The sequence below is a fragment of the Cajanus cajan genome, chromosome 7, assembly GCF_000230855.2.
Source record: "Cajanus cajan strain Asha chromosome 7, NIPB_CcT2T_4, whole genome shotgun sequence".
NCBI lineage: Eukaryota > Viridiplantae > Streptophyta > Magnoliopsida > Fabales > Fabaceae > Cajanus > Cajanus cajan.
The window spans coordinates 8,961,272-9,033,360 of NC_138523.1; the positions used below are offsets into that span (position 1 = coordinate 8,961,272).

The 72,089-nt window shown below is 36.0% G+C and overlaps 3 protein-coding genes across 3 annotated transcripts; all 3 read left to right on the top strand.

Moving 5' to 3' along the window:
• Positions 1–12,337: 12,337 nt before the first annotated feature.
• LOC109816751 (transcription initiation factor IIB) lies at positions 12,338–16,831 on the top strand. Its single transcript, XM_020381848.3, has 7 exons — positions 12,338–12,815; positions 13,121–13,145; positions 14,828–14,957; positions 15,050–15,180; positions 15,303–15,391; positions 16,301–16,377; positions 16,574–16,831. Exons 1-7 carry the CDS (start codon positions 12,463–12,465, stop codon positions 16,705–16,707), a joined length of 939 nt encoding a protein of 312 aa, XP_020237437.1. The 5' UTR covers positions 12,338–12,462; the 3' UTR covers positions 16,708–16,831.
• A 17,097-nt stretch (positions 16,832–33,928) lies between these two features.
• On the top strand, positions 33,929–47,304 carry LOC109810963 (villin-3). The gene is made up of 24 exons (XM_083060569.1): positions 33,929–34,240; positions 36,355–36,476; positions 36,954–37,053; positions 37,328–37,396; positions 37,710–37,946; positions 38,016–38,193; positions 38,290–38,422; positions 39,642–39,801; positions 39,879–40,029; positions 40,119–40,219; positions 40,309–40,467; positions 41,246–41,314; positions 41,386–41,454; positions 41,540–41,677; positions 41,781–41,909; positions 43,253–43,400; positions 43,516–43,526; positions 43,649–43,789; positions 43,887–44,012; positions 44,459–44,521; positions 45,089–45,193; positions 45,559–45,817; positions 46,291–46,499; positions 46,742–47,304. Exons 2-24 carry the CDS (start codon positions 36,421–36,423, stop codon positions 46,853–46,855), a joined length of 2,925 nt encoding a protein of 974 aa, XP_082916695.1. The 5' UTR covers positions 33,929–34,240; positions 36,355–36,420; the 3' UTR covers positions 46,856–47,304.
• A 2,171-nt stretch (positions 47,305–49,475) lies between these two features.
• On the top strand, positions 49,476–50,225 carry LOC145949798 (putative mitochondrial protein AtMg00820). Its single transcript, XM_083060684.1, has 2 exons — positions 49,476–49,625; positions 49,878–50,225. Exons 1-2 carry the CDS (start codon positions 49,476–49,478, stop codon positions 50,223–50,225), a joined length of 498 nt encoding a protein of 165 aa, XP_082916810.1.
• The last annotated feature ends 21,864 nt before the right edge of the window (positions 50,226–72,089 follow it).

Below are 72,089 nucleotides of genomic sequence, written 5' to 3' on the forward strand. Positions count from 1 at the left end.
AGCATCCACCTAATCAATCTGGGTTTAGCATCAGGCTTCTTCAACAGGAATCTCAAAGCTGCATGGTCAAAAAACACAGTAATCTTGGAGCCAAGCAAATATGAACGAAATTTATCTAAAGCAAATACAATAGCTAGAAGCTCCTTCTCAGTGGTGGTGTAATTGACTTGAGCTGCATCCAATGTGCGAGAGGCATAAGCAATGACATGGGAAAGCCTTCCAACTCGCTGAGCTAAAACAGCTCCAAGGGCAAAGTTGGATGCATCGCACATGAGCTCAAATGGAAGCTCCCAATCAGGCGGCTGTACAATAGGTGTGGTGGTAAGCCGCTTCTTCAACTCCTTAAAGGCTAGTTGACAAGGCTGATAAAAAATGAACTCCACCTCTTTTTGTAGAAGCTTGGACAATGGTAGTGAAATCTTACTGAAGTCTTGGATGAACCTCCTGTAAAAACCTGCATGTCCAAGAAAAGAACGTACTTCCCGTACAGAAGCGGGGTAAGGTAAAGAAGCAATGATATATATCTTATCCTTATCAACCTCAATGCCTCTACTAGAGACTAGGTGACCCAAAACTATACCATGTGTGACCATAAAATGACATTTTTCAAAATTTAACACAAGGTTAGTTTGGACACACCTATCTAATACCCTAGATAGACTCTCTAGGCATGCATCAAATGAAGAACCATAAACTGTAAAATCATCCATAAACACCTCCATGCAACTCTCCAATAAATCAGAAAATATACTTACCATACACCTCTGAAAGGTGGCCGGAGCGTTGCATAAACCAAATGGCATCCTAGTGTAAGCAAATGTGCCAAATGGATAGGTGAATGTGGTCTTGTGTTGGTCCTCTGGTGCAATATGAATCTGCATGTACCCTGAAAATCCATCCAAGAAGCAATAGTGTGATTTACCTGTCAACCTCCCCAACACCTGATCGATGAATGGAAGAGGGAAGTGGTCCTTGCGAGTTGCCTGATTAAGTCTTTTATAGTCTACACAAACTCGCCAACTATTTTGAACTCTGGTTAGAACCAACTCAGCATCATGGTTCCTCACCACAGTCATCCCAGTCTTCTTGGGAACCACCTGCACATGACTAACCCACTTGCTATCAGAAATAGGATAAATTATACCTGTTGCCAATAACTTTGTGACCTCTTTCTTCACCACATCTAAAATAGTAGGGTTGAGTCTTCTTTGTGGCTGCCTCACAGGTTAGAACTCATCCTCCAGTAGAATCTAGTGCATGCATATGGAAGGACTAATCCCGGGAAGGTCAGCAAGAGTCCAACCAATGGCTTTCCTGTGGTCTCTCAAAACCTGCAACAGTCTCTCCTCCTGATCAGATTCAAGAATGCTAGCTATAATGGCAGGAAGCCCTTGATTGTCCTCTAAATAAGCATACTTCAAATGTGCAGGTAAAGGCTTTAACTCTACTGATGGTGTCTGCACAATGGATGGTACTGATAATGAAGAAGGTAGAGATGATGTCTCAGATGCTAGTGGTGGAACATCTACTAATGTGGCTAAATCTGCCATACCTGAAATAGCAACACTAATTTCTGCACAAATAGCACACATAGATGACTCATCATCACAAGTACATGATGGGTCAATAAAATCAGAAAAATCAGCAAGTAGATCATCATCAAAATCTGTGCAATCATCAACTAATAAATCAACAACATCCAAACTAAAAACAGAATGGTCTTCTATTGGATGTCTCATAGCCTCAAAAATATTAAATTGCACCAGATTATCTCCAAACTCCATAGAAAGAGTCCCTGCATGCACATCTATCTTTGTCCTTGCTGTCCTTAGGAATAGTCTCCCAAGGATCAATGTAGCATGACTGGATGACTCATCCTCCATCTCAAAGATGTAGAAATCTACAGGGAAGAGAAGATCTTCTACTTTGACTAGCACATCCTCCACTACTCCAAGTGGCTGCACAATGCTCTTATTTGCCAACTGAATGCTCACACATGTAGGAGTCAAATCTCCAATATGCAATGATCTAAAAATAGATGCAGGCATAACATTTATTGAAGCACCTAGATCCAACATAGCATTAGTAAAAATTTCTTCTCCTATAGTACAAGGGATAGTAAAAGTTCCTGGATCTTTGCACTTTTGTGGCAAATCAGGAAGTAGATCATGTGGAATAATGGCAGACACATTTTTCTTCTGGAGTAATGCAGAACCATTTCTTCCCATGTTCACTCTCTCATCACCCTTCAACTTCCTCTTATTAGTACATAATTCCTTAAGGAACTTTGCATATTTTGGAATTTGTCAGATGGCATCAAGGAGAGGAATGTTGACTTCCACCTTGCTAAACATATCCAGCAGTTCGCTATCAATTTCTAATCTCTTCTTTGCTGGTCTATTTGGAAAGGGGAGTGGAATCTATGATCTCCTCTTTGCTGCATCATTATTTTCAGCTGCACCTGCACCTGCAAAGGAAGAATCACATTCCACTGGTGCTACAACTGATTGTTGTTGCACTGGTGGTAACTCTTTTCCACTTCTCAAGGTAATGGCACTCACATTCCCCTTTGGATTTAAAACTGTTTGGGAGGGAAGTTTGCCAGAACCTTGAGATTAAAACTGATTTACCTAAGATGCTAACTGGCCAATTTGAGTCTTTAAATCTTGGACAATGGCATCCATATTTCTCTGAAACTGCAACTATTGTTGTTGAAACTGTAAATTTTGTGCAGCCATCTGTTGCATCATCTCCTCGAATGAAGGTCCACTCTTTTGTGCAAGAGGAGGTGTAGGTGCTGGTGTTTGTTGTTGCTACTGCTGCTTGAATGGAGGCTGATATTTCCTAGAAGGTTGGAATGAAGGTTGTTGCTGTTGTTGCTGCCCCCATTTCAGATTTGGATGATCCTTCCAACCTGGGTTGTATGTTTGGGAGTATGGATTGTAATTTTGCTGTTGTTGTGGAAGCTTGTATTGTGGTTGCTGGTTGGTGTAAATTACAGAAACATTTGCATCTATTTCTTGTAGAGTAGGACATGAATGTGTATAGTGCTCCACTGAAGAACAAATGCCACAAACTGTTGCTGGACATTCACTTGCTGCACTCGCCTGTTGTTGTTGTTCAATTGCTAAATGTCTCACCATGGTGGTCAGCTCATTAATTTTGTTTTCCAGCCTTTGATTATCACACCACAAACAGAACTAGAACCAGCACCAATTGCCATCTCATTTACTCCTTTGACAGCTCCTCTAAATCCAAATTGTTGAGTGTTGGCTGCCATGTTCGAAATGAGTTGTCTTGCAGCATTTGGTGTCTTATCCATCAATGCTCCTCCACTTGCTGCATCTATCATGTTCCTATCCATCAAGGTTAGTCCTTCATAAAAATATTGAATCAATAATTGCTCACTAATCTGATGTTGAGGACATGTAGCACACAACTTGTTGAATCTCTCTCAGTACTCATACAAAGTCTCTCCATTCAGTTGTCTTATACCACAAATCTCTTTCCTAATTGCTGCTGTTATGGATGCAGGAAAGAATTTCTCTAGGAACAAACTCTTCATTTGATTCCATGTAGTGATTATTGCTGGTAGAAAGTAGAGCCAATCTTTTGCAACACCATCCAGAGAGAAAGGAAATGCCTTCATTTTGACATGATCTTCAGGAACTCCTTGAGGTCTCATGGTGGAACACACTACATGGAACTCCTTTAAATGCTTATGAGGATCTTCACCTGCAAGTCCATGAAACTTGGGCAACAAATGGATAAGTCCAGATTTAAGCTCATAATTTGTTTGATTATCAGGATATTGGACACACCATGGTTGATACACAACATTAGGTGTAGCCAATTCCTTCAAAGTGTGCTCACAATTATTAGCCATGATATCAAATTCAGAATCAGTTTCAAAAGAAGAGCAAGATTGAAAATCAAAAGTAGAATTAATAACTACTTCAGAATTAACTATACTACTATTATTATTCTGACTAGACCTTAACCTATGCTGAAATGTTCTTTCTATCTCAAGATCAAAATCATGTAATGTTCCAGGGTTGGACCTAGTCATGCAATAAGAACACATACAAGGTTATGAAGTCAAAAGTCAACAGAAAAGTCAATATTTACTATATAAGCAACTGTAACATGCAAAACTATACCAAATGAATTTTAAAAAATATTTCACCACCAGAACATCATTTCATACATGATTTCCTAATTTTGAGCATTTTTTGGTAATTTTTAAAAATATCAAAAATAGTAAAAAATTGAAAAAGTGGACTAAATGAAGGAATTTGGCAAAAAGGACCCTAAACACCCATAGTTATTTCATAACAAGGGTGCCTTGATGTGTGAATTTTAGCTACCTTTCCACCAATTTTTAGCCCAATTTGACAACTTTCGCAAAAAAGACCAAAATACCCCTACAAAAAATTTTACAGAACTCATACAAGATGAAGGAATTTCATGATTTTAAGCTCAGATTACCCCCTGTTGGGGGTATGTTTGCTCAGAATCACGTTTTACCTTTGGAGACCATGTTTAAGCTCAAACAGAGAACCTTAGAAAATTTTCGGAATGGTTTCATGGAGAGCCAAAGCCAACTTCTTCAGGAAATGATTTCTACTAGTCCTCTGTTTTTTTCTCTATTTCCCTGTTTTTCCAGCTAAAATACAGCACAAAGAAACCACACAACATTGCTACAAAAACACTACAAATTACCTACACAATACAATTCAAGACAAACACAATAGTACTGAAAACTAAACTGCAAAAACAACAATGAATTAGAGACAGATTACAATTAGAATTAGTGACAGAATTGGAGATAGAATTGAATTACAAAATACTACACTCTAAATTCAAAAACATTCCTACAAACAGTTAGTATACATGATAAAAATCAACACAAAATGACTTATGTCCCCAGCAACGGCGCCATTTTGATAGCTCAGTCGTATCATTATCAAACAATTCTAGGTTCCTCAACAAATTTTTGTAATATAGAGAACTTAACCTAGGTCATCTCTCAAGGACACAAGCACATTGTATTTTGAATTTAATCATATATGTAAATCAGTTTAGAACTCAGGGGAAAATTTTCGAGCAAACAATTAGAACAAAGTATTAGGAAAGTAAAGAAATCAAATCAACACAAAATTTCAGTAGTATAGAAATTCGGTTCAAGGTTTCAATTCCTACGGTATAATCATCATTGTTCACAACAAATACGAATTCTTAATCCATCTAATTCAATCCAAAATTAATCCAAACAGTAATCTAAATCTAGATTGTGAATTTTATTAAAACAGAAACTAGAATCGCACATTCCAAATTTCAACAAAATTCAAGAAAAGTAACCGATTGAATTAGGGATTTAGGTTATTTCTAATAAGAAAATACTTCTTCTCATTTTCATTTAAGATTCAAAATAGAGATTCAATATCATGAAAAACCGAATTTAAACTAAACAGAAAAGAGGAGAAGAAGAAGAAGAAAGAATTTATTCGGTAAAAATTAGAAACTCAAATTTACCGTAGTTCTTGAAACCTTAAACTGATTAAGGAATTAGCCTTGCCTCATTATCATGTTGCAGCAAATTCCAATTGAGAGAAGAAATTCCGTGAGACAGAAAAAGATTCGTGTAAGAGAAAGTGAGAGAGAAGAAGATGAAAAGTTTCTAAAGAGAGAAGAGAGAATTTGAGAGAAACTTCTTGAGAAAGTTATCCCAAATCTAAAAATCTAAAAAAATGAATTTCCAAGCTACAACTCCTGAGTCATTACATGCTTTTAAAGACAAAATAATGGGCCTAAAACCAAAGGTCCAGTTCACTAATTACAATTCAAAAGCCTAATTAACTAGACTAAACAGTTTCATGACAAGCTGAACAATCAAGTGCAGAGCCGCGACTTTAAAGCACGATTTTGGGTCTGAAAATGTCCAAACTGGGTTTTTCGTCCAATATGAGAATTGTAGATCTCTGTCTTATCTTTACAGGGACACCAAGTTTGCCAAATTCCGAGTTGAATAGCTCCAGATATGGCTTGCACAAGAAATTGTGTCAAAACAGGAAATTCTTACGGAAAATTAATAAAATTTATAACTAATTCCTAAATGATTCACTAATACAAATCTAAACTAAAACATGAATATAGGATACTAAAAAGAATCAAATAAGGTAAAAGCACATAAAAAAATATATACTAAAATATGACTATCAATGTAATTAGTTGATTTAGTAGGTTGGGCCTTTCGTTACTTAGATTAGGCCCATTAGTGTAGTCTATAAATAAGTATAACACATGTATACTTGAGAATATAAACCTTATTTTCAAAATTTTAGAGTTACTTCTCCTATATGTCTCTCAAAATTCTCTCTTTTTATCTCTCTCTCTCTCTCTTGGATTTTCTTTCTTGCTTACACAAATTGGATTGTTGCAACATGATTATGATGCATGGCTAATTCTTTAATCGATTCTAGGTTTCAAGAACTATGATAAAATTTGAGTTCCCAATCTTTTTATTGAAAGAATTCTTTATTTCCCTTCTTCTCTATTTTAGGTTTTTCTTTCATTTTTCATGATTATGAATTTCGTTTTGGATCTAGTATAGAGATTGAAGATTAATTTTAGGTCTAAATTTAGATTTAGATTTAGACCTAAATTAACCTAAATTGTGTAATTTAACCGTTCATTGTTCTTGAATTTTATGAAACTTGTAAGATCGTGATTGCGTTTCATGTTTTGATAGAATTCATAGGTCTAGATTTAAATTTATATTTTTGATTAAGTTCATGTTGAATTAGGTTGATTGAGAATTCACATTTCTTGTTGAACTATGAAAATTTTACCATATAGATTAAAACCTTGAATCGATACTTTTCCAATTGAATTTCTGATTTTTAATTCTGTATTTGTTAATTAAATACTTTGTTGAAATATTAAAATTCCCCTTGCTAATTGCATGATAAAATACAAATTAAATGTACTTGTGTCTTCATGAAGAATGATCTAGGTTATTCATTATATTGCAAATGTTTAAGGAAAATCTAGTTTACTTTTGATAATGATTCGACAATGCTATTAGGAAGCTGCCTCAATTCATAGGCATGCAAGAAACAAAACTGCATAACTCTTTCAACTACAGAGGTAGAATATATCTCAATAGTTGAATGTTGTTCATAGCTCTTATGGGTTAAGTATCAATTAGAAGACTATTCTAGTCTTGAAAACAATATACCTTTATTATGTAATAACACTAGTGTTATTAATCTGTCTAAAAATCTCATACAACATTCTAAAGAAAAACACATTGAAATAAGATATCATTTCATTTATGATTATGTACAAAAAGGAGTTTTTAACATAAAATTTATTGACACTGATCACTAATAAGTTGAAGAACACTTTAAATTCACTAAAGACCATCTACATCTAAAATGTATTTCAGACTAACAATTAAATGCATTGTCTTACTTAATATCATCTTACTATACATTATGTTTCATCAAACTCAAATCATCTGATGCTCTAAATGCTTTTATACACTTTTAATAGAGTGTGAGTTCCAAGACGACTTTCAATCTGTTAAGGTATAAAGCATTCATTTGAAAATTTAAAAGCATTAGTCAAAATAAATAATGGATGTTAGGAACAATTGTATACTTCGTCTAATTTGTTTCGTCTTATAGACGCTACATTGTCTTACCAAGTCTAAAACAATAAATTTTTTAAAATGTTTTCTTACCAAAAGACGTAGTGTTTGTTATCATTAAAACTTATGAAAAATGAGGGATCTAAGATCGTCTTTTAACTTAACAATTTATAATGATTATCTTCATTAAAGCCCTATAAAAGGAAGTTTAAAATTCAGAAGAAAAAAATTGAGAGAACAAATATAATAAAAATCATATTCATTCTTTTTATAAGAAGACTTTGCATTTAATTAATTGCATCACGTCTTGATAGTAAGACAAAATAACATTATTTTACCTAACTTTAACTTTGTGTTATTACTTTAAGTCAAAAGAGATTTGATTATGAAATAATACTTGATTGTTTAAAGCTTGGAGAGGCTTGACTGTAAAATAATACTTGGTTGTTTGAAGTCTTGAGAGACTTTATGTTAAAAAATACTTAAGTAGTTGCTTGAAGAGACAAGTCAAAGAATGCTTAGGTTAAGCCAGAAGTAACTTGTGAAAGAATACTTGTAACTTTGCAAAGATAGTTGAACTTGATCGGGTTTGATCAAGAATTGGATGTAGTCTCAATAGTTGAGACAAACTAGTATAAAATACTTTGTATTGTTTTGATTAACTCTTCGTTTGCACTCCTATCGCGTTTAATACTACTTCACTGATTCAAAAAAAGTGAGTTTTTGATAGACATTATTCAATCCTCCTTCAAGTTTCTTTCTTTTCTCCATAAGATAGAACTCTCAAAGCCCTCAACAATCAACTTCTCTCTATAATTCCAAGCTTTTGGCTCAAATTTCAACTTCTACAACATGAAATCCCTTTTAGAGAAAGCTCTGGATGCTTTTGGTGAAGTTAAAAGAAGAAACAATCATCCTTGATCTAGAACTTAACCTTTCAAGGATTCTTTAACCTTTAGAACTCAAACAACAAAACACAAACTCAACATAGTAAGATATAACATCATAAATTAATATAACACATCACCATGCAATCAAAACATAAAATATACAATCTTACAATATTTATTCTAATATATATATATATATATATAATTGGTTTAATTACTTTGTGAGTTCTTATATTCACATGAATTTTGCCTTTTTAGCTTATAATTAAAAAATTTCATTTTAATTCATATATATATATATATATATATATATAATTTTTTGTTTTATTTTAGTCTTTATAATAAACTTTACCTTTCAATCTTTTTAGTAATATAAACGAGGATTAAAAAGAAACAAAAGATTATATATATAAAAAAATTAAAATGAAATGATTTTAATTATATAAATTAAAATATAAAATTTACAAAACTATAAAGATAGAAAGTAATTAAACATAGAAAATAACTATTAGGAACGATTTAATAGTGAAAAATTAAATAGAACCTTATTGTGATTCCTGTTTCCTATTGATAAAAAAAATTATAAAGTTATAAAGACAAAAAATGATGTAATCATGCCTAGTGCCCAAATACCAAAGGAGCTAAGAGGCCATAATAGACTTGAAGGAAGAGGGCTCAAGCTCATGTTGAGCTTTGAGTCATTTTAGTAGTCTACTTACTCTTCTTTGTAAATATTTTATTTTATTTGTAACTTTGTATTTTTGGATGAAATAGTTAAGAAATTTATTTCCTTGTAATTTTCTCTTTAGGTGTGTATTTAGTATTTTAAGGGGATACAACTAGTATTTGGATATGTGCTTGTTAGGCTTGTTTTGGGGCATGAGAGTGAAGAGTATTTCTCCAAGGAGTGCATGAATTCTCCTAGTATGTGTGCCTTTCTCTTATTAGTTCAAACAAACCCACCAAGTTATATGTTCCATACAATAGTCACACTTTTGACATGCTTGTTTGTACACTCCCTTTTATACTAATACACTCTATCTCACCTTTTGCACCTTTCCATGTGGTAAGCTCTCATTAACTCTTTTAGATATAGGATGTTGACACTTTTAGGGAGTGAAAATTCATATTTAAATATCAAATTTGAACTAAACTCTATATGTAGCTTAACTTCTACCACAAGGCACCAAACTATATATAGGACCTTGTGTAATATGAACATTACTTTGAGTATATGTATGAGAACTGAGTTTCTAAAATTCTCTTTTCAAAGTTTTGTTCTCTCGAAGAAATTTTACCTTAATAACCTTTATTAAGAAATTTCTTCTTGTAACAAGTTCATCATTTCTTGTTTATCTTCCACTTGGAAGTGACACACCATACACTATACTTTCTCTCTATAATTGCTTGATTTTTTCACATATGGAGTCATATATGAAAAAAATTGGAAGGGTTAGGAAAAAGTTATGGAGAATTGGACTACCTTCTTCATGGCTTTTTGATGAAAGCCTCAAGGAGATGCTTGATTGATGAAGCTTCTCCTTCAAGCTTCTTCCTAGATCTTTGACTTCTTGATACTCCTTAAGCTTCTTCAAAGTCTCCAATGAAGGAGGAAACCTATGGACTCGCCTTCAAAGGTGAAGAACTCTCTTCAAGCTTCTTCTTAGATCTTTGACTTCTTGATACTCCTTAAGCTTCTTCAAGGTTTCCAATGAAGGAGGAAACCTATGGACTCATCTTCAAAGATGAAGAACTCTCTTCAAGTGGTGCCACTTTAAGGTAGAAGATAAACCACTTTAACTCTCACCACACTCTTAGAAAGAGGATAAGAGAATTGGAAGTAAATCAAAGAGAGAATTTAGACTTTTGAGAGAGAGAAATCAAAGAAAAAGTTTTGGCCAAAATCTCATTATGCATCAAAAGTAAGTTTTACATGTAATAGAACCTATATATAGTGGTGGAGAAGCTTGTAGTGCAAGCTAGACAAGGTAGAGATAAGATAAGAACACTTAGATTTAAATGAGCTAATCATTGAGTGCCAAGTGTCATCTTGTCTCCTAGGAGACAAGGAGGACACACTTAGATCTAGAAGAGCCAATCATAGTGCCAAGTGTCACCTTTTCCCCTTAGTAAGCCAAGTGACAACGTGTGTTGGAAAAGCTAGATCAATTCAACCAAGGAGAGGGAGGGGTGGCCTTGGTTGTTTTCCTTCACTTAATCCAATCCAAAAACTTTGGAATTGGTTTAGTTAGGTTCCCCAAATGATTGTGAGATCTAACTAAATCAATTCCTTAGATTAAATGGAGGAAAATAAGCCTAGTATGTAAAATTTGGCCTAAGCCCACTAAAGACCCAATTATTAGCTTCACCTACAAAATTGTTACTTGTTACTCCACTACTAAAACTAAAAAAATGAAAATCTATAATCTTTAATACAAGATCAAATGAAGTAAAAGTCCCCAAACAACATACCCTAAAATCCTAAGGGTATAACCTATAAAGAAAGATAAAAATATCTTACAAATATAAAGACAAAAATAAACTTGTACAATATTTACTATATACAAAGGAAAAGAACTCAATGTTCATATAAAACATAATTCTAAAAACGACCTTTTATATAGAAGTCTCTTTAAGTCTCTTAACCAGTGACGGATCCAGAAATTTTAGATAGTGGAGGCAATACTTATTCATATATTTGTAATATTAAAAATTTTATATATAACTTTTAAAAATATAAATATATATTATAATTATTTTTTTACAGTTTTTATATCTACAATTACGATTAAAGATAAAAATAAACTATGTCAAACTATGTTATATTATAATTTAATAGATTTAAACCTAACTTTTTTAAAAAAAATATATGTTCTAAATATGACATATTTATTTATCATAAATTTTTTTTAAATGTTTGGTTAGAACTACAATCTTAAAGACCTAGTTAATAATAATTTAACACTAATAAAAATATAAAAATAAATATATTAAATTTTATAAAAATAAAGTTTAATTTATTTATGATATAAGCATGTTTTTAATATACAATACAAATTTTTAGATGATAATTTATTTTAAAACACATTTTATAAAATTATAAATAGAACATAAATCTTCCAAGCTTTCCTATTTTGATATTTTTAAATCAATGTATACAATTTTACAATTTTTACTATTTTGATTTTTTTATCAATATATACAATAAATAAAAAGTACAAAAGATAAGAATACATGCTGTAAATTTTATTTTATCAAAAATCAATAATTACATTATATGTGTGAGCATTAATATATATATATATATATATATATATATATATATATATTAATCTCATTCATTAAGAAATATTTTTTATTACATATAAGAACTAATCTCATTCGCAAGTTTGACAAATATCAAGTAAATGAATAGCTCGTTAAAATTTATATTTTATACATACGATAATTTTAATATATATATATATATTATTAGAATATAATTTTTATTTTTTAAAATATATTATTTTTTAGATAAAAAAATTTGTGTATGTGTAAAATAATAGTGGGGCAAGTGCCCCCACTATAATGTAAGTAGATCCGCTCTTAACCATGAACCTAATTAAAATATCAAATGTTCTTCAACTGTGAATTGTTTGTAGATGGTCCTCCATTACTTTTTCCATCAAAAAGGTAATTAAACTTTAAAATAAGAAAAAAACTTAAAAAAATAAATTATTATTTCCTTAAATAATAGTATTCCAATTTCCAAATCGTGAAGGAATTAAAGCCGTCTATAAATACCGAAAACGCAAAGGAATTTCCTCTCGCTGCGGTTGCTGGGTCTCGCATAAACTCACTCCGCGTACAAAGACCCTTGTTAGCCTTGCATCTCGTTCTCGAGAGAGATAGAGAAGAAAGAACGAAGCAGATAGAAAGATGTCAGACGCGTTCTGCAGCGACTGCAAGAGGCACACGGAGGTTGTGTTCGACCACTCCGCGGGCGACACGGTGTGCTCGGAGTGCGGCCTCGTCCTGGAGTCTCACTCCATTGACGAGACCTCCGAGTGGCGTACCTTCGCCAACGAGTCCGGCGACAACGATCCTGTCCGTGTCGGCGGCCCCACCAATCCCCTCCTCACCGACGGCGGCCTTTCCACTGTCATCGCCAAGCCCAACGGCGGCTCCGGCGAGTTCCTCTCCTCCTCCCTCGGCCGCTGGCAGAACCGCGGCTCCAACCCCGATCGCGCCCTCATCCTCGCATTCAAGACCATCGCCACCATGTCCGACAGGTCCACTCCTCTCTCCTAGGGTTCCATTCCAGATCGCACTGTTATCGTGCCTTTATATTATTGTCCACTCAACCACAAACTAATAATCGACAACCCTAAATGTCGTCAAGACTCGCGATCGTCGCTTCGTTATGACGAGTCGCTACGCTAATGTGCCTTCGTCATTGATTCTTATTCCCATGCTTTGTAAAATTTGAAAGAAAAAAAAGATAATATCTTTTTGTTGTGAAATGTGATGGTTTCTAATTTTTTTTTATTGGATGAGGCGATTGAGGAATTGGCTGATGTTGTCGATGATTTTTCAGGTTGGGACTCGTCGCGACCATCAAGGTATGTCTTCCTCTCGTTTTAGACAAAAATTTTTTTCTCTCTCTTTTTGCTTTTTGGCGTTGTAATGATTGTTACTGGACATGGTTCATGAAACTGCGTATATATTGTTTGTAATGCATACGGTTGTTGTGATTGAGGTGGGAACCTCATGTGCAAGCTGCAAAGCCTACTGAAGTTGTATTAAGAGCGCATCTGGGTATACAACATCTTATTATTATTATTATTATTTGGTATAATTGGGAGGTATAACTCCCTCCTATAGGTCCATCCATTTTAGGGATAAAGTGATACATTTAGTTATGCCTCCGTGTCTGAGTCTGAGATTGAATTACAGTCTTTGGTCAGGGAACATAAGGTAATAGCTTATTATTTAATGGGGGCTTATTTTGTTTGAGGCTGGGAGATTGCATCATATTAGTGAAAAAGTGTTAATCGAACGAAGTTATTTTGATAAGATTCACTGTGAAATTTAGTGAAATAAGTTAAAAAGAGAAACTGGGAGAGTCATGAAACTGCATATATTTGTATCCACTGCATATGATTGTTGTGATTAGGATTGAGGTTGGGATCTCGAATGGAAAACTTACTGAGTTTGTATCGTGTCCAAATGAATGGCAAGCCAAATTTGTGTGGAGGTTAGGGAAGTTGGTGCATAAGGGAGGTACCGTGCCATAAGCTGTGTGGCTGTAAGTTTTGAAGGCTATTCTGATTAAACAATAAGCAGTTGTACTGTTTGTAATAGGACATTAGTTGGCATTCCTTATTTTGTGTCTGGTTTGATTACAGAACTAGTTTTGTTAACCTGCTTATATTTGTCTGCATCAAATTGTTATTGGCTTAGGCTTGCAAGTTCCAACTTAAATGCAAAATTTATTGAAACATTGAAATTGTACTGTCCAACTAATTATATAATTCAGATTTTTGTTAAAATCAGTATTGGATCACATTGTTGTTTGATAAGACGTTGTAATTCTACACTCACTGTGGATTGTTTTACTTTGCCTTCTCTAATTCCCTGGAGAAATTGTGATCAATGTAGTTGAATTCTATTGGGTTTGGTAGCATATAAAAACAGCAGTAACCAAAGTCCAGATGGATGGAAGCTGTAGGGTGTAAGGTTAATGTTATATTTAAACATAAATTATATTTTACTTTTAATGTTAATCTTGAGTAGTTAAAATATATTGCAAATTGCCTTCTTCTCTCTGTAGTGTTAACACTTCTTTCCTTAATGAGGTGTATGCTTTGTGGCACCTCTTGCTTCAACGCATTAAAATCTTCTAAGGCCAGGGTCATTTCATGGGCACCTTGTACATGATGCTTGATCCATGTTACAGAAGTACCAGGAGCCCAAAATAAGTTTTCTTTTGGAAAAATGAGTAGATTGAAACTTAAGTTTATACATTGTATCACTTTGACTTGTGTGGGCATGCTGTTTGAAATAAGGATATTTACAAAGTAATAAGTATGGTTATTTGCCAATTCATGTGGAGAAAGGACTAGATCAGGTTTTGGCAGCCCTCATATCCTGTAAAGCTTCTCAGAACCAAGTTTATATTCCTACCATTGTGTTGATTTTATCTTGAAACCTTTATTTTTAATTTTTCTTTCTTATATTCTACTTTAGTTTTCATGTAAATTGAGTATATTCACTTATGTTGTTGTTTACAATTGGTTTGAAGGATCGAGCAAATGAGATATATAAGAGGGTTGAAGATCAAAAGTCTAGTAGAGGAAGAAATCAAGATGCTTTATTGGCTGCTTGTCTCTACATTGCTTGCCGACAAGAAGACAAACCTCGTACTGTAAAGGGTACTGCTTATGATTCTTTTAACATCTGGATGCTTCCCAATTTATCTTTCTCTATGTAAATGAGCTTCCCTGAACCTATGGATTTCAACTAGAAATTTGCTCTGTTGCCAATGGGGCCACAAAGAAGGAAATTGGCCGAGCAAAAGAATACATTGTAAAACAACTGGGTTTGGAGAATGGGCAGTCTGTGGAGATGGGTACCATACATGCAGGGGACTTTATGGTGAGTTTTCTTTATCCACTTCAAGTATATATTGTTATTTTGATCCGTGTGTGAAGTTAATTTGTCAAAAATTTGACTAGATTTCATTAATGCTACTGACAATATTTCATCTAAAACTTTAGAGGCGATTCTGTTCTAATCTTGGTATGAATAATCAAGCTGTTAAAGCTGCTCAGGAAGCTGTGCAGAAATCAGAAGAATTTGATATAAGGTATATTTAGTTTTTGCTCATATCTTCTTATAGACTAATAGATTATACACTGCTGAAGTCTGGATTGTCATATTGATTACAATTAAATAATAATATAAATGTGCAGTTACTGCCGAAAACTTCTTTTAGTTTTGCTGGAAAAGGAAACTTGGTTCCAAAACTTGACACACTAGTGTGTTAGTGATACTTTTAATTTAGGATATTAGCTTAAACATAGGGTACTATAAATTATCTAGATTTAGATTGCTGATTAGACAAAGTATCAAACTTCCCATGTTTTCCTTGGAGAACAAAGTGAAAGGTTAGATTATGGATTAGAAACCTGCAGGTTTTGCGTGATGTGTGCTGGGTGACAAGTAGACAGAGGAATTGGTGGCATGTGTGTAAGAAGTGGAAGCTCTTCAGGTGCTATACAAAAATAGCATGTGTTTTAGCATAAAGTGGAAACTCTGAGGAGGATGTAACATTCATCTAAGAAGTCAGAACTGGGGGTTGTTTATACCATATAGTGTATATCAACTTGATTTGGATTTTATGGCCAAAGCAGTTACATTGTCCTCTGCATGTGTAATCTACTTTAACTATAGTTTTAGCTTTCATGATCTTCAAAGATATGCAATTATTTTCTGATGATTGAGATATTAATAACGTCATTGATTGGATTTTAATGGCCAAAATAATTACATTTTCCTCTGCATGTATAATCCATTCCCAACTTGTTTTAGCTTTCATCATCAGATATATGCAATTATTTTCTGATGATCAATATTAATAACATACTTGATTTGGATTTTAATTGCCAAAATAATTGCTTTGTTTCTCCAACTTGATTTAGCTTTCATCATCTCCTGAGGTGTGCAATTATTTTCTGATGATCGATATTAATAACATCTTTCTTTAATTTGTCAGGAGGAGTCCCATATCAATTGCTGCAGCAGTTATATATATCATAACTCAACTTTCTGATGATAAGAAACCTCTCAAAGGTTTGTGACACTTCAATTCGTTAGATGAGGGTAACGTGTAATGTGAGGGTTGGAGAAGGCATGGAGGACAAAATATCTTTATGGGTTTTTTGTTTGTCTCTTCAATATCATACGTTGTTATCTACGTCAATTCTGCTTACTGTCATGCTATTTCATTCATGTATCTGATTCTGACATCTTAAGAGTCTCTATGCAGATATATCGATTGCTACAGGTGTTGCTGAAGGAACGATTAGGAACTCCTACAAGGATCTCTATCCCCATGTTTCAAAAATAATACCAAATTGGTATGCCAAGGAGGAGGATTTAAAGAACCTTTGCAGCCCTTGAATTGTAGAGCAAAATATTACCATCCATATTTTTAACAAGTTATATGTCATTACTCATTAGAGCATTCTGTTTCGGATGTAACTGAACTGTTCATGAAAAATGGAAGTTCCTTTTTTAGTTGTCATTTCTTGCCGTCAATAGCATCATTTTTTAAACCCTCCCAAATTTGAATACTCGTTGGGAGCGAGACAACATACAATGTATGAATTTCTTGACTCTGGTGCAACACCATTGAGTAATGCTGTCCAAGCGATGGACCCGCATGCAAAAGTTGAGTTATTTTTTGCTGTCATGTAATCGGCTTTTCTTGATATGGATCATTTCGTATTACGGGGGTACATGGATGAGTCTGACACTGCATCTAAGTCGATCAATTACGCTTGAAACTAATTTGATTGTTTATTTTTGTTCCATGCAAACGAGCATATTGGAAGCCCACAGGAGCTAGAAAAATTCACTGACCCATAAAATTAGGTTGGGTTTGAATCCAGGTAAACTGCTTGAAAATTTTTTTAGACAGGGTGTAGTACTTACTCTCGATAATGGTTATTAAAACTGACAGACTAGTTTAAGGGGGAATCGGTTGAGAAATGGCCATCATTGCTCTAAATTTCAACTGCATTTGTACTTTTCTTTGTCCTTAAATTATACTTTGAGGAATAAAACCTTTCCCTATTTTGAACTCATTGTACCTTTGTTTTTATCATTTCCAAAGATTTTCCAACCTTCGTTCAACAATTTTCATGGATGAATCTTGAAATAATAAAGGTGTCTTAAAAGTTTGAGTCTTTTGAGCAAGATACAGCTTAGAGAGCTCATCAAATTGAGTATCAATTGTTTGAAGGATTCATATAACATTAAAAGCTTCATGGATCCTTCTAGCCATGACCCTTTGGTCCTTTGGAGGGAGGTATTCCATTTGGTAACCCTCGTGCTTCATCAAGAAACACTTTAAGAAACTCTGATCACATCAACTACACCAATCAATTTCTCAATCTTAAGACTCAAGGAAGAGAAGACAACATAACACTAGACTACCTCCCTCAGGAGATCATTTACTTGCTTAATAGATACCGGTCCATACTTTTCAACTTTAGGAAAGATCAATTTTCTCCTTGCACAATTTTATAAGGACATGATTAACAAATAATCAATCTATTCCCAAGATAATATATAACTTTACCAAAAACAATCAAATTAGATTCACCTTGTAACAACGACCCTACATTTTCATTGAACATCTTAGACACACCTTAGAAATCATTACAAAAGCAAAAATAAGAGTAGGCACTAGCAAATCAACTCAATAGGAACCAATAGATAACTTCAACTTTTTTACACAAGCAACAAATATAAACAAATGCGTAGCACTCGAGTCAAACAAAATAGTAACCTCCTTATCAACAACCTTTCCCTTTCCCTTCACAATGTCAAAAGAAGTGGAAGCCTTAACTCTTGTCAAAGCAAACACCCGACCTACAGCAGTAGATCGCTCCACCGCCCTTGATGCATCTCTGGGTTGATTAGCCTTCATTGTATAATCCTTAGCCATGTGGCCTATCTTACCACATTGAAAACACTTAAACTTTTTTGAAAAAAAAAACTCTAATCAAGTGTGCACCCCCACATCTTAAACATATGATATTGGGAACTCCACCTTGAGGTGTCATTGGAGATCCCCTTACAACAAAACTTCCTTCTTGTTGAGGAGGTCTCCTCTATTGACCACTTTTCATAGACTCAACTAGCCCTTCATGCACCTTCACCACCTTGTTACCATATTCCAACCTCTTAATTGTTTTTTCCCTCCCCACCAAGGCAAGAAACTCAGTGATGACCATAGGAGCCACCACTTTCTTTAACTCATACCTCAAACATTCATTGAACTTTTTTTGCACCTCCAAACTTTAAATATAGCTAGGAATAGAAACAATTCAAGTGTGCAAACTTTATAGCACAAACTTGTACTTTCATGTTTTGATGGAGGACCACCCATGAAGATACACATTTGGCCAATCATAAGGTCCATGGCTAGAAGTACTCAAGATTGCGTTAGCATAGAGATTGGTGGGCCCAAGCTCCTTCTTACTTGGGCTACTTCATGAAGCCCATATTCTTTCATATTATATTAGTATAATATGTAATAGGAATTATATTTGTGGCCTTGTATTTTTGGCCTTAAGCCTTGATGGGTCTATTTCTAGGCTTATTGGGTTGTGGACTTTATATGGCCAATAATGGCCTTGTTTTGTTGGGTTTTTTATTTTATAATTTATTGTATAGGATTTACAGGCCTTGTATACATAGGCTATCTAGTATAGTACTTCAAAGGTTTATGTAATTTGTATTTGAAGTTAAATGTAATTTAGAGCTCATTTGCATTACATTTGAGTCATACGTCCAAAGCATGCTCAAATAAAATGCAAATGAACTCTAAATCACATTTAGGTTCATGCATAAGAGATTAAAAGCATGTGTGATCCCTCCTTGAAAATTTTGGCCTAACCAATTTGAAATTCAAATTGGTTTTGGCTCTAACTTTCAAAATTGGCCTATTATGTCTCCTATTTCTCTATATAAGCCTTATCCCTTGTATTTGCTCTCACTTTTGGTATATGAGAATTAGAATTCAGAAACCTCTCTCTAAATTTTCTCAATTGTCTCATTGGAGAACGATCTCCTTAAGAACTTTCCACAAAGAAACCTTCCTTGTGGATTAGGGTTCTTGCTTCATCTTTTTGAAGCTTTTGGCATGCCAACCTCCACTCTTCCTTCTTGTACTCTTATTTTCATTTATTTTGTTTGGTGGAATTCATTCTTGAAGCTCAAGGAAAAAGATCAAGGTCTTAGGAAGCCATTGGAGAGCGAATCATGCTTCATCCTTCGACTAGCTTCCATCATTTTGGTATCATTAGCCATGTTTGGCTTCCTTGAGGTTTATTCTTTCTTTTCATTGTTTAAATTTTTTTAAAATGTTCTTATATGTCTTGGTTGAGTATTGTTGAGGTAGATCTACATTTTTTCTTGAATTTGGATGGATCTACACGTTCTAGACTGAATTCCTTAATTTCTCAATCTTATGCTTTACTAGGTTTCTTATCTTATGCTTAATTTTCATTTGTTTGAGTCTTGTTCTTATTTGATTCAGTCATTTTGCTTTTAATTGCATGATTTTGATTTTTGAATCTTCAAATTGTCTAGTAAGTCTTGTTTAGTTCTTTAGATGTTATAAATTCAAGTGGTAACTAGTTTAACTTAATTTTAGTGTTATTGTTTGCTTTTCTTTTTGATTTAGGTGAATATATTGTGACCTTGTTTGGTGCTTTTTATTTTACATATTTGAGTTCATATCCATTACTATATCAATAGTGGATTCATACAATTATGTTTCTATAATTTTTTTTAAAAAAATAAAATTTCATTTGCCTCCAAAAATTCAAATCTCCCTCCAATTTCATTTGTTCAAAATTTTTGGTTTCAAAGTTTAGGAGACCTATTCCTTGTGAATTTGAATTTTGAAATTCAAAATTGAAGTGTGACACACACTAAGTGAAAATTAATCTTGAGATTCTTTCAATCTAAGTGCACAAAGATTTTAATTAATTCTTTTCACTTGGAAATTTAAATTTGAATCTAAAATACTAGTAATTGTAATTTCAATTTGATTTCTATTGAATTAAAAGAAAGAGGCTGAAAAGCTCCTTAGTTAAAAAAAAGAAATTCAAATTCAAATTGTATAAAATACACACACGCACACAGACACAAACATTTGGAAGATAAAGTCGAGTAAAAGCTAATAGAAAATTTAAATATCAATTGATTTTTGCAACTACCTTCTTTGAGAGAAAACGTTTTACTCTAATTCTTATTTTTTTTCCTTATTCCTCATTTTAGTTTTCTTAACCCACTCTAGAACCTTTCTAGGACATTTCTCTTTGAGTGCTAGCTTTCTTTGAAAACTTTAATTCTAGTTTTAGTCCATTTTTTAAATATCTTTATGTCAACATCTCTTTCTACTTGAGTTTTGCTTCTAATTTTTCTTTTCTAGTCTTCTCTCATTAACTCTCTTGGTGTGTTGGAGATTTGATTTGCTTTGTGCTTCTTTGTAAGTGGAGAAAGCCTTATTTCACAAGGTAGCATCTTAGGTTGTTGTGGAAAGTCTAGGAGGGACAACTCTATTATGGACAATTAGAGACTTGAAAAGCTACATCAAACATTAAGAGAGTAAACACTTGAGAGAAGTTCAAGAATAATATCTTTTTTTCATGTTTCATTTTGTGTGAAACTTGGCCATTCATTTTGGAAGTGGTCTTATTGAGATTCCAAGTGCCTCCTTAAGATTTCCACTATTTGTATTTTTTTGTATTTATTTCTTTCATGCATTTTATATCTTTCAAGCCTTTAATTTCCTTTTATTGCTTTCGGTATAGTAGTGAATATAAGTTCCAAAGGCTTATATATCACTTAGGAGTCACGGATTAGGTTAAGAAAAGGTTAGAATGCTTGTTTGTTTTTATCTTAATAAGGGTTTGTGCACACACTCACTACTAAAACCATTTGTGATGGAAACCTCAAGGAGGAACTAGATTGATGTAGCTTATCCTTCAAGTTTCTTCCTAAACCCTTGACTTCTTGAAACTTCTTAAGCTTGAAAGAGCTCTCCAATGGAGTTGAAGAACTCTTGATTCACCTTCAATGGTGAAGAACTTTCTTCAAGTGGTACCATTTCAAAGAAGAAGATCAACCACTTTAAATCTCACCACACTCTTAGGAAGAGGATAAGAGAAATTGAAGCAAATCAAAGAGAGATTTTAAGCTTTTAAGAGAAAGAAATCATGAGAGAAATCTTAGCCAAATTTAATAATACTCAAAAACTAAGTGCAAATTATTCCAAACACCTATTTATATAGCTTAGGTAGTTTGGAGAAGAAGCTAGACATCTAGGAGACAATGAGATACTTAGATCTAGATCCACCAATCACAAACATGTTCTAGGAGACATGTTTGAGACATGTAGGAGACATCTAGATCTAGAACAACCAACGAGCAAGTGGCAAGTGTCCTTTTATCTTTAGGTGGTTGGAGAAGTAGTTCCAAGGTGAGAAGGTATCCAAAATGGGCAGCCAAGGTGGCTTTGGGCTTGTTTTGGCCAAACCAAAAACCAAGGAATTGGTTTGCTTTGGTTAACCAAGTGAAGGTTAAACCAAGCCAAATCAATTCCTTAGGAAAAGAAAAGAAAAATAAGCCCAATATCACTTTTGACTATTTCCACACATTTACTACTTCCACACCATTTAGAATAACTATTGCCACACCACTAAAATGATTATTTCCATTCCAACTATTAAAACTCAACAAAACTAAAAATGATGACCATGAATACAAGGTCAAAAGAAATACATTTCAATAAGGAACATGCCTCTAAATCCTAAAGGCATGACCTACAAACAAGAAAAGCATACAACCCTAAATACAAGGGTAAAAACAACCTATACATCTAACTACTACATACAAAGGAATGAAACAAAGTATATACAATAGAAGATTAGGTAACTAGGAAGGAATCACATATTCTATGCTCATGATAAGAAAAAATCTAAGAACACATCATCTCTAGTAACTTCTTCTAGCCTCCTAACCATAGGTCTTGTCAAAGGTCCTATGGTCTTCAAGGATGGTCCTCCATCAATTCGTGGAAAGTTTTATCATTCCATTTTTGTGAACCATTTTCAAAATTTTGTGAAAAACTTTTCTTGATAAAAAATGAGTGATCATCCATCTCATAATAGTAGTGTGCATTGTCAAAACTCACATAGGAGTAGGAGTAACACTAGAGAATAAATTAGGGAACTTAGAAAATATGTTCTAAAAAGAGACGAGAAAAATAAAATAAAGGAAGAGGAAAATAGAAAAAATAATGAAGCCATAAGAGATTTATTGGCTAAACTTATGGTGGGAGGATGAAACTAGTAAGCCTAAAGGCCATGATAGTGAAGGGCTTATAGGATAATTAAAGGTAAATGGGTTGAAAAAACTAAGAGTAAATTTGAGGAAGAAAAACCTAAGAGCCAACCTAATTTCACCCATAACACTCAAAGTGAAGGGTCCTATGGTATTCATCTCTATGATGACTATTATCAAAGACCTCCTAGGCAACATAAGCCTAGATAAGAGAACAAAATTCAAATAATACCTAGCTTTAACATTACTATCAAGTATAGGCACCCTATCCCTAGGCTTGATGACATGTTAGATGAACTTCATGGTGCATGCATATTTTTCAAAATTGATCTTAAAATTGGTTATCATCAAATAAGGATTCGTGAAGGAGATGAATGAAAAACTGCTTTTAAAATCAAATTTGGACTTTATGATTGGTTGGTTATGACTTCTGGCTTAACAAATGCACCTAGCACTATTGTATGTCTAATGAATCATGTCCTTAAGGATTGTATAGGCAAGTTTGTTGTTGTCTACTTTTATGACATTTTAATTTATAGTAAAAACCTAGGTGAGCATCTTGAACACCTAAGGCAAGTCTTATTTATTCTTAGGGGCAACCACCTCTATGCCAACTTGAAAAAATATACTTTTTGCAAAGAGAATGTGAACTTTCTAGGGTTCATAGTTGGCAAAGATGGTTTGCATGTTGACCCTAAGGAAATAAGAGCTATCCAAGAATGACTCACCCCAACAAGTGTAGAATAAATTAAGAGTTTCCATGGTCAAGCTAGCTTCTATAAAATATTTTTTAAGGATTTCTCTACACTTGCATCTTTTCTTAACAAGCTTGTTAAGAAGGACGTGCCTTTAATTTAGGGTGACAAACAACAAAAATCATTTGAAAGCTTAAAGATAAACTTACTCATGCACCCATTCTAGCTCTTCCTAACTTTTCTCAAACCTTTAAGCTAGAATGTGTTGATTTTGGAGTAGCAATAGGTTCCATGTTACTTCAAGATGGCCATCCCATTTCATATTTTAGTAAAAAACTTCATGGAGTTTCCTTAAACTATCCCATCTATGAAAAATAACTTTATGCTCTCATTAGAGACCTTAAAACTTGGGAACACTACTTAGTGACTGAGGAGTTCATTATACATATTCACCATGAGTCACTAAAATACCTTAGAGGGCAAGGAAAGTTGAATAAAAGACATGCTAAGTGGGTGGAATTTTTAGAATAATTCCTCTATGTTATCAAACATAAGAAGGGAAAAAGTAATGTTGTGATTGATACTCTATCTAGGAGACATACTTTACTCTCTACCCTTGGTTCTCAAATACTTGGCTTTGATAACATTAAGGAACTATATGTGCATGATCTAGATTTCCAATCCACTTATGCTCAATGTCTTAAGAAGCCTCTTAATGGGTTCTATTGGAGAAAAGGATACACACTAGAATGGGGGTTGAATAGGCATGGCAATGGGGTGGGGTGGGGCGGGGGCTGGGTTTTATGTTCCTCATAGATTTAAATTGCCCCTGATAGCCGTTGGGGGTAAAATTTGGGTACCCATCCCCGTCCCCGTCCCCGCCCCCACCGCCAATTTTATCAAGCGGGAAAAATTCGAACCCGAACCCGTTAAATACGGGTTTTCCCCATCTAAATTGGGGCGATGTCGGGCGGGTACCCACGGGGCTGGGTTAGATTTCCACGCCTAGAATAGTGTATATCTAAAAATGGTCCTTTTTGTAGTGAAGTAGTAAAAATTGTGACAAACAAAACACTAGAAATAAACAGACAAAGTGACACAAGTGTTTTATACTAGTTCATCTCAAACACAGAGACTACATCTAGTTTTCAATCCAACCAAATTGAGTTCCACTATCTTGTACAAGATACAAGTATTCTTTCACAAGCCACTTTTGGCTCAACACCAAGTATTCTTTCAACAAGCCTCTCCAAGATCAAACCCAAGTATTCTTTCAACAAGCATCTTCAGGCTCAACACTAAGTATTCTTTTCACACAAGCCTCTCTAGGCTTAACCATTACAAATAAATTTGACAAGAGTTACAAAGATAGCTTCATATTTTCTAGATGTGATGCTATGAAGATACAACACCAATAGATTACAAAGAACTATATATGAAATTTACAATGAAAATCTTCTTTGTAGTGCTTCAGCTTTATTCTCAGTATGTTTCTCAATGATAAGCTTTATTCTCTTTTTTCCCTTGTCCTTTTTTTTTTCTAGTATGAAGACTTGATCCTTATATAGTAGCTTTAGAGAAGATGACCGTTGTAGTAACGTTGGATTTAAACGTTCAGATTTATTCACAAGTTGCTTTGTCTTTCTTCTTTGCTAATCCTAGAGATTATTGTTGACGCATTAAATGTGAAAATCAAAGACTTATCGAAGATGTGTGTATCTCTTATCTGATCTAGGTAGCTACATATCATCATATCCTTCTATTTTGAGTGTGGCAGTGTAGTGTCAGCGTAGAATAGTCTTTGTAGTGTCTTTTCCATGTAATCCAAGATTTTATCTTTCTTTCCTGACATAATGATTAGAAATTTCCTTGTTGAAACCCAAAAATTTCTGATCTTATCCATAGATGGTTTTGACTTCCATTTGAAAATCTTATTGGTTTAGGAATGTCCGAAGATAAAACTAATCATTTACTAATGGATTTTTGAAAAAGGTTTTTAGGAGTCACCACCGATATTTTACTTAAAACATCAGAAAAAAGAAAAAAGTTTTTTTTTTCAAAATTAATTATGACCTTCATAGCCAGAATTAGGTTCGGGGTCGATTATACGTAAGGAATGTATTAGGCACCCCTACAATGCCCTATCTTGGTACCCTATGATGATTTTAGCATAACTAGGAACAATAATTTAAATGTTTACCCTTTTTATTAATTACTTACATGTTTAATGTCTATATGATGGAAATAAAATTAGGAACAAAGTAATTATATAAATATAAAGAAAGAAAGAGAAAGAGAGACTTTGATGAAAATACCTTCGGAGCAAGCTTTATAAAGAGAAGAATCTCAAATCTTGTAACAAAGACGTGTTTTGGCAACCTTTCGCTCTACAAGAACCTCACAATCACTCAAGAAAGACAAGAGAGAGAGAGAAGAGAGAGTTTCTGCTTGGATTAGGTCAACTGAGTAGTGTTTCTGGAAGCACGTGCCTCATAAATGCTTAAATAGGCTTCTAAGGGCGTGGAATGCCCGTTCCTAAGCTTGGAACAACAATTCTGGCCCATGAATTTACACATGAAATGGGCCTTTGGAATGACCTGTTCCCAACTAGGGTTATAGGCCATTTTTTTCAATTGGAACGACTGTTCTAGGTTTGGGAATGACCATTTAAAGCTTGAAATTAGGGTTTTGAGGTTCTTGGGCCTTCTAGTGTTGTTCTAGTCCATTTAGGTGTTCTATTGGGCCCTCAAGGGCTACTTATCGTAGTGATCTTTTGACCTTGGTAAGGGTGACCCATATGAAATATGGTATCTACATTCCTTTTTGAAAAGTGTTTTTTGTCTACAATGAAGCTCTTCTCATTTGATCCATTAAGGAATAAAAAGTTAATGTTCTTTAAAGATTATTATGTTATTCTAATGAGAAATAAATGTGGCACTAATCCAAATGATGCACTTTGTCTGGTGCATTTCATCTTATAAACAAATTATGACATTTTCTTTGTATGAGATAGTCTCTTGAAAATTTTATTTGTTATCTTAAAAATTCATAGCTACTCTAAGGGTTCAAGATCATTTTTTGATTCTATAGACTTTCTTTTTTATTTTACAATCTCCCCATTTTCGATGATGACAAACATATGTTTTCCAAAAAGCATTTTCACCATTTTGCATTTTTGAGAATTTAGATGTCACATGTATTTTCATAAAGATCATTTTCATAAAAACATTCTAAAAAAAAATAGACGAGAGCGTTTTGTCAGACTATGTAGATAGAAGACATCACATGCTTAAAATGTTTTGCGTAGCCGGTAAGACAATTATAATCGCCAAATTGATTTTAACAGACTTTTTGATATTTATCAAAATGAAAAACTTTGTGCTTAGTCTGTTTTGAAACCTTATAAACGATTATGAGTATCTTAGATGCGTAGGGGATTCCCCTTGAAAAATACTCATGGAACTAGCTTAGACGAAATGACTAAAAACATATATATAACATATTTAAGCAAGGAATGATGTCAAGGTAATTCAATCAAGTAATCAAGGTATAAGTATTCCAGTTAAAAGATAAAGCTAGAATAATTAAAAATAAAAAGTATAAATAGTTCAAAAATGACATTGAAAAATTGAGAATTAAGAATTTTGCTCCCCCTATGACTTGCAGTTGCTCCTTTCTTTTGAAATTGATTGATTGAGCTCTGTGTCATCCTCCTATTGACCATGTGCTCCTATTCTCTCCCTATTCTCATATTATCCCTTTTTGGCGTCATCAAAAGTGAGGAATCTATGCTTTGAAGGTGGCCTCTGAAGATGATCTAGCAATATATTAAATTTTTGTTCATACTTTGCTTGCCTATTGAGAAACTAGTGCAAGACGTTGAAGAGTCCTCGCAGTAGATGATCTCACTTGTCAACTATTGTTCTTGGAGTTGAGGTACTAAGCGAGGGTCTAGTTTCATCTGATAAGTGTGGAGATGGGGGTGGATAAGTCACGTAGTACTCTAGTTGAGGAGGATCCAGACAAAACTGCTTTCTATAAAGGAAGATGATTCCCCTTAGCAAAAAAACATGAAATCTGAAGTCATATGGGAATAATATCTGTTGAGTCTTCTCTTTACAGAAAGAGTATTTTACTATGTAGGCTCTATGTGGCATATAGTTCGATTTGCAGGTGGATAGACCATGAAACTCTTACCTCTAGAAGGAATATAGTCAAGTTTGGTGCCTTGATGATAGGGAAAGCGAGAGGTATGATGCCTTGCATAATTGTCATAGCGACGATCAGTGTAGTACTAGCGCATCTTCTCTTTCCCTTTACAAACAGATGTACGTGCAAACCTGGAGACAAAATTTGCAATGTAAACTTTTGTCTAGGGTTGCAATATTAGTGGTTTGTAGGGCTCTCCAAGCATGGAAGGAAGATTCATGGATGTGTCTTCCACACTTAGTTTTACAACAGTTCTTGAGGTGAGTAAATTCTACATTTCAACTTGTAGTTGTTGTATTATCCTCACAGTCTGAGCACCCAACCTAAGAGGGTTGTTCAGACTTATCTCTCTTCGAACTTCTTAAGTGAGAGAGATAGGATTGATTGTGATGCTTGGATTCTCACTCAGACACATGTTCTCATATTCGTTGAAGTTCATGAATGCAGAGCGTCGTATAGAATAAAAATTTATGGCCCCTTTTTCCTCTAAAGGCATTTCCTCTTGTATTTACTCCCTTTCAATTCTATCCTTAGTGTGAGAGCTCATAGAGTCCACTTGCTTAGATTGAGGGACAGATGAAGCAAAAGCTTCGGGTTCCCTATTATCTACCTCTACCATTGAACAATCAACATTGATTGGGACAACATCGATTATGAGTTTAATGGAGGTTTCTTCTTGAGGCTTGTGGTGAATAGGCTCCACAAGGTTTGGAAAGATTAGAGCACTCTGGGCAAGGGTGGGAGATGGAGCAGTAGCTGGAACATCCTGTTCAAGTGTTTTAGACAAAACAACAGATGAAACACTTGGTGCAAAATCAATAGTTGGAGTAGTAGATAGAGTAGCATGCACAAAGTCTACAAACTGAGCTATAGATGGATCATCAATATTCATGGCCTTAGCTTCTACTTCATGAGTTGGTGAGGCATGATAACACAGAGCCTTAGATGCAGCAACAAATGAGGCATCAATATTTATTGCCTCGGTCTTCGCTTCAGGGGCTTGTGAGACTTGATCAAGCTAAGCCTCCCCCTGAGGAACAACAAGAGGTTTTGTTGTTTTTATAGTCAATGATGCCTCATGCATCACTTGAGCTTGGGTTGATTAGATTTGAGGACCAAGCATGGCTTTAGTCTGAGGTGCCTGTTAGAGCTTAACTTGTGCTTGAGTCTATGTTTGAGACAAAGACAAATTGATGGGAGCTTTAAGTTGTTGAGGCTCCATATCATAAAGGGCAACATCTTCTATTACTTTCTATTTGGCCTCTTTAGTAGAGAGTGCCTTCACCCTATTAACAACTCACTCTTCTTCTTCATCTGTTTAAGTTGGTTTGGGTCCCCTGAATAGACATCTCTTTCATCGATGCTGAGTATGTACTGGTACAGAGACAGACGAAGAAGGTGCAACAGAGATAAGGACAGGTTGAGGAAATGGTTGTACTGGTGTTATATGGTGGCGTGAACCCTCATTCTTCTTCAAATAAGTGGCTCTTCATCTGACTCAAACGAAGAGATTTGAATGCAAGGGCGTTGTAATGATGAAACAACTTTTGATTGCAACTTTTCGTATTTGTAGAGATTTGTTTGTCCTTTTCTAATTCAAAACATGTCTTTCTTTTCTTTTTGTAGAACATTAGTACCAAGGAAGTGTCTTTAAAATTCCATCTGTTAAGGAAACTTTCAGACATAGTCAGTTTCTTGTTTAGGGATCATAAATGATAGAGATTTAAGGCATATATCTTTTTATGACTAAAAGTTCATCTTATTCAGTAACACAATTGTCTTAACGAAGTTATTATCTTATACATGATTCGTCTTACTAACAATTGCGTCTTAGTAAAAGATTTGTCTTAGTCATTTTGAAAACTTTATTTTATTGATCAAAAACTTTTATTTTTTGTTAACAATGAAACTTAAGATCAATGGGATCTAAAATTCTCTTTTGACGTAACATACTTTATTTCTCACTTTTTTATTCACCCTACTAAACATATTAAGAGGGTTGGACTATTTTTTTTTACCATAAATATTTGTGTTCAAATGAAGAATACAAAGACACCTTAAATGGTGGCTCTGACTTGGCAACGTCAAAATGATTGAAGGGTGACGATAAATTCCACCTACAAACATTCCAATGTCAAGTCATTCTGGGAATGAGAATATTAATGATATTAGAATTTAGAAAATGTGTGAAAACATGTGATTGTATAAAATAGTATTTGGCCATTTAAAGTCACGTCCTGTGAGTGTAGATTAATCCTTGGTTGGCAGTTTTGGGACGCTATGCGGACCATGTCCATGGAGCAATTGAACATATGACTATGTCTCCATTTATAGTATTCATAATGAGATGTAACATCTAAGAGATAATTTTTTTTTATCTTATATGTCGATAAGTTGTTACCAAATGTGTTGTGTCAATGTGGATTGTCAATTTACATGGAAAAATCCAATTTGGAATGGCTATACTCACGATGAGAATGAGCATTTTGGTTAATCACAGGAACGGCCATTTTCATGACCACAATGACCTTTCTCAAGCATCCAAGCTTGGTTCTTGGTTGTTTGATCCTTGGAATGTCTTTTGGAGACCTCTTGCTCCATCTCGATGCATTCTAGAGTCTTCAAAGTCCCTTGAGGGTCACTTCTCTCACTTTAGAAGCTTCCCATCTTTGGATTCTCATCTCGAATAGAAACTGGTGTCTACACTTAGATCTAGAAGAGACAATCATGGAGTGCCAAGTGTCACCTTGTCCCCTTGGCTAACCAAGAGACAAGTGTGTTGGAGAAGCTAAAAAAGAAACTCAGCCATGAAGGAGGATGGGTAGTCAAGGCTTGTTTTCCTTCATCTAATCTAATCCAAAATCTTGGAATTGGTTTAGTTAAGTTCACCAAAAGATGGTGAGACCTAGCTAAATCAATTCGTTGAATTAAATGGAGAGAAACAAGCCTAATATGTAAAATTTGGCCTAGACCCATTAAAGGCCCAATTGCTAGCTTCACCTACACATTTACTATTTGCTACCCCATTACTAAAACTAAAAATAAGAAAATCTATGACCCTTAATACATGGTCAAATGAAGTAAAAGTCTCCAAGTAATATACCCTAAAATCCTAAGGGTATGACCTACAAAGAAAGATAAAGGTACCTTACAAATACAAAGGCAAAAATAAGCCTATACAAGTATCTACTATATACAAGGTATTATGCAAGGTATATACAATAAAGACTATTAGACTATAGAGAGGAATCATACTCAATACCCAATGCTCATATAAAGCATAGGTCTAAGAAGCATCTCCTCTAAAGAAATCTCCTCTGAAGAAACCTCCTATAGCCTCCTAACTATGGACCTAGTTAAAGGCTCAATGGTCTTCAAGTGTGAGCTTTCTATGGATGGTCCTCCATCCAAGAATTGAAAAACTTATAAACTAACTATTTGAATTGAAATTGTTTGGTAAAATTAGCTAATAAACTAGCTCATTGATGTAAAATGACATATTAGTTTATTTGATAATGGGAATGAGAGAATAATATGTAATCAAAATAGTTTCTAAATTAAAAAGGATAAAAGAAATATTTCAAATAAATTAATATGAATAAAAATGGAATGAAAAAAATAAGTTAAGAGCTTATTAGCTATAAGTTACTTTAAATAGCTAATTGAAATAAGCTATAACCTTCTAAAATAAGCTTTTGTATCAAGCAAACTCACTTTACTTAAGCTAGCTTATAAGTGTGTCAAAAATGTCTTCCTTAACAAACTAGTATTGTGTTTGGCAAGATAGTTCAAGAGCTTATAAGCTCCTTTTGTTGAGCCAAAGACGATGATATACATTTAATACTCCAATTTTGATGATAACAAAATAATGACCTTGAGATACTAATATTTATCTAAGTCATTATAGGATACATGCATCTAACTAAGGTAGCAGAAAAAATGAAGACCAAAATGTTTTTATAATAAACATCATCTTCATTTACGTAAAAATGAACAAGTATAAAAGGCTTAGTTACATAAGATTGTTAGTGTTTGCATCTAGTGTCCAATGCATTAAGAAGAACATTTGTGTCCTCTAAGTGTTCAAAAGTCCAATGCTTGTTAAACATCTCAGTACCTTAATAAGCTCTCAAATGTTAAAATAAGTATCATGATAAGCACTATGATGTTATGTATGCATTATAAATGTTATTATGCTTTATTTCCTTATTTGTGTATGTGCGTAGAATGATACAATGAGCCAAACCAGTGCAAAGTCTAGAAATGGAAAGTCAAGCTACAAACATCAACGTCTAAAGCAACAAGTTAAGACCTTGTCTTTTATGCACCTTCCTTTATAATGTTTATGCATTTATGAAGACCTGGAGCTTTGAACAAGTATGAAGAATGACCATATTTGTGAAGATTGAAGTTCACACTTCAAATGACCAAGTGTCAAATGCTCTCACTAACAAATACATATTTAAAGCCTATAAATACAAAAAGACTTAAAGGGAAATAATTAGACATTGTAAAAACGCTTTAGTTGTGCCCAAACTCTGTAAAAATTCTCAAAGTCTTATAACCATTGCCTAGTGAACGATCAATTGATAAGTGCTTAAGTTAGCAACCCTTTCCTTAACAAGTCATCTTCTTTGAGTATACTAAATATATACATTCTCTCTATAAGAGTTAACTTGTACACACCTTACCTTCATATCGTAGTAAGTCTAAAGAGGCTAGTTAAAGAATATTACAATGTGTGGTTGCGTTTGTAGCCAGAAGTGGCATAGAGATTAGTAGTCTTGTAAATATTTTACAAGTTAATACAACCCTTTGAGTTTGAAGGTAACTAGATGTAGCTCAGATTGAGTGAACTAGTAGAAAGTATAAAGTATTTTTCTCTATCCTTATTCCCTCACGTTTATTGGATGAAAAGGTTTTAATAACTTGTAACTATTCAATTGTGAAAAGCATTAAGAAATCTATACACACATTCAACTCCTTTAATATGTTTATTTCATCTTCACCGTTAACTGACTTATAAGTTAGTTTGACCAAAATAATTTTATTTGGTACAAAATTTTATGCGAGCTTATTTTAGGAGCTTATGCTTATTTCATAAGCTAATTGAAGTAACTTAAAACTTATGAGCCCTTAGTTTTTTTCTTCTCTTTATTCTCTTGATTAATTTACTTGAAATTTGTTTTATCTTTTTAATTTAGAAACTATTTTTCCTATCATGTTATTCTTCCATTCTCATTACAAAAGGTGTCTTTGAAAATATTAGCTTATAAGCTAGATGAAACCTTATAAGCTAGTCGAAAGCTTACAAGTATAAGCTGAGCTAAAAACTTGGATGTTTATATACTAACTGGTTGAATTGAAAGTGTTTGGTAACATTCGCTGATTAATATAAAATGACATATATTTTTTTAAATAAGGAAAGTGAAAGAGTAGACAAAATGATTTCTAAACTAAAAATAGTAAAAAATGATTTCAAGTAAATTAATGATGATGAAAAAAAGGAAGGAGGAAAAAAAAACCTAAGAACTTATAAGTTATAAGTTACTTCTGGTAGTTTATGAATAAACTATAAGTTCCTAAAATAAATTCACCTACCAAATAAACTTATTTTGGTTAAAAGAGCTTATGAGTTAGTCAAATAAGCTTATAATCTTCTCAACTGCTTGCCAAACACACAAAAATTATTTTATATCCTTTTACATATATCAAGATGCTTATCAACTAAGATTATCAAAAACTTTCGATTTAGTTAACTAACTTATAAGTTTCTAACTTTTTAATTCATAACTAATAACTTATAAGTTTTCAATTAGTCTTTAAACTAGTTTTATCAAACACATTGTAAGCCGATTTCAAGTAATTAGATTAGAGTGGTGTACTTATATGTTGGTTGGTATGGTGAATGAGATTCATCTCAAAATACTTATGTCCAAGGATTTGATAATTTTATATTGAAAAAATGTTAATACAATATTGTTTTTTTTATTAACTATAAATGGAATATTATATTCGTACATCTAATTTATTTCTTATCTTTTATTTTAGTTTTTTTCCTTTCCTCTTTCTTCTACCATACTCTCCGAATTTAGGAGATGTGGGGTTAGTTTTTATCCATTACAAAATTAAGGCGCAATAGAAAAAGCAAACCGAGCAAACGTTGGTAGTAACGGAAATGAAAGGAGAAAGAGAAAAGAAAAACATAGAAAACAATTAATTTATTATTACATAACACCAAAGAGAAAGGCAAGAAACATGGGCGGTGGCACTGTGAACGGACCATTGCCTTAATTTTGTCTTAACAAATAACAACAATAACAATAAGCCTTCTCTCTCTCTCTCTCTCTATATCCGTTATTAGATTATTGGTCTATTTATTTAATAATTTTTTTCTTTCTTTCGCATAGCGTTCACCTCACCGCCCTTTTTCCACCATCATCGTTGTCATAATTCATCCACACACGACACGCCCTTTTTTCTTTCCCTGCAATTTCCTTCTCTTTCTCTCTGAATTGCAAATCTCAAAAGCCTCAAAAGTTGGAGAGAGAAAGACTACGCACAGAAACAGCAATAATTCACTTCCTTTTCCAACTGTGTTCCTTTTTTTCTTCTCTCTCTCTCTCTCTCTCTCTCTCTGAAACTCATCATCGCCGTTGAGATCTCAGGTATACGTCAATTGAATTACGCTTTGGTCAATTCAATTACACGTTCCTTTGCTAACGATATATGTAATCGCTGATCTTTGCTCATTTTCGTCGACAGTGTTGTGTTATGGATTCGAATTTTGTTCTCTTTGTTTTGTAATTCTATTGAGTTCCGTTTGCGTCTCCGACGTGTTGTGTTGTTTTCGATTTTCGGTTTGGCATCGGTTTTGATTTTTCGTCGTTTTCGTTATTTTTTTGTGCTTTCTTTTTTGGGTGTTCTCACGTTTGAGTTTGTTTGTTTTGATTTTTTTTTTTTTTTTTTCATTCGAACGTTTGATCAATTGGCGTGTTTTTCTGTTTGCTTTTAATTCGAGGAGGAAAATGCAACGGTTGAATGAACATTAGATGAACGGTTCTGATAGATCTTAGAATTCAAGTCGAAGATGTAATTGGAGTTTCAAAATTTAAAATCCTTCATATATATATATATATATATATTAATTTTTATTTATATATATTATTTTACAATTGGTGTTCGATACTTGCCTGCTCCGACCCAAGTTAATGCTCAAATTCCACAGTAATTTAAGTGCTCAGCCATAAAGGTAATCTTAGATAGGTTCTACGATTTGGGAAAAATATTGGAAAGCTTTCCTGAGTTGGCTGTTTATGACTTTGATTTGAGACAAATTTTATTTATGGTGGAGCAAGCTGTAGAAGAGCAATTATTTGATGAAGTCCTGCAGTTTGCAGCAATAATACGTTAAGCTGGTAATGCTGCTCTCGGTTTATTTGCCTAATTAGAGTACAAAGAAGTTTGGGACATGCATGGTATAAATAGGTTGTTCTGGTAACACGGAACTTGTTGAGATTTGCTTCGTTGGTCAAAGATGTAGCTGGGAGACAATCATCTGAAATTCTGAATATAAAGTGAAAATAATGCAACTGTGAAGGGCTGAGAGTATTCTCTTGCATATTAAATTGCACATGCTAACTAATTGATAAATGTAGCAAAAGGAGGGGGGAAAAGAGAGAGAACATGACAATTTAATTTATTGGTATTTGAAGGATATTATTGGTTAAAATGGGATTTGTTACAGTGGGTTGAAACTAAGGAGTATAAGCAAAGGTTGTTGACAAGAGGAGAAAGGCTTTGGAAAATGTTAAGGATATGATGAAATCCGTAGGCTGATGAAATATATTGCTTCTAACTGCCTCAATATGGATGCTTGATTCAGACATATCAATGAGTTATTTTTATCTGCTAAATATTACTTCAAAAGATTTTAAGTTGTTACATCTTGAATATTGCTTTAGAAAATTGATAAGAGATCTCATACCACTGAATAGAATGACTGGCTAAACCTTGGAATTGTGTTAGTAACTTAGCATGCAAAATTTAAAATGATGTAATTGAATAGCACTTAAAAACATGTGCTTCCTGAGTAATATATTAACATTGCTAGAAAATTGTTTACATTATAAAAGTGATGCTTCTGGTCTTTATATATATTGTTAGTTTTGCTTTCTTCTGGAAAATAGCTAATTCACCAAGGAAAAACAAAACTGCATTGTCCAGTGTGCTCAGTTATAATCAATTAAGACTACTTGGTTGACTGAAAATCCAAAGGGAATTTATTTTAGTTTTTCATCTTAACCTTTATATATATATAATATAATATAATATAATATAATCTGTTTAGGACTATATAAAATATCTAATCTCTTTGTTTTGCTAATTGATTGTATTTTTTTTTTCTTTTTGGAGGGGGGGATATGTTTTTCTTTAAGGTCCTTTATCAACATAATGAATCAAAGTTGTTCTTTATCCTTTATTTAGTACCTGTTGGAAATATAAGCTTTCTATGATTGACTCTCCAAAAGCAGACATGAAATCATTAAGTCTGGGTCCTGTTTTATAGATGAAAGATATGGAAAAAAATTTAATGTTTTGGGAAATGAAGGCTTGTTGCTGCTGCTGTTCTTTACACTTCATTTGATACTTATAAGCTCTAATCATGCACTCATGCACTCATGCACAATATTGTAGTCTAATAATATGCAACTTCTTTACCTGCATAGTGATGAATGATTTTCTCTTGATTTTTTTTCTTAACCTTTTTTTCCTCATGCAGTGGATTACATTTCCAGACATTGTGTCTGCTGAAAAGGAAAGGAACCATTAGGAGGAACTTTTAGCCATGTCTAGCTCGGCAAAAATTTTGGATCCTGCATTCCAGGGAGTGGGTCAAAGGATGTATCCTTTTAGTAAAGGGTGTGATTTATAAAAAATAAAGAAAATATATTTTCTTTTTTAAATTTTCTTCATAATTAATGAAAAAGATGAAAAGTATAATAAAAGTTTACTGCTGAGAGAATAATCAAACCACGTGTAACTAATTTTCAGCTATAAGCATGGCTTGTTTACTATCATGAAACAAATATTTCCAAAGCACAAATCCTCCATATATCAAGCCCCAACAGGCAAGAAACTTCATTGTGGGTAAAATTAACTTTTATTTCTGAGAATGGGGCATAACAAGGATCAAACTCTTTACTGCAAGGTTTTTGAGTCTCTGATTCCATGTCATGAACTAGTTACCTGAAAAAAGGTTTTGGGTAAAGATACATGGAGGATTTTATGCCCAACACTCATGTTATATTGTTATTTGTTAACTATTGAATATTGAATATGCTATCTGCTTTGAGAGGTTTCAAACTTGACATTCTATAGAGGAACTGAAATATGGAGGATTGAGAATTTTCAGCCAGTTCTGTTACCCAAATCTGAATATGGGAAATTCTACATGGGAGATTCGTACATCATCTTGCAGGTATGAGCTATATCCAATATCACCTTGTTGCATTCATATATGTGGTGTTGCTGTTTGGTTTTAAGGCTGAATATAGTTGATATATTTTTTTCAGTCTCTCCACAATGCTGTAAATTACTTATTTTTGCCCCCTAAAATTGTAGCACAATATCTCCTCTTGTGAAATATAATTATTCAGATCATTTAGCATAATTTCATTAAGTGTGAATTTTAGGATGTTATCCTTTTCGTTCTTTAAAATAAAATTAGGTGTTCATTTTGTGTGTATCTGCAGACAACTCAAGGCAAAGGAGGCTCTTATTTTTATGATTTACACTTCTGGCTTGGAAAGGATACAAGTCAGGTAAGCTTGTGGACTTTGCTTTTCTCCTTCTCCGTCTTCAATCTTTGCTAATTCATTTTACAATATTCATTCCCTTAGAATGAAGAGGTGAGTAGAATGTTGAACCTGTAGAGTTGCGCTTTTTCAAAAATTGTGTCTATCCAGTTTCAGCATTTTTTCCCTTTCCTTGTCTCTTTTTTAAGAAGTATTTATATGTGTTGAATTATTTGGTAAGGGCCAGGGATTCCATGGTTCACAGTTGTTTGGAAATCCTTAAACTGATATCATTTCGACAAAATATTAATCTTGGTTGACATTGTGATTTTACTTGTAGGATGAGGCTGGAACTGCAGCCATTAAAACTGTTGAACTTGATGCTGCTCTTGGAGGGCGTGCAGTGCAGCACAGGGAAATCCAAGGACATGAATCCGACAAGTTCTTGTCATACTTTAAACCTTGTATAATACCATTAGAGGGGGGTGTTGCATCTGGGTTTAAAACACCTGAAGAGGAGGAGTTTGAAACACGTTTGTATGTATGCAAAGGGAAAAGAGTTGTTAGATTGAAACAGGTATAGTGTTCTCTATTCATGAACTTCATTTATTTGGTGTGCATGTAGTTTGACATTTTTCTTTGACAGGTCCCTTTTGCAAGGTCTTCATTGAACCATGATGATGTGTTCATACTAGACACTCAGGATAAGATTTATCAATTCAATGGCGCAAATTCAAATATTCAGGAAAGAGCCAAGGCTTTGGAAGTTATACAGTTTCTGAAAGAAAAATATCATGAAGGGAAATGTGATGTTGCAATTGTTGGTAAGGGCATTTTTCCTATTATATAGTTTAGTATTTTTATTCTTCAGATGCACATTCATTTGTTTTTTATGTCATAAAATCTATCCCACATCGCAGATGATGGCAAGTTAGACACCGAGTCAGACTCGGGTGAGTTTTGGGTCCTCTTTGGTGGTTTTGCTCCCATTGGGAAGAAGGTAATCAGCGAGGACGATATTATTCCAGAGAGAATTCCAGCTCAGCTTTATAGGTAAGTTGATTTCTTCAAGCCCCCTTCCCCACTCCGCATTTTACCTGAAGCACCTGTTTCAATAAGGTCATATAATTTGAGACTTCTGTTGGTTGTTTTCTTAACAAAGACCAAATTCTACCATCAAGACAAATGAATTGTCAACTACTATAGGACAATTTGTAAATCATCTCATTTGCAAGATCAAAGACAATTAGAAAAATTTATTTATAATTAATTGCTATATTATTTTATTTTAAAATAGATTGAATAAGCTCTTATTTGGTGAGTATGAGAAGACTAGTAGAAATCTAATGCAAAAGATGGATGAGGGAAGATAATCTTACTAAGAAGGGGAGCAAAATGTCAATTTTTTAGGGATGCTATCCAAAGGACCTTGCTCTAGATATATTTATTGAGAATTTCGCTGATAGAGCCCTATGTCATTGTTTGATCAATGTCACTTATATTATACTATAAATCTTTATATAATATATCAATTTGGATAGCAAACATATATGATTGTGCAAGTATATATTTTGTGCTCAATGTCTGAGTATTTATGTGACATGAGGATATTTTGATATGATTCAAATCATGGCTGAATTCTTCTCTTTCTGGTTGAAGCATGAAGATGTGTTTCCTTTGCTGCTCGCTGAATTATACTTGGGACAGTATTGTTTTTGGTTAAATAATATTATCATCACATTAATTAAATATTTATTTTCATACTTTTCTTTAATTGTTTTACCTATATAAATTAATATGAATTTTATGTTTCATAGTGTTTATGTGTGTGTGCACTTGAGTTTATTGACCTGGAGGATATGATCACGATATCATCTGTTGATTAGCATATAACAATAGTTTTGTATATGGTCATTGACAATGTTTCAAATCATGGCTGAATTCTTCTCATTCTGGTTGAAGCTCGAAGATGTCTTTTCATTGCTGCTTGCTGAATTATACTTGGGACAGTATTGTTTTTGGTTAAATAATATTATCATCACATTACTTAAATATTTATTTTCATACACTTTTTTTAATTGTTTTATCTATATAAATTCATATGAATTTTATGTTTTATAGTGTCTGGGCACTTGAGTTTATTGACTTGGAGGGTATGATCATGTTATCATCCGTTGATTAGCATAACAATAGTTTTGTATATGGTCATTGACAATGCTTCATTGTGATAACACTAAAATGAAGAATAACTTAATATGACTTGTTCATCCAGTATTGTTGATGGTGAGGTTAAGCCCGTAGAAGGTGAATTATCTAAATCACTGTTGGAAAACAACAAATGCTATATACTGGACTGCGGTGCTGAGATATTTGTCTGGGTTGGCCGGGTAACACAAGTTGAAGAACGAAAAGCAGCCTGCCAAGCTGTTGAGGTAAAGTGATTGTAGAACTTCTTAGTTCTCCGTGTGTTAGTTATAAGTTGTTTCATTAATTCTACCAATATCTGCAGGAGTTTGTTGCAAGCCAAAATAGGCCAAAATCTACGAGGATAACCAGGATTATTCAAGGTTATGAGACACATTCATTTAAGTGCAATTTTGATTCTTGGCCATCAGGAAATGCTAGTACCGGTAATGAGGAAGGAAGGGGGAAAGTTGCTGGTACACATCATTTGTTCTCTCTTGTAATTTGACTTACCATTTTGTGTAGCTAGCGATACTGACAAGTGGACTATTTGATGTACTGTCAGCATTGCTTAAGCAACAAGGTCTGGGTGTCAAAGGAATGACAAAAAGTACCCCTGCAAATGAGGAAATTCCACCTTTGCTAGAAGGAGGTGGGAAGATAGAGGTGGGATTATTTGTAATTTACTATATAAACTTTCCTTAATTTGATCAAATTTACAGCTGTGAACATGTAATATTATTTAATAATTTTAGGTGTGGAGAATTAATGAAAATGCCAAAATTGCGTTGCCAAAGGAGGAAATTGGTAAGTTTTTTAGTGGAGATTGTTATATTGTATTGTACACATACCACTCTGGTGAGAGGAAAGAAGACTACTTCTTATGCTGTTGGTTTGGCAAAGACAGCAACGAGGTAATTTATGTCCTTCTGATTTTAGATCAAGGTATCTTGTGAACGTTGTAATTTCTATTTGACATTCACTTTTCAGTGCGAACTCTGTTGGGACTGATCTAGAGTTTCCAATTATAGGCAAACATTGTTTTTTATTGACATACTGTTGGTTCAAATTTTTGGTTGTGATTGACATTCTGGATATACGATAAATCTTCATGGAGATAGAACTTCAAACTATCTTAGCTTTATTTATTGGTGGCACTTAATTTTTAGATACATGAGGTCAAACTATACTCTATTATTTAGCATGATTTCTAGAATAGTATGAGAGTACCTGCCATATTATCAAGCAATCTATACCTATACAATTGATGTCATAATATATATTCTTTACATAATTTATTTTATCTAATTTTCTTATTGGATATTTTTTGGAATCTGAAACCTTAGACAAATAACCATTAACTTTGTTCAACGAGTGGGTAATGGAATAACTTATTAATCAACCACGTGGGTGGTTAGTCATTACTAAACTGAAAATACTTTTACAAAGGATTCCTTTTCAGCAATTCCCCCCGCAATATTAGTAGTAGGATTTCACCTTGAAAATATTACTTATCAAAAACCATTATGCACAATTCCACAAATTATTGCATTTCAGTAACTAGTATTTATATCATAATTATTCATTCATCAGTACTTTTAATTCAAATTGTATTATCTGCTTCGACACTTTGTAGAATTGAACAAGTTTGTTTTTGAATACTTTTTACCTTGGGTTAAATTTCCTTTTCAGGAGGACCAGGCAATAGCTACTCGGTTGACCAATACAATGTCTACCTCATTAAAGGGTAGACCTGTACAGGTATCATAATACAATGTCAAGTTGAGGATGTTGCTTGGAAAATGTGTATTATTTACAGTAGTTTCTTGCAGGGTCGCATATTTGAAGGCAAAGAGCCACCACAGTTTGTTGCTCTTTTCCAACCAATGGTGGTCCTTAAGGTATGATGAGAAAAACTACATGTTTAAAATAATATATTGCATAGGTTAGCGAAGGAAACTATTTCAACTAATATACCTGTTTTAGGGGGGATTGAGCTCTGGATACAAGAAACTAATAGAGGACAAAGGTGTATCGGATGAGACATACACAGCGGAATCTATTGCACTTATTCGAATTTCTGGAACTTCTATTCATAACAATAAATCAGTACAAGTTGATGCAGTATGTCTCCATGAATGTATTCATTTTTTTTTTTCCAACAGAAGTATGTTGGTAGTGCTTATATTTTTTTCTGCTCCTTCATAAGTATGTTATTCTTATTCAGGTGCCATCATCATTGAATTCTACTGAGTGTTTTGTGCTGCAATCTGGCTCTACAATTTTCACTTGGCATGGAAATCAGTGTTCCTTTGAGCAGCAACAGCTTGCAGCAAAGGTTGCTGAATTTTTAAGGGTAAGATATATTGTCCCATGTTGTGGATCTTCTGCTAAATTCTTCAAGCACTTCTATAAAAATTTAAAGGGTAACGAATTGTCACTTTTATAGAATTTAACTCATTTGAGTGTCTGGTGACTGCTAAAGATCTACCTTTCCACAAAGAAGTTCAATTTACGCATGAAAAGATAGAACATTATGGCATTTTTTTTATTATTAAGTTTTGAACTTGTATTTACATACGACTGTTCGGAAGCTTGTGTAATTCTTTTTTTACAAGCCGGTTTTATGGGTTAGTTTGACTCTAAGTCCAAATTCTAAGCATTGATTGCCTCAAGGTCAAATCTTTCAAACTGATTTGATATCGTATGGCAATACATTCTATTGGTTAAACCTAAGTGCATCTCTTGAAGTTACACGTGACTTGACTTAAGTTATACTTCTTTGCTTATGATTTATTTGTGTTATAGAATTAGAAAGGGAAGAAATGGAAAAGAAAAATAAAAAATTGTAGAAGTATCATATTTCAGTTGTTTGGATGTGCATGGAAAGGTGGAAGGAGAGAGATTCTTTGAGGTAGGGTCCACCACAAAAAAAAGTTTCTCCATGACAGGTGAGATTTCTGAAGAGACAGATGGAGGGCATACTCTTATCCTGTCTTCTCTCTTGTTTTCTTCATAGAGACAATTAATGAGAGCTTATGAGCATACTTCAAGCCTTCTGTGGATGCTGTTGGTGATACTTAATTACTTTTCCAATTACCATCATTGGACACCTTGGAACTGTGGTCCCCATGCTCATTGTTTCGATAGTGTGGTGGCAGAGACATAGAATATGTGCCTATAGGGAAGTTGCGAAGCTTCATTGGAAGTTTAGCTCACTGTTTTGATGGATGAATCAAGTTTGTGCATAACACTGACAAGGTTGGCCCAAAGTCAGAGCAATGCAGCACAGAGGAATCATTCAGTGTGTGGTGGTATTTTGGCAATGCACTGAATTTTTTTTACAGCACCTTATTGGCTTATTCTTCATCTGTGCCCGGAAACAAGTAACTTTATTTTGGTGCAGTTGCCTCATCTCAATTTTGCTATAGCAAATAAGAATAGACATGGTGGTGGGGTGGTATGAGCGGAAGATAATCTTTGCTGGGTTCATGTGTGTTGTTTTTTAAAAAACAGTCGTACAAAAAGTAATATTTTAAAGGATAAATTTGTCCTTGAATATAAATTCTCAATTTCTTTCCATCCTATTTCTATTCATCCAAGAAATACACTTTTTCTATTATATTTCTCTTTTATTTCATCCAAACAATAGTATTTATGCTATATACATTATTTGCTCATGTGATAGTCCATTTTCAGCCAGGAGTTACTTTAAAGCATGCCAAAGAAGGTACAGAAAGCTCAGCTTTCTGGTTTGCAATAGGAGGAAAACAAAGTTACACCAGCAAGAAAGTTGTTAATGAGGTTGTCAGAGATCCACATTTATTCACTTTATCATTTAATAGAGGTAGCATTGCTTGTCATGTTACTTATTATAATATTTTTATGCAATTGCATATTTATTTACTGATATACTGACCATTTCTGATTTTGTTTGTTCTTTGTCATTGTGGATCCACCAGGAAAGTTCAATGTGAGTTTTCTGACTTCAACATCATTATACAAAATTCCCCCTTACATTTAGGAACTTTGTCAGCAGTAACCACTGGTGGTTCTCTATGTCTTCTAAATATATTTTTATATTTTACTCTGCAGGTTGAAGAGGTTTACAACTTCTCTCAAGATGACCTATTGACGGAGGATATCCTCGTACTTGACACACATGCGGAAGTGTTTATTTGGATTGGTCAGTCTGTTGACCCAAAGGAAAAGCAAAATGCATTTGAAATTGGCCAGGTAAACATGCTAAACAAATTATGCCTTTTATATCCTTTATTTCTTATATTTCCTCCTACTTGAAAATCTTGAGGCATACTTCAAAAATTTCCCTCAGAAATACATTGATATGGCTGCATCTTTGGAGGGACTATCTCCACACGTACCGCTATATAAAGTAACAGAAGGGAACGAACCTTGCTTTTTCACAACATACTTTTCGTGGGATCATGCAAAAGCTATGGTATGTACTTATAAACATAAAATTGTCCCTTATAAGGTTTCGTGTCTCTTCTATTTTCTTTGAAAAATTATTCTCACTCTTCTTTATCGTTAGCTGTAAAGTCATAAATTTATGCATGTCCTTTTAGAGTGAGAACAGAACATAATTATTGGCTGACTGACAAGTTTAGAGAAATCCCATTATATTATTGTCATCATGAATGGGGTTCACAAAATTCTGTGTAACAGAGTACTGAACCCATGCATGAATCAGTGCCAAGTTAGTGTATTTACTTTGTAAAAGTAGATCAAATATTTGTGGAATTTCCAAAATGATGTGGTGGTTTTGAGACTTTTTGAAGTTCACCATAACAAGACAAAATTGCTGGAGTAATTCGAAATTTTTGTTTGGGAAACAGGTATTTTACTTTGTTAATTTTTATGTTTTATTTTCTGTATGCAATGCAGGTTCTTGGGAACTCATTTCAGAAAAAGGTTGCACTGCTCTTTGGGATCGGCCATGCTGTGGAGGTATGGCCCAAATTATTATTTGGAAAAACCGATGTTGTTGAACCATGCCAAGTAATCCAGTTTACAGATTATTGTATCATATATAACAATATAACATTAAACCGCTTAAAACTGAACCTCTGTAATAAGCAATGTGTTACTTGCATAGATCCAACAACCGATATGGCAATGCAGAAAAGTTTTAGAATAATATTAACTACGAATTACTTATGGAAATGCCTTTTCTCTTTAATTAACATTGAAGCTTAATTATTTAATTCTTGACCGCTGTTTCTATTCGTGACTCATGATTTGCTTTAACTCATCTGCTCTATCTTAAGAACCAACCTCAAAGCTTTTCATATCTAGAATTTTATGTTTCTAGTTTAATGGTTTATCACACTAGTACAGCTAACAATGTTTCTCAATGTCTTTTTTTCCTTCTAAACTCAACATTATGTTACTAGTTGTGTAAGCTTGTGTTGATGCAATGCTGTCAGTGTGAAATATAATGTCTGACTTTGTTGGGTTAATTAATTTGTTGTGTTCTTCTACTTCTTAACAACGCTTCTCTGATTCTGGTGACAGGATAAGTCGAATGGATCAAGTCTAGGGGGACCAAGACAAAGAGCAGAAGCTTTGGCTGCTTTATCAAATGCATTTAGCTCGTCTTCTGAGAAAGCATCCAGTATGGTATGGTTACTTATAGATAATTCAGTACCTTTTTATTTTCCACTTATATAGTCAATGAACTTTAAACCAAAAGTAAACCTTTTGGCCAAAAAGAATATTGGCATTTATGCAATATATGACAAATAGAGAATATTTTGTAAATGGAAGTTATACTGGTTAGTTTTAGAATTTCCTTTCTCTGGATCAGAGAGAATAAGTTAATGGCCGAGTGGGTTTGTTGCATTAAAGAAAATTACTGTGAAGGTTGATCATCTGTGTTGCATTAAATATCTTCATTATTGCTTCTTTGCGGTTATTTCTTTGGTAATCCGGTTTCTATTATTCCATTATCATCGGTGACCAATTAACCCTTTGCGTTCTTGCAGACACAAGATAGATTGAATGGATTAAACCTAGGAGGACCAAGACAAAGGGCAGAAGCTTTAGCCGCATTAAACTCTGCATTTAGTTCATCATCTGGGACGAAGTCTTTTTCTCCTAGGGCATCTGGAAGAGGTCAAGGATCTCAAAGAGCAGCAGCAGTGGCTGCTCTTTCAACAGTTCTTACAGCTGAAAAAAAGAAAAAATCTCCTGATGGTTCTCCTGTGTCTATCGGTAGTCCTGTCACAGAAATTAGCGCTACTGGTAAGAAACATAGTTGTTATTATCTAAATGTGATGTTTATTCACCGAATACAATGGGTTTGCTGGGTTGAATATTTACAACAGCCTATTACTTTTTTGGACATCTCCTTTGAATAACTAATGTAAATCTTTTTTGTTCAATTTTAATTATATGCTATTCTTTAATCATAATAATATATACAGTAATTACCTGATTTCATTTTGGTGACTATTACTTTGACCACGTTCAAGTAAACTACAAAGAGTGGAGACCTAAGCACTACATTGTTGTACTACATTCTCAGAACATCTTTAAATCCCTTGGCTTTATTGATATTTAAGAGAAGAATCAGCACATACCATTTAATAACTTTAGGTTTTTCTTTCCCATTCATAGGAATCATGGAATTAAAATGCCAGTTTTGTGTTAAACAAAATTGATCAACGCATGCACGATCATTTTTGTGCGCATCTGATCATTAGTTCTTGCTGCAGAAATTAAAAGCGATTTCTCTGAAGTTGAAGAAGTTACAGAAGCCAAGGAAATAGAGGAACTTGCCCCTGCAACTGGTAGCAATGAGGATTTGGAACCGAAGCAAGAAAATGCAGAGGAGGGAAATGATAGTCAAATGACGTTCAGTTATGATCAATTAAAGACTAAATCTGGTCATAATGTGCCTGGAATAGATAACAAACGGAGAGAGGTTAGTCTTGCTTTCTACTGATTTAATATTATATTAATTTAGTTTGAAATGTCTCCTGAAATCTTGAATTATTACAAACACCCTTTAATGGGACAAATTACAAGCGCCTCCCATGAATTGTCGCACTTTGGGTCTATTTACTTATTCTCAACATTTCAAATCTTAGGGCAGGTATATTATTCCCCTTTAATTTTATGCTTTAGATTGATAAGCATTTTTCTTTTTCTCCACTTGTTGGCCAGGCTTATCTGTCGGACGAGGAGTTCAACACTATATTTGGAATGGATAAAGAATCATTTTACAAGTTGCCAAGATGGAAGCAGGACATGCTGAAAAAGAAATTCGAATTGTTCTAGACTTGAAATCAACAAGTGACCTCTGCTTCTTTAGCTAGCATGCTTTCCTCAGTTATCTTAAAATGATCTTATCTGTTGGATAGTGTGGTTTTATTGGGTATATATACCATAGTTTGGATCATATCATTAGCGTTTTGCTTTCGGCCTATATAATGGAAGTAGCCGTGGTTAGTGTCTAAGTTTGAATGTGACGCTGCATGGAGAGTGATGTTTAGTTTCTCCTTTTAGATTGTTGCTGCCTCTTGCAATGTTTGCATATTGTAGCAATGAAGACACTAGACAATAGACAGGTCCAATTCATTCATTTTGTCCAAGTTTGTATCTGTGTTTCTTCCTCTCTATTTTAAAAATTTGTTATTGGTTAGAAAGGTGGATGTATATGTATTGCTTTTACACTTATAACATTATAATGAAAACAAAAAAAAAAAAGTGTTATTTTTTTACGTTAATTTGTATTATGTAAATGCTATTATCCGATTATTGTTGTTACATAATTGCTAGACTTTGAATTTTGGGATAACATATTTTATATATTATGGATAAATTGAATTTTATACGTGCTTTTAAATCTAAATAAAGTTTTAAACATCTTGGCTTAAATATGTTTTTGTACAAACACAACCCGCACCCCGTCCCCCCACCTGCACACACATATTGTTGTAATTGGAGGAAAATTTTCTTAATTAGAAAAAATATCATAATAGTTTATTTTTGAGAATATTTTTTTCCTTATTTTCTTGTTTTGGAAGATTAGATCGTTATAAATAGGTGTAAGAAAAATGTAATATGCATGAATGATAATAATAAAATCATTTTCTTTTTCCAAGTTAGTATTAGAACTCTCGATCTTGGGAGTTCTTTTTCGCTGCAACAGTAACCACCATTGTTGTTGTCCGGCCATTGCGACTGTCATGGGACTATTGATAGGGTAGAAAGGTGCGCCCTCCTCTAACAAACATAACGCTGGAAATTGCTCTGGGAAAGATGTCGCCATGCGCCACCATTGTCGTTTGCGCGTGTAGTCCATGTGCCTAGTTCCGACGAGACCCACTCGTCGCCGCTATCACAGAACCGATTGTCAAGGCCCTAAGTACGTTCCACGGGTCGGTGACGTCCCATTTGGCTTAGATTCTAGTAGATCTGAGTTTTTTTTTTATAGGTTTTGCTCTTTTTTCAATGTAGCCCACTCATTGTTGTCGTCATAGACAGTCGCCGAATCAGTCCATTACGTTACCACCATCAAATCTTGAGATGAAAGCTTTCAAAGAGGAACTAGATCGTTTGAAAGCAATGATTGAATCAATAAATAAGTCCTCTGGACCATGTACTTTGTCCATGAAAGGTAAGAGTTCTCTCCATACTGTGGATCCTGCGTCTCAAGGTATTTGGATTCTTGATTCAGGAGCACTTGATCATACGACACATTTTCGTATGATCTTCAAATCATATATTAAAAGGAATAGAGAACAACTTATTACAGTTGCGAATGGTCAAGGTGTACCCATATGCGGCTTTGGGAATATAATTTTGGAATCATCTATTGTATTAAAGGATGTTTTACATGTTTCACAATTAGTCAATAATCTTATCAAAGCTCACAAAATATTTAAATTGTTCAGTAACATTTTTCTCGATTCATTGTGTTTTTCAGGACCTTGTTACGGGGAAGATGATTTTAACTACTAAGGAGCAGAGTGGGTTGTATCTGTTAGAATCTGATAACCAAAACAAAACAAAAATCATGAGTCAACAAGCTACATCTGAGACGTGGGCAAATTCCAAATATGGCTACATCATATAAGGCTTGGGCATCCTTCATTTAACCTTATCAAGTCTTTATTACCTCATTTGTTTACTAAGGAGTCTGTTAAGTCTGTTAATTGTGATATTTTTCAATTGTCAAAACACCATCGTGCATCCTATCTTATTAGTAATAAAAAAAAGTACTTCTCCATTTGATTTAATTCACTCTGACATTTGAGGACTTGTCGTAGAATTTATTTTCAGAGCCAAATGGTTCGTTACCTTTATTGATGATTGTACCCCTGTCACGTGGACATACCTTATGAAAAATAAATCAGATATTTTCTAATTTTTTGTTAATTTTTTCCGCCTTGTCCAAAATCAATTTGAAAAAAATATCAAAAGAATCAGGTTTGATAATGGTACTGAATATGTGAATCATGAATTTCTCAATTTTTTGTCTCAATGGTATTGTTCATGAACTAACATGTGTGAACACCCCTCAACAAAATGGGATTGCAGAAGGAAAGAATCGTCATCTTCTTGAAGTAACTAAAACTCTTCTTTTTTAAATGTTTGTTCCAAAAAATTATTAGGGAGAAGCTGTGTTAACTGCCACATACCACATCAACAGGTTACCCACCCGTATCTTAAATGGCATTAGTCCTATAGAGTCTCTATTGTCTTTTGTTCCCTCTTCCCCCCTAATATCGAGTCTACCAAGTCGAGTCTTTGGATGTATTATTTTTGTTTACTCTCATCATCCTAATCGTAGTAAATTAGATCCCAAAGCTCTTAAATATGTCTTTATTAGGTATTCTTCTAATAAAAAAGGTACAAATGTTATCATCCTTAGAGTCGTCGTGTCTTTATCACCATGGATGTCACCTTTCATGAAACCCAATCATTTAATCCCAGTCCACCACTTCAAGGGGAGAAAACACTTGAAGTGGAGGAGCTCTCCTTCTTGTCATTACCATATTTGTCATTGCAGGATGCCCAAAATTTGAGCAATGATGTTACCATGGTCCACAGCGAGGAAGAAACGGAAGAAGAGGAAGAAGACAAATTTTTTGGCAAAAAATATGAAAGAAAAAAATAATCTACTTCAACTCTTGAGTAAGAAAAATTGTCTAATCCTGAAGTGAGGATCCTTGAAGATAATAGTGAGGAGATAAGTATTACTGAGGATTTACTCATTGCATTAAGAAAGGAAAGAAGGTCATGCGCTAAATATCCTATTTCTTGATATATTTGTCCTAACAATCTCTCTGATAAGCACAGAAGCTTTATTATTGTCATTGATGCCACAGAAATTCCTACCTCAGTCCAGGAGGCCATGAAACTTGAACATTGGACTCAAGCCATGAAAGAAGAGTTGAATGCATTAGAAAGAAATTCAACTTGGGAGATTGTTGATAAGCCAAGAGACAAGAAGGCAGTAGGATGTAGATGGATATTCACAGTGAAACATAAGGCAGATGGAACAATAGAAAGATATAAAGCTAGATTGGTGGCAAAAGGTTATACCCAAACTTATGGGATTAATTATGAGGAGACGTTTGCCCCAGTGGCAAAGATGAATACAGTTCGAGTTGTTCTCGCTTTGGCTGCTCATTTTGGTTAGGACTTACACTAGTTGGATGTGAAGAATGCCTTTCTTCATGGAAATCTTGAAGAGGAAGTGCACATGGAGATTCCCCCAGGTTTTCAAGTGCAAAATGAAAGAAACAAGGTATGTCTCCTAAAGAAAGCATTGTATGGTCTTAAGAAAACCCCTAGAGCATGGTTTGGAAGATTTACAAAAGCAATGGTTTCCTTGGGATATAGACAATGCCAAAGAGATCATACTATATTCATAAAGCACTCTTCTATAGGTAAACTCACTCTATTGCTTGTCTATGTGGATGATATGATTATTGCAGGAGATGATAAAATAAAAAAATTGGCATTAAAAGAAAAATTGGCATCCCAATTTGGAATGAAAGACCTAGGAAAACTCAAGTATTTTCTTGGAATAGAGGTTGCTTACTCTAAGGGAATTTTCATCTCCCAAAGGAAATATGTACTTGATCTCTTCAAAGAAACAAGAAAGCTGGGATGTAGAACCTCAATAGTTCCTGTAGAACAGAATCACAGAATTGGAAGTGAAGAAAGTGTTCGGGTAGAGAAGGCCCAATATCAGAGATTGGTAAGAAAATTGATTTATCTATCACACACAAGACCAGACATTGCTTATGCAGTTAGTTTAGTAAGCTAATTTATGCATGATCCAAGAGAGAGACACATGCAAGCAGTTGACAAAATTTTCCAGTACTTGAAGTCAAGTCCAGGAAAAGAGCTATTGTTCAAAAGGGAAGACACATTGACTATGAAAATATATACTGATGCTAACTTTGCAGGTTCTATTACTGATAGAAAATCTACTTCTGGGTATTATATGTTTCTTGGAGATAGTTTGGTAACGTGGAGGAGCAAAAAACAAGATAAAGTATCTCGTTCTAGTGTAGAAGTTGAATTTCGAGCCCTTGCTCAAGGAATGTGTGAAGGACTCTGGATGAAAATTATTTTGGATGACCTTAAAGTCAAGGTGGAAACCTCGTGCAACTATACTGTGACAATAAGTCTGCCATGAGCATTGCCATAATCCAGTACAACATGACAGGACCAACCACATTGAGATTGACAGACATTTCATCAAAGATAATCTAGACAGAGGCTTTGTGATTACAACTCATGTTCCTACAGAACTTCAGATAGCAGATATCTTTATAAAAGGGCTCCCTCAGGGTAGATTTCAAGATCTTGTAGGCAAGTTAGGAATGATTGATAGTCATTTACCAACTTGAGGGGGAGTGTTGTAATTAGAGGAAAATCTTCCTAATTAGAGAAAATATTTGTAGAATCTTCTAGTTTATTTTTTAAATATTTTTTCCTTATTTCTTTATTTTGAAAGCTTAGATTGTTACAAATAGGTGTAAGAAAAATGTAATATGCATGAATGATAATAATAAAATCATTCTCTTATTCTAAGTCATATATATATAAATATAAGTGATATAAGTCTAAAAATTAGCATCAAATTTTGTACTATCAATAATTTTTTTATATAATACAAATTTAAATGATTCAATTATTAAATTATATGATATTATACTCATGATTATGTATATCAAATTTTATGATTTAAATTTTTTTAATATATTATCATGGATATTTACAAATTTTAACTATTATATTGTATGTTTAAATAATATATGATGAACTATTAAATGATTTTGAATCCAAGTGAACATGATTTTGAATACAATATTACATAATTCAATAAACTTGAAATTATACCAAAAAGTAATTGAAGGTATAAGGTTTTAGGCTTGCATTATGCAAAGAATTCTAATATATGGATGGATTTATTTATCCTAAGAGTAAATTTATCTACACTCTCATGTTTTACACCAAATTTTATTGATCTAATCATTAAATTGAAAATTCTTAATGAAATCAAGTTTCCAAATTTTTTTAAAAAATTAAAATCTATTTTATACTCCTTGTCATTAATTCAAATTAGAAAATAATTTTAAAAAAAATTATGTTGATTTGAATTAACGAAATGAAGTATTAAATAGTTTTACAAATTTTAAATTTTACAAATTTAATCTATGCATTAAGAGTTTTTAATTCAATGATTGAATCATTAAAATTTGATATGAAATATGAGTTATTGAGCGGAATAAGTGTAAATAAACTTGCACTTTAAATAAGTGAATTAATTCTCACACACACACACACACACACACACATATATATATATATGTGTGTGTGTGTGTGTGTGTGTGTATATATGTGTATATATATTGATCTTTGTATAATTGTTATTTTTTAAATGGTCATCGAAAGTTTATTTACTTATTTATTTTGATTCTTGTTATTTTATTTCATATGCTATATATTTTTTAGTTTAGTCTTTATAATATTGTTTATTTAGGGTTAGTCTATTTGAAATAAAACAAAAAGGAAAAAAATATATTATAACAATTAAAATACTATATTTGACTCTTTTGAAGAGAGATGAATGGTTGACGAGTCCTTTACACTTGGACTCTACTATGTCCAAGTGTAGTAACCTACAGCCAATTCTTTAAGAACCTTTGTTGGTACCTCCAAGTCCCGCACCTTGTCTACAATCATGACAAATGCATTAGGCTCCTTTTGAGCTTGGGAAGACAAAGCTTGTCCTCCAACCTTTGGAGAAGACGGCTTGCATAGAGACAACTTTAGAATAGCTTTCAGTTGTTCTTGTTTTTGTAACGACCTGGCAGACCACTACACTCACAACCACATCACACCGGAAACACTAGACAGAAAGAACGAGTATATAATTATAGGGTCTAGAATATAAATATATACAAAGTCCCAATCCGACTAGAGTTAGAGTGTGCCAAAACAACCAATCCAAAACAAAATACAACATCAACCGCTACACCAAGTAGCTGAAACAACACAGCAGCAACTAAAGCCAACTCCGCATGTCAGCTGCAGACTCACTATAAGCCACACACCTATCCCTGCTTTGCTCCCGTACATAGTACGATCATAGCGGTCCAACCACATGGAAACAACAAAGGGTAAGCTAGCATAAAAAGAGACAACATATAGAAAGATTTAATAAATAATAACAACTACAACTATCAACACTTCATCAACATACATCCCGCCGGTTTTCAACATGATCATCAATAAGCATACTATGCGTTGTCACGCATATCAACTCGGAGATCTCCTACAACAACTCAGCCTTACGGTCTACATCAACTCAGCCTTTCGGCCTACAACAACTCAGCCCTTCGGCCAACAACAACTCAGCCTTTCGGCCTACAACAACTCAGTCCTTCGGCCTACAACAACTCAGCCCTTCGGCCTACAACAACTCATATCACATACAACACAACACTACTCAGCAACATACAACACAACTCAACTTGTCAACATACAACACAACTCAACATCATCAACTTCATTATCTACTGGTCACCCCATTATATTCATTCATTTCAACTCAACTTAGCATATAGCAAAATCCCATCTCCGCGCCCGGTGCACTCGTGGTTGCGCCCAACACAGCACAACCAGAGAGCACCAGGGACCAACACGCTCGGCGCAATACCTATTACGCCCGACGTGAGGGAAGGCAGAGACCTCACAAGATCTCACACGCCCGGCGTACGAACCTGCGCCCAGCGCAGGGTATGCAGAGACTTTCTCCAAGTCTCACGCTCGGCGTAATATATATTGCGCCCAGCGCCACTTCTGGCAGAGACTCCCATGGAGTCTCCACGCCTAGCGAGACAAAGCCAAGCCCGGCGCCACACCAGAACCTCAAAACTTGAGTCATCCACTGATATCGCGCCCGGCGCGGTTCCACCACGCCCAACGAGGGCCATCCAGAGACTCTCATTCCTCAAGCCCGCCCGGCGCATTCACCATTGCGCCCGGCGTGCTTGCCTAAATGAAAGTCTCTGATGGTCACGCGCTCGGCACAAAGAACTACGCCCGGCGTGATACCCAGCAGCAACCCTCAAACTTTCAAAAATCTCATCAAAACCTGCAAAACAACCAGGAAAACCCACATGCAATCGGCCCAAAATACTACATTTCCATCAAGCATCACGAAAAACCTCTCATTTCCAACATGCAACCATAGAATCAAGAAAACCCAAATTTTTGAAATGAAACCCCAAACTCCCAAAAATCCATTCTTAGCCATCACCACCAAGAATCAACAACCATCAATCATAAATTGAGTTCCTTGAACCCGTTTGCAACCAAAATCCACAAGAACTAGCTTCCCTTACCTCGAATCACGAAATCCTAGCTTCCGGGAAAGAACAACGGAGAAGAGACTAGAAGAAGATCTTGGACAACGAGGAGGAGAGAAAAGAAGATTTCAAACCCTCAGCTAGAGTTCCCAGCACCTAATCCTGACCAGTACCTTGAGTTCAAGAAAAGAAATGAAAGGGAGAGTTTTGAGAGGGAAAAGAGAGGAGTGAGTAGAGGAAAAGGAAATAGGAACGGGGGTCTCACAACCTCCCCAACAACAAGAGTTTTCGTCCCCGAAAATGGACTTACTTGGGAAAAGAAATGGGTAACACTCCCTGAACTGCTGCTCCATCTCCCAAGTAGCCTCACCGATAGCTGCATCCCACAATACTTTCACCAGAGCAATTGACTTGCCCCTTAGCTCCTTTAGTTTACGATCAGTTACAGCTACCGGCAACTTCTCAAAAGTCAGGTTCTCCTTCACCTGCACATCATCTAACTCCATCACATGACTCGGGTCATGGACGTACTTTCTCAGCTGGGAGACATGAAACACATCGTGCAGGTTTGAAAGGGACAGTGGCAAAGCCAACCGATAGGCAACCGGACCCACACGCTGCATGATCTGATAGGGACCCACGAATCTCGGTGTCAACTTCCTTGCCTTCAGTGCTCTACCCACACCAGAAGTCGGAGTCACCTTCAGAAACACATGCTCCCCTTCAGCAAACTCCAAAGGCTTCCGCCTCTTCTTAGCATACGACTTCTGCCTACTCTGAGCAGTCTTCATCCTTTCCTGAATCATCTTCACTTTCTTAGTGGTCTGTAGGATTAGCTCCGGACCTACCACTACTGACTCACCATCCTGATACCAGCACGGAGGAGTCCTACATCTCCTGCCATACAACGCTTCAAATGGTGCCATCCCAATGCTTGCGTGAAAACTGTTGTTGTAGGTGAACTTAACCAACGGTAGGACCTCCTCCCAACTACTCAAGTGGTCTAACACACAAGCCCTAAGCAGATCTTCTAAGGACTGGATTGTCCTTTCTAACTGACCATCCGTCTGTGGATGATAAGCAGAACTCAGCTTCAACTTCGTGCCTAAGGCTTGGTGTAGACTCTGCCAAAATCTGGAAGTGAACCTCGGATCCCGGTCAGAAATAATACTGGAAGGCACCCCATGCAGCCGCACTATCTCTCTCACATACAACTGTGTTAGCTTCTCCAAGGACCACTTGATGTTGACAGGCAAGAAATGCGCACACTTGGTCAACCGATCTACAATCACCCAGATAGCATCACTATTCCTAGCTGACCTAGGCAACCCAACAATGAAATCCATGTAGACCCCTAAAATTGTCTGGGTCGGAAATAAAGCTTGAAGACTCTTGAAGACTGAAGGAAAGTCAGCCAGAAGGACTCATGGAAGGCCCTAGGAGGATTCTCTGTAGGTCTAGAGGTCTTATAATAGCTCAAAATAAGGAAGTGGAGGGAATGAAGCCCAATACGGCCTCCCAAAAGTTCAGTACGGCCGTATTGAACATTTTGAACTACAATACGGCCGCACTGAACTCAATACGGCCGTATTGAAGTTTCTGAACTTCAATACAGCCGCACTGAACTCAATACGGCCGTATTGAGTTTTTTTGAATTTCAATATGGCCGTACTGAATTCAATAATGTCGTATTGTAGTTCAAAAACTCAATACGGGCCGTATTGACCCCCAGAGGCCGTACTGCGCCTCATCCCTATAAATATGACGTCAATTGGACGTCATTACACACTTTTACACTGAGTTTTAACCCTCTTCTTGAGTATTCTGGGTTTTTTTGAGCAGTGCTCTGCCTAGAAATCACTCGGAGAGTTGATCCGACAAAGTTCTCGAGTTCTGAGCTTTTTGCTTGAGTCTCGAACTGAGTCGAAGGGAAATCCTCCGGATTTCCATAGTTAAAATTTTCTAGGAGGGAGCGAGCGGGCTTGTAGAGCGAGGGAACGCCAAAAAGCTTCCCAGTTTTACTTGAATATAAAAGCACGCTTCAAAGGTTTCTTCTTAAGTCCTTCCTTTTACTGCTTTCTGTGTGTATATTTAACTGTCATCATGTAGATAGTTAAGTTATAATAAATAGGGGTAATTTAGTAATTTCGCACTATTATTTTTAGAAATAATCTGTCATAGGGAACCCGAAAGGGGCGCTGTGGGGTGCTAACACCTTCCCCACGCGTAATCGACTCCCTTACCCGACTCTGGTTGTAATGGCCGAAGTCGATTTTTGAATCGATTGCCTTAAACTTCTTTTTCCAATGTTTTGAGTAAAACATTGGTGGCGACTCCATGAACCCTTCCTTTTTATGAAAACCGCTAATCCATGGAGGGTCCCGCTTGGGATTAACATGGATTGGTGAGCCTTTTAATAAAATTGCTCGTTTGACAAGGTCTCAGTTTGAGAATAAGTCATTCTAGCAATCCATATTTTTAAACAAATAAAAGAGTCCAACCATCCTTCGCGAATGCCGAAAGCCCGTTTCGGGCCGGTGGCGACAGATGGCGACTCCACTGGGGAAGCCTCGAGAGTCAGTCCCATTTAGTGATGGATTATTTCTAAAATAATAGTTTAAAATTACTTTATTACCCCTCACTTGTATGATAATATGTTTTATCTATTTGGCTTTAAATAACTGTTGTATGTTTAAATTCTCGCAATTGTTTGGAATACAAACTGCACACGAACCTTTGCACACAACAGTTCCCTCTATACCCGGGGGCATGAGTGGTAAGCCATAGGGAGTGGATGTTAGTACGGCCGGTTGTCGAATGGGTCTATAGGTGCCCGTAGACCGTTGTCGGAAAACATCACTCAAGGTGATAACCATGAACTCAAGTTCGACAGTGCGTTGGAACTTTCCATCGACTTACGACGAGAGGAATTGGGTCCCTATAATGGGGGCACCTTGGAGGCCTCAGACCGGTGAGAACAGTTAGAACCACCTTGAATATGCACTTTTCTGCAGGATACCCCTACCTCGTGATTCGCTCGTGACTGTTCGTGGATGAGTGAATTGTTTGTGTATAGGTTTATGTGATATTGTTTGTGCATTAATAATAAACCTCGTGATAAGGTCTAAAGAATAATCCCCATGCATGAAAATACCATGACATAAGAGGAAAGACCATGTGTGGAAATATAATAAAAGTGAGGAGCATGTGCATCATTACCAATAAGACATCATGCATCCTCATAAACCATGCATTTTAGGTTCACCAATACCTCTTGACATGAGTAAAAGAGACCCATAATTATCGAGATTCTCCGTTGAGGAGAGATCATAAGTCAAGGAGGGTAGTAACACTCTGTTTTAAAAAGGCAGCGCCTTAAAAATGGAGGGTTATCAAGCTCATGTCAAGAGCGTATTCATCCCATAAATAAACTAATTAAACATTCATTTTAGAAAGTGGCTGGTCATCTCTCTGTCCTCACGCGCGCGCAGAAAATCAAGAAGATGGACGCGTTGGAGGAACAAAATAAGAAGCTTACAGCCGAGCTCTCACAGCTCAAGGAGCAAATGGCGCAAATGATGGAACTCATGCGTCACCACAACATACAAGGGGCTGAGCACAGTGACCATGAGTCCCATCATGTTGGAGGAAGAGTGGAACAAGAGCTGAAAAGTGGGAAGCTAGCTAAACCTTCCCAATCATTTAAAGCTAAGAAGACCTTTGGGAAGAAGAAGGAGAGAGGAGTCAGTGCCATAACCATTTCCTCATCTTCCTCTACTTCGAAGTCAGGAAAGTCGCAATACAACTCTGTGAAGAAGTTTGATAAACTTCCGACCACATATAGCGACCTCCTGCCGAAGCTAGTGGAAGCACGTCTTCTAGCTTACGTTCCACCAAGGAAGATGGATCCACCTTATCCCGAGTGGTACAAACCACAAGATAAATGCCTATACCACTCGGGGGCACCAGGGCATTCAACAGAGAACTGCCTAGCTCTCAAACACAAGGTCCAAAGCCTTATTGATGCCGGGTGGATCACTTTTGATTCAACAGCGCCCGACGTGAGCAAGAATCCTCGGCCAAAGCAGGAATAGAGAGAAGAACAAGCCACGATAGGGCCCCTTCATATTTCTCTTTTAGGGACTCATGATCAGTACCCGAGATCATGAGAACCTTTTCATGTAAATAAGGGTTTTTGCACAGTTTTAATACATATCAATAAAGAGGCATTTTTCACACATCACTCTCTCTTTTGTTCTTTTCTCTCTTTCCTCATTAACATTAATAATTCTAAACCTAAACAGAACCAATAAAATAATTATGTCTGTAATTGTTCGCTCTGACCGGGATCCGAAAGTTGAGGATGAATGGGTTGAGTCGGATAGCGATGAGGAGGCCATCTCTCCGGATCTGCAAAGACTGCTAGAACGAGAAGCTCGCCTACTCCAACTCGTCAAGAGAAATTGGAGACTGTGAATTTGGGGCATGGCCGAGAGATATAAGAGGTCAACATTGGGACCCATATCAGTGATGAAATAAGGACACATGTTTCCGCTATGATTATAATAAAATCATTCTTCATTGCTTCTTTTCTTGCTTATAATAAAATTCTAAACCACATTATTTTTAACCCTGTTTGAATAAACATGAATGAGGTTAAAATCATCTTAATAATAATAAACCCGCATCATTTTTTATGTGGAAGTGTGTGTGACAACTTGGAGCACCTTCCCTTGGCCTCGACAAGTGCCATCATGGATAAAAATAAATCCTTTAAAATAAAAGAAGCTCGGCAGAAAACCCAAAAAGGGGGATGCGCAAAAATAAGAGCAAAGAACCTGCTAAGAATCCCACGAAAGGGTGACCTAGGCAAAAATTAGGGTTGCAAAATAAACAAAAAACAAAAGTCCGCTAAAACACCACAAAAGGGTGTTTTAGGCAAAAATAAGGACAATAAAAAAAAAATAAAAGAAATCCATGATGGTACCACGAGCCGAATTCAAGAAAGGTTCAAGGGAAGCTATCCAAGTTGTCGAATCACAACACGACTTTTTAACTTCATAAGTGTTTAATCAAACAAGCCTAAACACATAAGCCTACCTTGGCCATCCATTCTTACAAAAACCATTTTTGAAAAATAAATCCCCTCTAAAACACAAACTTCAGAACAAAAATATCTTTCTTTTCTTTTCTCTCTTGTCCCAAAAGATTTTAGGATAATCTAGTGGAAGCACGGAGAAATAAATCATCACTGATAATGGATCTAATCTGAACAACAAAATGGTGGAAGAACTGTGCCAAGAATTCAAGATCCAACACCATAACTCTTCCCCATATCGGCCAAAGATGAATGGGGCAGTCGAGGCAACCAATAAGAACATCAAGAAAATAGTGCAAAAGATGGTTGTCTTATTTAGAGACTGGCACGAGATGTTACCCTTCGCTCCTCATAGCTATAGGACTTCAGTACGTACATTTACAGGAGCTACTCCATTCTCCCTCGTTTATGGGATGGAGGCAGTTCTACCCGTCGAAGTCGAGATACCTTCTCTAAGGGTAATCATGGAAACAAAACTTTCCGAGGCAGAATGGGTTCAAAGCCGATACGACCAGTTGAACCCTATCAAAAAGAAACGGCTAAACGCCATATGCCATGGTCAAGCCTATCAGAGGAAGATCAAAAAAGTCCACCCTCGAGTCTACCATGAAGGAAAGTTGGTAATGAAGAAATTGCTACCAACTCAAAAGGACAAAATCGGAAAGTGTGCCCCAAATCACGGAGGACCATACGTGGTAAAACGAGCCTTCTCAAGAGGAGCATTGATCCTCACAGACATGGATGGAGAAGAACTTCGATACCCAGTCAACGCTGACGTGGTAAAGAAGTACTATGCTTGAAGACGTTGCTTGCACAAGCCCGCTAGGATGAAAACCCGAAAAGGGCATCCTAGGCAAAAGTTAGGGAAAAATAAAAAGCCTGCCAGTACAAGGGTACTAGGCAAAACAAAGGCAAATTTACCCCGTTAGGATACGTCCTAAGCAAAAGTTAGGGGCAAAAGAATAAGATATAAAAACAAAGCAAGCAGCGATCACTTGAACCGAAAATCGAAAGGCGGTTCAAGTGATAATCTTCTAGAAACAAGCGTCTTGCAGCATCTACACTCCTGGCTCAGGCATCTCGCCCGAAGCAACTAGGGGAACGGGAAGAGCAGCAATCACAGATATGATTATTAAAGCCAAATGTATAAATAGCCTACCTTGGCCAGCCATTCTTCAGAAATTCCCTTTGAAAAATCTTTCTGTAAAAACGTTTGAATATCAATAAAAATATCCATTTGTTTCTTTTCTTTCTTGACCATGTGATTATGCCTCTGAATTGGTTTTTCTTTAAAAACTGTACGAAATTCCATTAATAATCGGTCAATAAAAGAAAATTGGAGGGGTTCCTGTAAAATCCATAATCTCCTGCATAAAGGCTCATAAAAATACTCCCTCACGTCAATGACAGAAAGTCCTCCAAGAAGAAGAGGATAGGGAGAGCCACTCACTTTTCTAAATAAATGAACAAAAATAAAAAATAAAAAATAAAAAAAAATAAAAAAAAAATTGTATTGCATGCATCACACATATTAATTGCACATTTAAAGACCTTATCATGAGGCAACCGCATAAAATAGAAAAATAGGAAAATTGCTTTTGTATGACGGCAGCCAACAGAAAAAGCCAAAAAATCGACAAAAAAGGCAAAAATATAGAAAAAGCCGAAATCAATAAAAAGGCAAAAATCCAACAAAAGTGTACAGAATAACCGAGCCTGGAGAGGCTTGCCGAAACAATACTCCTCAGTTCATACAGAATAAATGAGCCTGGAGAGGCTTGCCGAAATAATACTCCCTCATCAAAATAATTGAGCCTGGAGAGGCTCGCCGAAATAATACTCCCCAGAGATATTTCAAGCTTGCACTCACGGGCCAAATTCCCCAGTGAAGGCTATCAGAATACGATCAGCAAGATTCCCCAAAGGAGGTCTGATCATCCAAACAGAATATCCAAGTCGAAAGGATTTAAACTTCCTCAGTGGGAGATAGCTTTCCAACTCAAGCAGTGAAGCTAAGCCTGAAGAGGCTTTCTAAATAATACTCTGGGATACATAAGAACTTCAAATCCCCTGTCGCCTACCAAGAGGCACCCTTTCAAAAAAGCAAAATCACAAAAGATCAATAAACCATTCCCCAAGTGGAATTCGGCTCTCAGCCAAACGTCAAGCATCAAGATGATCTACCTAACAGAAGAGGCCAATCAAAATCAACATCCAGAATCCCCAGCGGATAACAGCCTACACAGAGGCAGCAAAAATCAGAAAATCCAAAAGAGATACCCGAATAAGGATAACCGGGATACTCCACCAACGTCAAAGGACGTCAGCCAAACATAAGGCATCGCTCAATTCAAGAAGAGCATCTGTGTCTACACCCCAAGGAGTCAGAAATTCCCCATGGGTACCAACTATGCAAATGCAAGTTGGGGCACAAGAACCTATGAATGACTGCACATCCCCTAGACGGATCCCTGCGTTATCCAGCCCTCAATGGCACAAAATCAGAAAAACCATCGAAGCAGCATAGTGGACTGTGGAGACAAAAAATCATCTCAGATCCCTGGAGAGGGTAAACTCGCATTGCCGAAGTGATCAGAAGACACGGACGCAGACCCTGGAGAGGGCAAACTCAGTTGCCTAGGTCGTCAGAGACAACCGAAGCAAAGTCTGGAGAGACGGTACTCAAAGTCTGGAGAGACGGTACTCAAAGTCTGGAGAGACGGTACTCAAGGTCTGGAGAGACGGTACTCAAAGTCTGGAGAGACGGTACTCAGAGTCTGGAGAGACGATACTCAAAGTCTGGAGAGACGGTACTCAAAGTCTGGAGAGACGGTACTCAAAGTCTGGAGAGACGGTACTCAAAGTCTGGAGAGACGGTACTCAAAGTCTGGAGAGACGGTACTCGGAGTCTGGAGAGACGGTACTCAAAGTCTGGAGAGACGGTACTCAAAGTCTAGAGAGACAGTACTCAAAGTCTGGAGAGACGGTACTCAAAGTCTGGAGAGACGGTACTCAAAGTCTGGAGAGACGGTACTCAAAGTCTGGAGAGACGGTACTCAAAGTCTGGAGAGACGGTACTCAAAGTCTGGAGAGACGGTACTCAAAGTCTGGAGAGACGGTACTCAAAGTCTGGAGAGACGGTACTCAAAGTCTGGAGAGACGGTACTCAAAGTCTGGAGAGACGGTACTCAAAGTCTGGAGAGACGGTACTCAAAGTCTGGAGAGACGGTACTCAAAGTCTGGAGAGACGGTACTCAAGGTCTGGAGAGACGGTACTCAAAGTCTGGAGAGACGGTACTCAAGGTCTGGAGAGACAGTACTCAACCATCAGCGTCGTCAGAGGCACGTTGGTGTTCAACTTCCGGCTCGGGCGTCGAGTGAAGTTGACCCTGGAGAGGCTACTCAACAATTTTCCACCGGAAGACGCTACAAGTCAGAAGGTTGGCACATCACCCGGACAATTGGGTCAACTCCTTTACTTGTCAGCCGGTACACCAAAAGGCCGTCCGACTAAGTAAAGGGGGGGCAGCTGTAGACCCCTAAAATTGTCCGGGTCGGAAATAAAGCTTGAAGACTCTTGAAGACTGAAGGAAAGTCAGCCAGAAGGACTCATGGAAGGCCCTAGGAGGATTCTCTGTAGGTCTAGAGGTCTTATAATAGCTCAAAATAAGGAAGTGGAGGGAATGAAGCCCAATACGGCCTCCCAAAAGTTCAGTACGGCCGTATTGAACATTTTGAACTACAATACGGCCGCACTGAACTCAATACGGCCGTATTGAAGTTTCTGAACTTCAATACAGCCGCACTGAACTCAATACGGCCGTATTGAGTTTTTTTGAACTTCTATACGGCCGTACTGAATTCAATACGGCCGTATTGTAGTTCAAAAACTCAATACGGGCCGTATTGACTCCCAGAGGCCGTACTGCGCCTCATCCCTATAAATATGACGTCAATTGGACGTCATTACACACTTTTACACTGAGTTTTAACCCTCTTCTTGAGTATTCTGGGTTTTTTTTGAGCAGTGTTCTGCCTAGAAATCACTCGGAGAGTTGATCCGACAAAGTTCTCGAGTTCTGAGCTTTTTGCTTGAGTCTCGAACTGAGTCGAAGGGAAATCCTCCGGATTTCCATAGTTAAAATTTTCTAGGAGGGAGCGAGCGGGCTTGTAGAGCGAGGGAACGCCAAAAAGCTTCCCAGTTTTACTTGAATATAAAAGCACGCTTCAAAGGTTTCTTCTTAAGTCCTTCCTTTTACTGCTTTCTGTGTGTATATTTAACTGTCATCATGTAGATAGTTAAGTTATAATAAATAGGGGTAATTTAGTAATTTCGCACTATTATTTTTAGAAATAATCTGTCATAGGGAACCCGAAAGGGGCGCTGTGGGGTGCTAACACCTTCCCCACGCGTAATCGACTCCCTTACCCGACTCTAGTTGTAATGGCCGAAGTCGATTTTTGAATCGATTGCCTTAAACTTCTTTTTCCAATGTTTTGAGTAAAACATTGGTGGCGACTCCATGAACCCTTCCTTTTTATGAAAACCGCTAATCCATGGAGGGTCCCGCTTGGGATTAACATGGATTGGTGAGCCTTTTAATAAAATTGCTCGTTTGACAAGGTCTCAGTTTGAGAATAAGTCATTCTAGCAATCCATATTTTTAAACAAATAAAAGAGTCCAACCATCCTTCGCGAATGCCGAAAGCCCGTTTCGGGCCGGTGGCGACAATCCATAGTAATGCTATCCCACTTCCATTCCGGAATCTCCATCTGCTGCATCAACCCACTCGGCTTCTGATGCTCCACCTTAGCCTTCTGACAAGTCAGACAGGCCGCCACATAATCAACTATCTCTCTCTTCATGCCAGGCCACTAGAAAGTCTTCTTGAGGTCCTGGAACATCTTAGTCATACCCGGATGTATGCTAAGTCAACTCTTGTGGCCTTCCTCCAACACAGCTTTCTTCAGCTCAGCATCCTGAGGTAGGCAGACTCTGCCCTTGAACCTCAAGATTCCATCTTCTCCCAGTTCGAAGCCAACAGCCTTCTCGGTACCCAACAAACCAAGAAGCTTCACCATCTCAGCATCTTGCAACTACCTAAGTCCAACCTGCCTCAAGAACTCATTAGTTATGGTGACCGTCCCACAACTAATGTGATCCTGAGCTAACTCCACACCGAGGTTCAAATCTCTGAATTTCTCAATCAGTTCCAACTCCCTCACCATCATACTCGACATGTAAATGGATTTCCTACTCAGCGCGTCCGCCACAACATTGGCCTTACCAGGGTGATACATCAACTGGAAGTCATAGTCCTTCAGAAACTCCATCCACCGTCTCTGCCTCATGTTCATCCCCTTCTGATCAAACAGATACTTCTAACTTTTATGATCACTAAAGACGTTGAACCGAGCACCATACAAATAGTGTCGCCATATCTTCAAGGCAAAAACAACAGCTGCCAACTCCAAGTCATGAGTGGGATAATTCCTCTCATGGTTCTTCAGTTGCCTCGAAGCATAGGCCACCACTTTCCCGTGTTGCATCATAACACACCCAAGACCCTGGTGAGAAGCATCGCAATACACATCAAAGGGCTCACCAGAATCCAGCAGCACCAACACAGGAGAAGTAGTCAACCTCCTCTTCAACTCCTCAAAACTCTGCTCACAGGCATCAGTCCAAATGAACGGCTGCTCCTTCCTCGTCAGTTGGGTTAGAGGCGCTACTATCTTGGAGAATCCCTCAATGAACCGCCGATAGTAACCCGCCAAACCCACAAAGCTCCGAATGTCAGTGACAGTCCTAGGACGCTCCCACTGCAACACCGACTCCACCTTAGCCGGATCAACAGCAATCCCCTCAGCTGAAATCACGTGACCCAAGAACTTCACTTCATCCAACCAGAATTCGCATTTTGAAAGCTTAGCATATAGCTGCTTCGCCTTCAAAATCTCCAGCACCACCCTCAAGTGCTCTTCATGCTCTTCCTGGGTCTTGAATAAATCAAGATATCGTCAATGAACACCACTACGAATTTATCCAAGAACGGCCGGAAGATCTTGTTTATGTAATCCATGAACACTGTAGGAGCGTTGGTCACACCAAACGACATCACGACATACTCATAGTGACCATACCTAGTCCTGAAAGCAGTCTTCGGTATGTCACCCTCCTTCACCCTAATCTGATGGTAGCCCGACCTCAAATCGATCTTAGAAAACACCGATGCCCCCCTCAGCTGATCCATCAAGTCATCTATCCGGGGAAGAGGATATTTGTTCTTGATGGTCAACTTGTTCAACTGCTGGTAATCCACACAAAGACGAATACCCCCATCCTTCTTCTTCACCAACAACACAGGAGCACCCCACGATGAAACACTAGGCCGCACCAACTGCTTCTCCAATAGATCTTTCAGCTGGCCTTTCAACTCAACCAGCTCGGCAGGAGCCATCCTATAGGGAGTCACCGACACTGGTCCCGCACTTGGAACCAGTTCAATGCTAAACTCCATCTCCCTAATAGGAGGCAACCCAAGCACCTCATCAGGAAATACCTCAGCAAAGTCTCTCACCACATTTATCTCAGAAATGATCCTCTCGGTCTCCATACTCATCATAGCAAGTAGAAGGCAACGCTCCGCTCCATTCCTCAGCATTGATTCAGCTTGTCCAGCTGAAATCAACAACTCATCCTCTTCTTGTGGAAAGATCAATCGCCTATTGGCACAATCTATAAGGATACGATTGGCAGATAACCAATTCATCCCTAAGATTATGTCAATATCAACCAAAGGCAAACATATCAAGTTTACCCTGTACGTCTTTCCATTCACAACAATAGGGCAGTTAGCACACAGCTCAGAAGCAACTACTGAAGAAGATGCGGGCGTCGACACTAGCAGTCTCAACCCCAAATCACACACAGGCATACCCAGCACAGCAACACAAGCATAGGAAATAAATGAATGGGAAGCCCTAGAGTCAAACAAAAACATCACATCCTTACCAGCAGTCTTACCCTTTCCCTTCACTAGGTCAGAAGAAGTCGAAGCCTCAGCACCCGTCAAAGCGAACACCCTACCAGTTGTAGTGGGTCTGTCACCCCTCTGAGTCTCAGTCCTCTGAACACTACTCCTCTGAGTATCAGCTCTCTGTGCATCACTCCTCTGAGTACTCCTCTCCGGTTTACTCCTGGTGGGACAGTTGAAAGACACATGGCCCATCTGCTGACATCTGAAACATCTGTTCTCCGTGTGTGGACAATCCCTGATCAAATGGGATCCACCACACCTGTAACATCTCAGAGTGGCACCTCCACTCTGTCTACCTCCACTAGCAGTACTGGAAGACTGCCTACTGACAGGACCCTCTTGCTGTGATTGGGGCCTATCATACGGCTTCCTTTGACTTCCACTTCCCCTCCTGGACCCAGCTGGTCCCTCAGCAGCTCTAATCACCTGGTTACTCCCTTCTAACCTCTTTACAATCTTCGCCTTCTCTACTAAGGCAGGAAACACGGTGATAGCCATAGGCACCACCACCTTCTTCAACTCATACCTCAGACTTTCTGCAAACTTTCTGCACTTCCAGGCCTCAGAAATAGCCTGTGAATAAAAATGAGCAAATGCTCGAACCTCATCACATACTTTGATACGGATAGCCCTCCCTGGTGTAACCGCATGAACTTCGCCTCCTTGGCGTGCCTCACGCTCTCCGGGAAATATTTTTCCATGAACACTGTCCTAAAGCACTCCCAGTCAACTGTAATTCCTCTCGCCACAAGCATCTGATAAGTGCCCCTCTAGCAATGTTCGGCCTCTCCCACAAGCATATACACAGCATATGCCAACCTCTTCTCTGGAGTACATCCCAGAACAGCAAAAATCTTCTCCAACTCACATATCCAGCGGTCAGCTGCCTCTGGATCTGCATCTCCCGCAAACTGTGGAGGATGACATTTCCGGAACTCAGCTAGGTCCTGGCTTTCCTATGACCCCATGGGCCTTGCTGCACCAGCTGCAGCTCTCTCAGCTTCCATCCGAGCAAAATAAGCATTTTGCTGTTGCATAGCCATAGCCATCATCTCTATGGCACGGGCTATTTGTTCGTTGGTTTTAGTCATCGTCTACAAAAATAACAACATCTTCAGTATACTACCACTCAACAAATCAACAATTAACAACACAGCAGTTCATCACACCAATCCACACAACAAACAACACAACAAGACAGCACAACACAGAGTTAACACAACAAAAGCCTAAAGGAACCACCCCCAAAGAGTGTCCACTAGACTTGACCTGCTCTGATACCACTAAAGTGTAACGACCCAGCAGGCCACTACACTCACAACCACATCACACCGGAAACACTAGACAGAAAGAACGAGTATATAATTATAGGATCTAGAATATAAATATATACAAAGTCCCAATCCGACTAGAGTTAGAGTGTGCCAAAACAACCAATCCAAAACAAAATACAACATCAACCGCTACACCAAGTAGCTGAAACAACACAGCAGCAACTAAAGCCAACTCCGCCTGTCAGCTGTAGACTCACTATAAGTCACACACCTATCCCTGCTCTGCTCCCGTACATAGTACGATCATAGCAGTCCAACCACATGGAAACAACAAAGGGTAAGCTAGCATAAAAAGAGACAACATATAGAAAGATTTAATAAATAATAACAACTACAACTATCAACACTTCATCAACATACATCCCGCCGGTTTTCAACATGATCATCAATAAACATACAATGCGTCGTCACGCATATCAACTTGGAGATCTCCTACAACAACTCAGCCTTACGGTCTACATCAACTCAGCCTTTCGGTCTACAACAACTCAGCCTTTCGGCCTACAACAACTCAGCCTTTCGGCCTACAACAACTCAGCCCTTCGGCCTACAACAACTCAGCCCTTCGGCCTACAACAACTCATATCACATACAACACAACACTACTCAGCAACATACAACACAACTCAACTTGTCAACATACAACACAACTCAACATCATCAACTTCATTATCTACTAGTCACCTCATTATATTCATTCATTTCAACTCAACTTAGCATATAGCAAAATCCCATCTCCGCGCCCGGCGCACTCATGGTTGCGCCCAGCGCAGCACAACCAGAGAACACCAGGGACCAACACGCTCGGCGCAATACCTATTGCGCCCGGCGTGAAGGAAGGTAGAGACCTCACAAGATCTCACACGCCCGGCGTACGAACCCGTGCCCAGCGCAGGGTATGCAGAGACTTTCTCCAAGTCTCACGCTCGGCACAATATATATTGCGCCCAACGCCACCTCTGGCAGAGACTCCCATGGAGTCTCCACGCCCGGCGAGACAAAGCCAAGCCCGGCGCCACACCAGAACCTCAAAACTTGAGTCATCCACTGATATCGCGCCCGGCGCGGTTCCTCATGGCCAATGCAATTACATTTAGAACAAAATAAGCGCAGTCTATCAAATTCAAATGACACGTAAAAAGCAAAACCTTCCCTTTCAACCATTAGCTGTGTGGGGATCGTTTTTGAGAGGTCTAATTCAATCAAGATTCGCGCAAAATGACCATACGTCCTATTCAAAGTAGCCTTGTCCAAGGATATTGGAGAGTTGAGGCAATAGCAAGAATTATTCTTGGACTCCAATATTCTTATGGAAGGTCTAGTATCCGTAGCCACACCTGAGCAAACGTGTTCTTATAGGTTCTTGGGTTGAAGTCGGGCTTCCAAAGTGATAACCTTAGCAGCCTCGGTTCTAGGCTCCATGGACCAGCTGCAAGAATGACTCCAAGGTCATGCTCATTCTAGAATTCCATTTCAAAGAAACCCTTCCCGAGAGGAATGATGGACCAGCCACCTATGTGGCTCCTAGGGGTGGGTATATGGACTTGAGTCCGTGGACCGGTCCGTAAGTCCGCGGACTTCACGGATAACGGACCCATTTTTTTTAATCCGTATAATCATACGGACTTTTTAGGCCCGACCCGTTTAGTCCGCGGATTTTGCGGATTTAATCCGCGAGCCCGCGGATTACCCGTTTAAATGTGGACTCAAATTTTATTATTGGAGATGGTTGATTATATTTGATAGATGTAATTGGACTTACAAATATTTTATGTTTGTTTTTAAGATATTAATTAAGACTCTATGTTTTAAGGTATTTAGACTTTGATGTACTGGCTTTAATATTTGGTTAATAGTTGGTATGCTTGGACTTTAAATTTTAAAGGCATTGAGACTTAAATATTTCTATTAGAAATTTAGAATGTGTAAACTTTGTTATTTAAGACTTTGATTTATTATTTACAATGTTTGATGTTATTATTAGAAGTATATTTATATGATTTTATATATTTTTTCCTCATGTTTTCATAGGTTAAATAAAGGAAAAGAAATTCAAAATCTGAGTCAATATTCATTTAAACAATTTAGATTTAATTGGGCCCGCGGACTTATCCGTTTATCTGCGGGCTTCACGGGCCGGATACGGACTTGAAGATTTAAGTCCATTTATTTCGCGGACCGGATTTATCCGGCCCGTTAAAAATGCGGACTTCGCGGACCGGGCCTTAAACGGGCCGGACCGGTCCGCATACCCACCCCTAGTGGCTCCATAGCTTTGTTAATTTGGCAATGATCTCCACGGTCTTGATTGGTTGTTGACCTTTGGCTAAGAGCCAACTATGTTGCTCTTAGATCATATATATATATATATATATATATATATATATATATATATATATATATATATATATAATTTTATATTAATCAAAGATGATCTCATATTTTATTTTTATAAAACAAAATTGACGTAATATATACATTTCAAAATATACTAAAATATGAACACTTTGATTACCTTCAAGTTGTTGTTCAATTTTAACAAAATTGATATAAATATATAAAGTGATATGAACTTTCTATCTAACGGTTGGATTTACAAAATTCACATTTAATATAAAGTTATAGAGCGGTGTAATACTACTGCAAAAAATATGCGATTTAGCGACCACCAAAATCGGTCGCTAAATTGCAAAAATCGGTCGCTATTTACCTTAGTGACCGAATTAGCGACCGAATTTAATCATTCGCTAAGCTATTTAGCGACTGAAAAATTTTCGGTCGTTATTTAGCGACCGAAAATTTCGGTCACTAAATGGTTGAAGTGATTTTGGTTGCTAAAGTATATGGGACCAAATTAGTGACCGAATAAATCGGTCGCTAAATATTTATTTTTTATTTTATTAAATTTTATAGACGACGCAAATTTGGTCGCTATGAACCACTCATATTTAGCCTCTTAAGGATTTTATTTCACAATACTTAAGTTTTTAGCATGTTTTGTCCTCAATTACCCAATTTTTGGAAACTTCCCAGAAGGTCACCCATCCTTGCACTACTCCAAGTCAAGCACGCTTAGTTGTGAAGTTCTTATGAGATAAGCTACCGAAAAATAAATGCATGTTGTCAGTATAAGTAGTACAAATTAATTCATTTAAGTCATCCTCAACTATCCAATCTCATACTTATATTATTTTTGGATCCTTATCATTTTGGTATATCCAGACCGTTATAAATATATAATAATATATATAATAATTATATTACTAATAATAATAATTATATTATATTTAATTAATCTTTATTTATATATATACTTACTTTTATAATTAACAATCTACTTATTTCTATTTAAAATTAATTTTATGATACAATTTAAATTATTTATTATAAATTTAAAAGTTTAAGTAATAATTTATATATTTTAAAATGAGAAGGGTTATAATAATACTGGTATAACTTTTACTAAGTATTACACTGCTCAATAAATTTATATTAAATGTGAATTTTGTAAATTCAATCGATAGATTGAAAGTTCATATCACTTTATATGTTTATATCAATTTTTGTTAAAATTAAACAACAACTTAAAAGTAATCAAAATGCTCATATTTTATTTGAAATGTATATATTACGTCAATTTTATTTTACAAGAATGAAGTATCAAATCATCGTGAATTCATGTAAGATTCTGTATATATGATCTAATAAGAGTAAAAAACTTTCAATCTAACAGTTGAATTTATAAAATTCACATTTAATATAAAGTTATTGAGCGATGTAATACTTAGTAAAAGTTACACCGATGTTATTATAACCCTTCTCTTTTAAAATATTATTTTTATAAATTAAATTTTAACATTTTAAATAAATTATTAATTAACTTAATATATTTATTCATCTTAAATCTAAGATATAAAATTCAAAAAATGTATTTATCCTTATTTTATTTTCTAATTATCAACCATTAATAAAATACTAATTTAAAATTTAAATATAAAAATTCATTTAAAAATAAAGTTATCATAAGTTAGAAATATATATTATAAATATGGATCAAAATAAATAAGAAATTTTAAAATTCATATACTCTAATTAAAAAATTGCCTAAAAATCTAATCGTAAAAAAAAACCTCTAAATAATTTTTCACATAAATAACTATTGGTATTAATTATGTATGAGTGCATATAAATATTTTTTTTAA

Bases quoted from the DNA above. Each gene is read 5' to 3' on its own strand.
- LOC109816751 (XM_020381848.3), top strand. From the start codon at position 12,463: ATGTCAGACGCGTTCTGCAGCGACTGCAAGAGGCACACGGAGGTTGTG. The intron at 13,146-14,827 runs GTATGTCTTCCT...ATTGGTTTGAAG, and splicing joins GACTCGTCGCGACCATCAAG to GATCGAGCAAATGAGATATA. The intron at 15,181-15,302 runs GTGAGTTTTCTT...CTAAAACTTTAG, and splicing joins TACATGCAGGGGACTTTATG to AGGCGATTCTGTTCTAATCT.
- LOC109810963 (XM_083060569.1), top strand. From the start codon at position 36,421: ATGTCTAGCTCGGCAAAAATTTTGGATCCTGCATTCCAGGGAGTGGGT. The intron at 37,054-37,327 runs GTATGAGCTATA...GTGTATCTGCAG, and splicing joins ATTCGTACATCATCTTGCAG to ACAACTCAAGGCAAAGGAGG. The intron at 37,397-37,709 runs GTAAGCTTGTGG...TTTTACTTGTAG, and splicing joins TTGGAAAGGATACAAGTCAG to GATGAGGCTGGAACTGCAGC.
- LOC145949798 (XM_083060684.1), top strand. From the start codon at position 49,476: ATGGATGTCACCTTTCATGAAACCCAATCATTTAATCCCAGTCCACCA. The intron at 49,626-49,877 runs GTCCACAGCGAG...CTCTCTGATAAG, and splicing joins TGAGCAATGATGTTACCATG to CACAGAAGCTTTATTATTGT.